General features: G+C 42.4%; 2 protein-coding genes across 2 annotated transcripts; both read right to left on the reverse strand.

Annotated features, from left to right (window-relative positions):
• Positions 1 to 496: 496 nt before the first annotated feature.
• LOC135543588 (follistatin-related protein 1-like) lies at positions 497 to 23,719 on the reverse strand. Its single transcript, XM_064970970.1, has 11 exons — positions 23,497 to 23,719; positions 23,324 to 23,380; positions 10,561 to 10,662; positions 10,147 to 10,276; positions 9,852 to 9,887; positions 9,232 to 9,362; positions 7,888 to 8,006; positions 4,481 to 4,593; positions 3,747 to 3,857; positions 3,362 to 3,462; positions 497 to 2,530 (listed from the first exon to the last, which is right to left on the reverse strand). Exons 1-11 carry the CDS (start codon positions 23,497 to 23,499, stop codon positions 2,489 to 2,491), a joined length of 945 nt encoding a protein of 314 aa, XP_064827042.1. The 5' UTR covers positions 23,500 to 23,719; the 3' UTR covers positions 497 to 2,488.
• A 33,828-nt stretch (positions 23,720 to 57,547) lies between these two features.
• On the reverse strand, positions 57,548 to 58,696 carry LOC135543060 (gap junction alpha-8 protein-like). Its single transcript, XM_064970161.1, has one exon. It carries the CDS (start codon positions 58,694 to 58,696, stop codon positions 57,548 to 57,550), a length of 1,149 nt encoding a protein of 382 aa, XP_064826233.1.
• Positions 58,697 to 61,412: the final 2,716 nt, after the last annotated feature.

Here is a 61,412-nt window from a genome sequence, read left to right on the forward strand (position 1 = left end):
ACACAGGTTTTCCAGGGACCTCCGTGAACATATACTCTGTTTTCCCACCTTGTTTGAAACCCCGGTTCTCAGTGTCAGGCTTCTAGCACCTTCCGTTTTGCCATTTTTGATGGGTATCTGAAAGTTAATTTTACATGTGATGCTGACGACTGCTGTGTTAACAATAAATATTGAAATGACAGCCTACTGCAAGAGGAAACCGTTGCATTGTGGGAAAAATTGGTAGTGGTAAAAGATCTGCAGGCTGCCGAACCTTGCTGAGGTCTGCGGGCCGGTTCTAATAATAAATCAAGATCATCCCAGGGGCCGTAAAAAACTGATATCTTTCCGGATAAGATCTAAACCTTGACCTGACATATGTGGTGTAGACCAATTTGGGTTTCCAATCTCTCCAAAAGAACGTGGTGATCGATGGTATCAAAAGCAGCACTAAGGTCTAGGAGCACACACACATTCAGTCAAAAGTGTATCAATAAAAATGTGCTTAACCATTCCATTAGGGCTATTAAATGTATTTATTGACATGTATAAAGCTTGCATACCTTTTTGACGGTACAGTAGTGTTAATAATCAACAGGGAGTAAATGTTTTATTAAAAGTCTACTGTAACAGCGAACAACGTGAGCTGGTATTATTCTAAAAGTGAAACAATAAATCATTACAAGCAAAAGAAACACAGGCTTTTAACTTCAATGAGACCATCCATTTGGCATGGTTTCATAGTGTCAGCCATTGCTCTAAGAGAACGACAGCAGGATGTCCCATAGGTCTTAGTGAAAATTTAAGGCACTGAATACCACACATTATAAAGACATTGAAGTGAGATCCACCACATTCAAATATTGACATGCAGGACATGCAGCTCTAAACAAAGAAACAAAGAAAGGAAAGCTTGAGTCTAGGCTGTGAATCTACTTTCTAAAAGTTACTACACATATACTGTACTTCAGGTATCTTGCATTTGGACTTTGGTTTAAGTAATGCAATCTAAAATGTTATTTAGATGTTGTTTTGGCAGTTTTTCCCAATCCTTGTGCCTAACAAAGTCACCCAATCAAAGCACCTATATCCTGAGAGACCGACATGCGTCAGCTTCCAAAAGAAACAGATTGCAGTACTGTTGGCAAAGCATGCACAGATTATGTATGTCTCAGACGGACAAGACAGTTGTGTATTTCAAACTAGTAGGAGGGACCCATAGCACTGGAGTACTTGTGTTATCAAGTACTTTTAGTACTATTAGTTAGTCCATATCTGCAGCATCCTTGAAATATTTCCCCCTAAACATTCTATAATTGATCATCTTTATTGCTGGGTTTGAGGAGACACAGGCGTTATCACAAACTCTCCTAGCAAAACAGTACTGTCACTACAGTGACTCAAACAAGCACCATCTATGTGTTTTGGTAGCCTGGATCCACACTGAATTCTTCAGTTTCACTTTACAATCCGAAAAAGTATCCAGGCTCGTGTTTTGGCATTAGATTCATTTTATGGTGTAATAACTCTACAACCCTATGATAGAAAAGCCATTTGTAAATAGATGGACAGCATTACCTCATCAGTGTAAACATGTAGCCTACAGATTGAACCCGAGCATCATCACTTTACCTTGAAAAAGCAGGAAACCCTGCACACATCTAATCATAGATTCTTGTCATATTGTTGGTGCATAGACAAGAAAATAGAGATGGAATACATGTTCTTGACTAAGACTGAGTGAGGACACTCTTCATCTTCCTTTTCCTAACAGATTGAACCCTGGCACCATCAGATGTTATGGGTCAGTGGGTTTTACTGTATATATCACAGATATGATATGAGTAGTTATACTGCCAGGAAAGTGTAATCACACTGTTGATGGATTTACAATGGTATTCAGGTACATTTACAACTCAGCCATGTGTTCATCTTTCATGTGATTTACTGGCCCTGTAAAATACTCAGGTGTCTGGAATAGCACCCTGTAAGGTCAATGCATCTGATAAGGCTTTCTCGCCGAATTGCTTGTCCTCTGTGATGTGGTTGGTGTGTGTCGTGGCAACTTTGAAGTCATTTTCTGCGAAAAGTAGTTCTTTACAACTGTGCTTTCTTTATAGCTCCAATTCCCCACATTCTTCTCTTCTCTACAGATGAGCTAATTTGACTGACAGAAACAACAACGAAAACAACAAATGAACTAAAATTAATACAAATATTAACCCACCATTAGGTGATGGGGATTTTTACCAAGGCTTGGGAGTGTTACTCAAATAGGATAACAGTACTGTGTTTGTAGGTACACACAATTCAACTAGTCTCCCCTATACACAATAATATTATAATCAACATTGGTACAGTTTAAAAAAAAAATCTTAATAATTCACATTGTAAAATATAAAAACTAAAAACAAGTGATGCATTTCTTTAGCAACAGTACAAGCTCCAAAGCCTCAGCCAGATAGTGATTGTTGATGGTGGGACTGAAGGAGGGCTCTCTCTCTCTCTCTTAAATGTCCTTAGTGCTCACTTTCATCTTCTCCACAGTTTCCTAACAAGAGTTAAAGGAAGAAGATTATTGGCTACTGTAGTACAAGTACCGTTATGATACACAGTGTACACAGCATGGGTTCATATCGTTTTCTCCCCTTTAAAATACATTATCCGCTCTTGATTGAGCTTGCCTGACACAATGGAACCAATGAAATAGTCCCAAATGTGCAACCCCGCCCATCTGGCACCTCAGGCAGGCTCAATCAAATGTGCCTAGTACTAAAAAGAAAGCAAAACCTATGTCTGATGTACAGTAAAGATGCAGCCAAAAAGTGAGACATACCTAGAAGCATGGGCATGTAAACTATGACAAATATCGGCTCTGATTATTACAGTAATTGACTCATAAAGTTCTAAGTACAGGTGTGTGTGTTGTATAATTACACAGCCTCATTGACCTATACTGTTATTTAAAGGGGCAATCCACAATTGAAACAATAACACTTCTCAAGTGTTTTGGTTAAAAGCTGAGGGATTGGCTGGAGAAATGTACTGTAACCACTCTCAAATTCACAGACAGAGCTATGGATGTAAGGACCGACCATCCATGATATCAGAATTATAGTTTTAACCATGTTTTAAGGCTATGCAATGTTTGTTTACATTTACTTTGCTTAAAAACATTGGAGTAAAACAAGCTTATATGTTGGGTTCGGATGGAATGTGACAGTTGAACTAAGTTCATGAGGCATTTACTAACGATACTCTTTAAGAATCAATGGGTACAAATCATTAATTTCTAATTCCAAAAATTGATGTAGCAACCACAGATTGCCCCTTGATCAAGTAGCAGTGAAACGTCACGTGCTGTTCATGGTGCCAGACTAACCTGATGTTTGTTGAGCTCAGCCACTCTCCGTGTCCACTCCTCCTCTGTCATCTCCTGGTCAGCACCTTCAGTCTTCTCCACAGCAGGCACCTTATCTGTGCCTGCAGGGAGGGAGAGAGGAATAGAGAGAGGAATAGAGAGAGAGAGAGAAAGAGAGAGAGAAAGATAAAGAGAGGAGGGGGGACAGAGGAAGCGAGACACAAGCCAATATGGACAGAGATAGAGAGCAACAAAGAGGGAGATAAAGCGAGGGAAGAGAGAGACATAAATAGAGAGAGAGTGAGAGAGAAAGAACATAACTAATCTTAACTCAAAATCCCCTCACACTATGACCCAGATAAGTAAAGGCCTACTATAACGGCAGGTGTGAGACAGCTAGTCTCACCTTCGCAGGTCACAGCTGTGCAGACCCAGTTCCCACAGGCACAGACACAGCGGTTACATTCCACCTGAGTCTCTGCCCCGTCCTCATAGGTCTCATCCTCCAGGGCACACTCTACAGGAAGCAGGAAGTGGATAACAGGAAGTTAATGGACATGTTGATCAGTAAAAGTTTTCAAACCCAGAAATGAAAGTGGTCAATACGTTCGGGAGCGCCTTGCGAAGCAGTCTCAACGGACCAGACCAGGTTTTGGGAAATCAGGAGAAAATTCTTCCTTATTTGTACATTTTCTTTAAATCTATAGGCACAACCTACAGTAGATTCGAGCTGAACATGTAATTTGAAGCTGAACATGTAATTACTACAACTTTGTGCAAGTGACAAACTGACACGTTTTCATTTTCGTCAAAAACAACTTTATATCGAAGGAATGCTTTTGATTTGACGACCTGCACATCGTTAGACCCAATGATGTGTTTCTGCGCATGACCTTAGATAGCTAACGCTGCCATGACATCGCCTACAAGCGTAATCTGTGATTTTGATTGGAGAAGCAGTTTCTGGACATCTTCATGTATATTTTCTTTGGTAACAGTATTTTATTTATGAACGTGTCTTTTTTGGTGTGTTTTTAAAATGGTCTAATAATCAAATCACATTTTTTTTAAACGTAAGGCTTGAACATTGGACATAAAAAAAACATACCAGAAAGATACAGTATATGGTGTAAGTCTTACTTCTCTCTGGTGGGTTGAAGCCAGGCTTGAAGCAGTTTAGGAACTCATCGAAGCTCAACTTCCAGTCCGTGTTCTCATCTGAGAGCTCGATGAGGGCATCCACACACAGGCTCCTAGTGACCAACAGGAGAGGTGTGGGAATTAACAATAGGGCCAATAAGACACAGGAGGGAAATAGAGTAAAACAGACTACTGTTACCGTCATTTCACTGGAGCTAATGTATATACACTGCGTTGACAAAAGATTGCAACCCATCCCCTTTTGAGTTGCAACCCATCCCCTTTTGAGTTGCAACCCATCCCCTTTTGAGTTGCAACCCATCCCCTTTTGAGTTGCAACCCATCCCCTTTTGAGTTGCAACCCATCCCCTTTTGAGTTGCAACCCATCCCCTTTTGAGTTGCAACTCATCCCCTTTTGAGTTGCAACCCATCCCCTTTTGAGTTGCAACCCATCCCCATCCCCTTTTGAGTTGCAACCCATCCCCTTTTGCAACCCATCCCCTTTTGAGTTGCAACCCATCCCCTTTTGAGTTGCAACCCATCCCCTTTTGAGTTTTTGAGTTGCAACCCATCCCCTTTGAGTTGCAACCCATCCCTTTTTGCAACCCATCAGAACAGCCTTTTGAGTTGCAACCCATCCCCTTTTGAGTTGCAACCCATCCCCTTTTGCCCTCAGAACAGCCGTAATTCGTAGGGGCATAGACTCTACAATGTGTCGAATGCATGCCACATGGTTGCTGGCCCATGTGTCACGTTTTATCAAGGTGGGTGGAATCAGGCGCAGAGAGCAGATTTAGTGATATGACAGTTTATTCTCCGGCGCACAAAAAACACGGTCAACCCAACTGTCACGACTTCTGCCGAGGTTGGCTCTCCTGCCCGTTCAGGCAGTGCTCGGCGGTCGTCGTCACCGTCCTACTAGCCACTACCGATCCCTTTTCGTGTATCTGTTGGTTTTGTCTGATTGGTTTCACCTGTGTGTTGTTTAGTTAATTAGTGTCTGTATATAATGTAGGTTGTCCCGCCCTTGTTTTGTGCGGGATTGTTTATTTTGTCATTCATTTTGTCTATCGGTGTTTTGTGTTTCTTATTCTCCGGTTAGTCTGTTTTCCTGTGTTGGATAATTTCACCCTGTGTGTATTTGGGTTGACCATGTTTATTTTGTTCACCGGAGAATAAAACTTTATATCGCTATCTGCTCTCTGCGCCTGATTCCACCCACCTTGATTAGACGTGACACCAACACACAGGGTGAACAATCCAACACAGGATCAAAGATAGACCGGAGAATAAAACACAAGCACCACACCAACTGACATGAATACAAAAAACAATCCCGCACAAAACAAGGGCGGGACAACCTACTACATATAAGGACGTTAATTAAACTAAAATACACACAGGTGAAACTAATAAGACAAAACCAACAGACAAACGAAAAAGGGATCGGTAGTGGCTCGTAGGACGGTGATGACGACCGCCGAGCACCGCTCGAACAGGCAGGAGAGCCAACTTCGGCGGAAGTCGTGACACCATGTCGACTCCAATGCTTCCCACAGTTTGTGTCAAGTTGGCTGGATGTCCTTTGGGTGGTGGACCATTCTTGATACACACGGGAAACTGTTGAGCGTTGAAAAACCCAGCAGCGTTGCAGTTCTTGACACAAACTGGTGGGCCAGGCACCTACTACCATACCCTGTTCAAAGGTATTTCTGTTTTTTTTTCTAACACATTTGCAAACATTTAAAATTAAAATAAAACGTTTTTATGTCATTATGTGTAGATTGATGAGGATTTTTTTTATGTCATCCAATTTAGAATAAGGTTGGAACATAACAAAATGTGGAAAAAGGGAAGGGTTCTGACTACTTTACGAATGCACTGTAAATGTTCCTCAATGTTCCTTAGACTGGGCCTAAAACAAACCACGCCGAAACCAAACCATGCCTCACTATTTTGTTTTTGGCATCTTTTCAAACTAAAACATTAGAATGACAATGACCACAGGAGTTGGCAAGACAGCACAAACAGATCTGGGATCAGGCTAATGCCAGTCCAGTTGCCCTTTAACTCTGGTCTATCTCACAGATGACCCCAGATAGCCAGCCGACACACATTGGGAGGAAGGTTCCACACATGAATGAGAGTTGATACTGCCCAAATCCCCGTGCCGCTCTCTGTGCTCGCTCCCAGACCCATGATGCATGGGAGAAGGGTATGGTCCCACGGGACAGCCAGTGTTGTGCCACTGAGCCCCATTGCCACCCACACCCACCACCACTTCCCATCAAAACAAGCCGCCTCACCATAACAGAACTGCCAAAACAGCACTTTCAGCCCCACCAAATCACCCATCCCCCTACCCCAACCCTGCCCCCGTACACCCTGTCTCGAGGTCACCATGTAAACAACTGTGATATAACAAATCTACATCACTCATCCTAGTCTTATCAATTACATTCTTTGGACGATTCCATACAGTCACAACTGTAGAAATCTACAGCACACTCACCATGGCTGCAAAGGTGCAGCAGGGTGATTAGACACGGACAACTGAACAGTTCAACATCAGAGTTAGAAAACTTTGATAAGGGCAAGAACTGAACAACTGGATTCTACAAAATGTGATTAGCATATATTGATGTATTATACAGGTTACCATTGCTTCTGTATACGGTAGTTTTATATCAATATGGCAATAACCGATTCACTGAAAGAACTCAATCAAATAGCTACAGTATTAGCAGTGCAAGCAGTAGCTTCATCGTGACCTTTCCATTGCTTTCAATTGCTCCATGTACTCCATGTATTGAATTAAATTAGTGTTAGTCCCAGAAAAAAAGGATATTTTAACTTATTTTGAAGTTAAGTCCCTGGTTAGGTGCTGGAAATTAAAACCCTGTTCATTTGGTTAGGGAGCTCCTTAAGTGCTGGGCCCCACTCACAATATGAGAATGTGTTGGTGGAGATAGCTTCTCTTCTCTTCAAGCAGCAATTGAAAACAATGACGGCAAGGTTACAGTCACTAGTCTTTTTAGTAAGTACTCTTATTCAACACAGCAATACACCGAGATACCAATATGTTGAGAGACAAACAATCATGATGTTGCTACTACCTGACGTGAATGCACTGCACTAAGCACATGTCAGTAAGTAACACTTGGCATTATATGTCTAAACATTTCAACGGACTCAAAACGTCGGGAATTTAGTCAGGACCATTATGACACGATTAGAAGACATTATAATCGGGTCGTACTTGCTCATGACTTACAGTGCATTATCAAGAACCTTTAGAATGCATTATACCTGCAGGCTTCACGTGAAGTGTTACCCAATTATGGTCTGGGCTCAGTGAGAATCCACCAGTGGGCGCAGCTCATCTGAGCCAGTGGTGGGGGCTCACCTGAGCAGGCGGTTGTTCTCCTCGTCAGCATATGAGGTAATGTTGATGGCTGTTTCGTTGTGCTGGAGGAACTTAAGGAACTCAGTGGAATCCAGCTGGGAGTCTCCATTGTCATAGTCCTGTAGGAATATTCATTCATACATTTTATTTTGAGCCTATGAGGATGCAGTAGATGTGGGGGGGGGGGGGTTTCATTAAAGGAGTACAGTTCCACCACTCTTTAGTATGATTATTTTTTGCTTTATTGAGTATGAAAATAAATGGTGGAGATGACCATCAGAGCTCTATGGGCTTTCTGTGAGAAATGTTAACCACACAGGAAAACAGTGGGAGATGATATTGACTCTTTGGGGGGCCAGAGCAGGAGAGCTGTTGGATAACTGCTGTTATGTGTTCAAGTGCTGGGCAGTGGGAAGAATGTTAAACAGTCTGTTCTTGCTGTGGGGCCTTTTCTATGCTGTGAAGCTTGGCCCACAGAACTAACGAATTGACAGAGGGGGAGAACTCCGTGAACTTTCAACAGATTCTGTCTCAGTAGAGCTGCTGCAAGTGAAATGTATCATTCTGCTGCTTACGGAGTCATTAAGTAGTCCATACATGCTAACGGATTGTAATCTTAGCCGTTTTATTAAGGCGAGGGCAGAGGAGGACTTTCTAGAAGTACAGGACTAGAAATAAATACTCCATTCCACTTTAAATAATGTGAGCGGTACTTTCCCCTGCAGTTTTTCCATGATTTTACAGCAATAGTTAAACTTTGAAAGTATCATTACCCTCCCCACACACACACACACTGGGCCCACACACACACACACACACACACACACCCACACACACACACACACACTGGGCCCACAACCAACCACACACACACACACACACACACACACACACACACACACACACACACACACGCACTGGGCCCACAACCACCACACACACACACACACACACACACACACACACACACACACACACACACACACACACACACACACACACACACACACACACACGTACACACACACTGGGCCCACAACACACACACACACACACACACACACACACACACACACACACACACACACACACACACACACACACACACACACACACACACACACACACACACACACGCATGGGCCCACAACCACACACACACACACACACACACACACACACACACACACACACACACACACACACACACACACACACACACACACACACACACACACACGTACACACACACTGGGCCCACAACCACACACACACACACACACACACACACACACACACACACCTATCCACCCAACCCCACAAACACGCACAAGTCCGACCTACCTTGAAGTACTTGAGCAGGGTGTCGGAGAAGTTGGAGCCCTTGGCGAACCAGCCGTCAGGGACCACCTCATTCTGCAGCCACTGGATGACCCGGCTGCGCAACTCGTTCCTGTTGGCCAGGTAGCACACGACTACACAGGCAGAGAGGGAGAGAGTAGAGAGGGTCAGTACTGCAGACAGCTGAATGACTATACAGACTCGCTAATATTTACCGCGTGATTTTACTGGAATTAAATATGTGAGAGTACTGCTGTTTGTGTATGTGTGTGTGTGTGTGTGTTGGGGGGCTGGTTGTGAGTGTGTATGTGTGTGTGTGTGTGTGTTCGGGGGGCTGGGTGTGAGTGTGTATGTGTGTGTGTTTGTGTGTGTGTTGAGGGGGGCTGGGTGTGGGTGTGTATGTGTGTGTGTGTGTGTGTTCAGGGGGCTGGATGTGAGTGTGTATGTGTGTGTGTCTCCCTTGAGCACATAGCTGTTGTGTGAAAGTGTAAAGGAATATCCAACAGTGTATCTTCCACAGTGCATGCAAGGATAGTATAAAATGAACATACTGCTATTATTAATCAATTATTCATTAACCTCTCTGAGACAATGGGCCTCATGACCTTAGGCAGTATACTTACTTGGGCTGGCAGCAACAGCTTTGTCTGCCTTTTTCTCTGAAAGAAATCACAACACAATCAAAACAACTGCAAGCACTTCTCTTAATCTCCTCTTTATTGCAGAATGTTCCTTGGAACACAGAAATAGAACTCCCAGAACAGACTTCCATTCAAGGTAATGCTCTGTGATGGGAAGTCATATTGAGTGTACATATGTGTTTCATTGAAATGTGCATGGTCTGAGGGGCTTTGTCCACTCTAGTAATAAATTTCTATGCCTTAAGACAACCCGGGGATTATTTTCAGGGTCCCCTACCTTCACAGTGTCCGTCGTGGTACACCTGGATCTTGAGGCCGGTCAGACAGGCGTCGCGGTGGAGCTCACAGTGGTTGCGGTACGTCTTACCGTTACTGCCACACACAGAGCGCTTGTGAGGTTTGCATTGCTGAAGACAGAGAGAGAGCACACCCATTTTCAATCTGTGCAGTGAGACCTTTGGTCTTTGCCAGGAGTGTGTATGCATGCATGCGAGTATGTGTATATGTGTTTGTGTGAGCGCATGCACGCCTGCGTGTGTGTGTGTGTGTGTGTGTGTGTGAGTGTGTGTGTGTGTGTGTGTGTGTGTGTGTGTGTGTGTGTGTGTGTGTGTGTGTGTGTGTGTGTGTGTGTGTGTGTGTGTGTGTGTGTGTGTGTGTGTGTGTGTGTGTGTGTGTATAGGCTAAGACTCACCTCGATGCACAGGCAGGAAGGTTCCCCTTTCTCTGTCACAGCACACTCTCTGCCAGCCCCACAGAATACATTGGCACACACCTTGGACTTGCTCTTCCCCTCCTACAGGGACACAGAGACACAGAAGACATGGGAGATGATACATCTGATGCCTTCTACTTGTGTGATGATGTCTGTAAATACAAATGAACATCTCCTCCCGCAAAGACATTGAGATTACATGCCACTTCTTAAATGCATTCTTCTAATCTACACGATCAGAAAAATACAAGGAAACCCTAAGGAAATTCAAAATAATTAACAGTAATAAGTAATAAAGGAAGGGTCCTTCTTTAGTGCCGTAAGTAAACTACAGAGCGATCTCATTGAAGGTGGCCATCGCCATCTAGTGTTGACTAAAATAGCTAGATTTACAGGTATAACATTTGACTGGAATGCAATCATTTTAGGTTTATTTGAGCAATATGCATTATTATACAATTCTTCAGTAATGTTAGATTTAGAAAAAGGGTTGATTTTACTAGAACCAGGTCTACTTGGCTTGAGTCAGATAACATTGTATTTGTAAAGACTGCACAATTAAATCAATAAAATAATATAATGTTATTGAGATTGATAATTTTCGGCTGTGATCACAAGTAAGTGACCACAATTTACTCTCTGGTGTATCAGACAGACAGACAGACAGACAGACAGACAGACAGACAGACAGACAGACAGACAGTATGCTTTCACATGAAGGCTGTCACTAGATGGTGAAATGCCCTTCACTTTCTAGCGGTAGGGTTTTCTAATGTGTATACCATTACTGTAACACCCTGATCTGGTTCACCTGTCCTTGTGATTGTTTCACCCCCTCCAGGTGTCGCTTATTATATCCCGGTGTATATATCCCTGTGTTTCCTGTCTCCCTGTGCCAGTTTATCTTGTTTGCCAAGTCAACCAGCGGTTTTACTTGCTCCTATTATTCCCCCGTCTCTGTTTGTTTCTAGTCCTCCTGCTTTCAACCCTTGACTGTCCTGACTCCGAACCCGCCTGCCTGACCACTCTGCCTGTTCTGACTACCAGCCTGCCTATCCCCTTGTACTGTTTTTGGACTCGGACCTGGTTTCTGACCCCTGCCTGGCCTGACCTCGAGACTGCCCATCGTCTGGTACTGTTTGGACTCTGACCTGGTTGATGAACTCTCGCCTGTCCCCCCTGCCTTTGCCTCCTCCCTTTGTTATAATAAATATTGGAGCTCCACCATCTGCCTCCTGTGTCTGCATTTGGGCCTCACCTTGTGCCCTTAAAATTACGTTCTGTTTCAGATGTCTTGATATACAGTATGTTACATTTTAAGAAACACTATGTCATTTCAATATATATCGATTTCTACACTCAAACACATACACACCAACATTGAGAGAGAGAAGTGTGTTGCCCTTTTGTCTGCTATCTAAGTCCCCCAGACTGCTATCCAGACCATCAGTTTCAGATGGAAGTCTGAACAGCCCGTTGACCTGTGACCTTTCATTCACAGCGAGGGCCGCTAAGCCACAGTGACTTTAGCATAACAATGTTTCGGCAAATGCCCTCCCACAAGCATAGTGACACATGTTCTGTCAGCCAACGCAGTCAGACAAAAGACACCCACAATTTTATAGGGCAGATGGTAGACAGACAGACACTGGACCAATATGTCATGGAGTGTCCAGGTGACTGAAGAACACAAACAAACCCACACATACACTACCGTTCAAAAGTTTGGGGTAACTTAGAAATGTCCTTGTTTTTGAAAGAAAAGCAAAAAAATTGTCCATTAAAATAACATACAATTCATCAAAAATACAGTGTAGACATTGTTAATGACTATTATAGTTGGAAATGGCAAATTTAAAAAAAATGGAATATCTACATAGGCGTACAGAGACCCATTATCAACAACCATCACTCTTGTGTTCCAATGGAACATTGTGTTAGCTAATCCAAGTTTATAATTTTAAAAGCCTAATTGATCATTAGAAAACCATTTTGCAATTATGTTAACACAGCTGAAAACTGTTGTTCTGATTAAAGAAGCAATAAAACTGGCCCTCTTAAGACCAGTTGAGTATCTGGAGCATCAGCATTTGTGGGTTTACAGGCTCAAAATGGCCATAAACAAAGAACTTTCTTCTGAAACCCGTCAGTCTATCCTTGTTCTGAGAAATTAAGGCTATTCCATGTGAAAAATTGCCAAGAAACTGAAGATCTTGTACAACGCTCTGTACTACTCCCTTCACAGAACAGTGCAAACTGGCTCTAACCAGAAAAGAAAGAGTGGGAGACCACGGTGCACAACTGAGCAAGAGGACAAGTACATTAGAGTGTCTAGTTTGAGAAACCAACACCTCACAAGTCCTCAACTGGCAGCTTCATTAAATAGTACCCGCAAAACACCAGTCTCAACGTCAACAGTGAAGAGGCGACTCCGGAATGCTGGTCTTCTAGGCAGAGTTGCAACGAAAAAGCCATATCTCAGACTGGACAATAAAAATAAATTATTAAGATGGGCAAAATAACACAGATACTGGACAGAGGAATATTGGAGAAAAAAAGTGTTATGGACAGACAAATCTAAGTTTGAGGTGTTCGGATCCTAAAGAAGAACATTCGTGAGATGCAGAAAAAATGAAAAGATGCTGGAGGAGTGCTTGATGCCATTTGTCAAGCATGGTGAAGGCAATGTGATGGTCTGGGGGTGCTTTGGTGGTGGTAAAGTGGGAGATGTGTACAGGGTAAAAGGAATATTGAAGAAGGAAGGCTATCACTCCATTTTGCAACGCCATGTCATACCCTATAGACGGCGCGTAATTGGAGCCAATTTCCTCCTACAACAGAACAATGACCCAAAGCACAGCTCCAAACTATGAAACTATGCAAGAACTATTTAGGGAAGAAGCAATCCGCTGCTATTCTGTCTATAATGGAGTGGCCAGCACAGTCACTGAATCTTAGCCCTATTGAGCTGTTGTGGGAGCAGCTTGACCGTATGGTACGTAAGAAGTGCCCATCCATCCAACTTGTGGGAGGCGCTTCAGGAAGCGTGGGGAGAAATCTCTTCAGATTACCTCAACAAATTGACAACTACAATCGCAAAAGTCTGCAAGGCTGTAATTGCTGCAAATGGAGGATTCTTTGACGAAAGCAAAGTTTGAAGGACACATTTAAATGAAAAATCATGATTTATAACCTTGTCAACATCTTGACTATATTTGCTATTCATTTTGCAACTCATTTCATGGGGCGGCAGGGTAGCCTAGTGGTTAGAGTGTTGGGCTAGTAACCGGAAGGTTGGAAGTTCAAACCCCCGAGCTGACAAGATACAAATCTGTCGTTCTGCTCCTGAACAGGCAGTTAACCCACTGTTCCTAGGCTGTCATTGAAAATAAGAATTTGGTAGTGTATATTACATATGGCACCAATATGTTATTATATTTTTTTATGCATATATGAGGGTGTTCCAATGGGGGACCATGTATAGACTGTAGCCTGGTGTCGGTGTCACAGATATGACAGGCATGACTGGGGGTCAGAAAGCACCAGCTGCCTGAGCCTTGTGACCCCTGACCTCTCACCATTGATATTTTGGGGTATTTTATTAGGATCCCCATTAGGGTCCACACAGCCACAGCTCCTCTTCCTGCCAGGCCACACAGCCCTACTTACGTATTACAGGACATGATTAGTAACAATCATAAGTATCTGCTGGTATGTCACTGCTTGGCTGGCATGTGTGGTGAGATTTTCACAGACCATCGATATGAAGCCTTGTGTAATCTCTCTCTATATATATCCCTCCTTATAGAGACATAATCACCCTTTTATACATCAGCGAAACAATCAAGAGGGTTTGCAGGTTTTTGATTCTATTGGTTCCATTGAGCTGGGCAAGCCCAATCAAACCCAACATTTGAAATTCTCTTGAATACTATTTGAACCTAGGCCTGACCCACACATGCACGCACTGGCATGTACAGTATGTGCGCACTCTAGCACGCAGACACACACACACTGTACGATATGCAGGTCAGGCCGAGACCTCCTGTCTCAGGCATGTTATTTTCATTAGTCCACATGAAGCCTTATGGCATGGTCGGTCCACAGGCCAAGAACTGATGGTAAAAAAATACTTCCATCTTCGAGCTGTCTAACAGAGGAGCTGTACACCCATCAACACCCATCAACACCCATCACACACACACACTTGAACACACACACAGATCTGCATTCTCAGCTGGAGTGTCTGGTCTGGACTGACTTCTCTCTCTGTGTGCCCAGAGGGAGATGGATAGCGTGAGTGGAAGACAACAACAAGAAAGACACTTCAGGGAAACGAGGGCGCAAACATTCCCCTGCAGAGCCAAGATGAGGAATTTGGGAGCATGTCCAACCTGTGACTCTCCCATCCAATCCTAACTTGTTTTATAGGGCAAAGTCAAGACACTGAAAAAAAAAGCTGTAAGTCAGGGGCATACCAAACCAATCATGGCTTTAATAGCGCTAGATGAACCAATCAGTTGGGGAGAGAGCCTTCCATCTGTTATCCAAGGAACCTCGTTTCTAAATGACCTACTTATCTCCGGTTAACCCCAAATGCGACACTTTCTCATTGACTTAATACCAAAATCCCTCACTTTTTGGTATTATTTTTCGTGGACAGATCTTGGCAGAGTAAATGCTCACGCATCGCATCTTCCTCTCTGGTGTATCCAGAGAGCTACTGGAGACCCATAATAGAGACGGAAAAGGATGCGAGACACCCCCAATCGCTGTTTTTTCCCAAAGTTTTTTTTCTGGTTCAATGAAAGTCACTGAACTAACTAGACCAGACCCAGCTGCTATTGCATTGGTGTCTATGGGAGACTGACAATTCTTTCCCCGATGGTAAACGGCCTGAGTGAACTATCTTCATTTATCCACCATCTTTGCCCATATGGCTCAAACAGAGGAAGTGAGTGTGAATGGACTGTGAACAAAACATAACGGGTACACAATTCTACACAACACTGCCTACATGGCTTTCACAATAAAAAATATTCTGGCTCCACCAGCACCTTCTGAGGTGACTCAGGGGAAGATGTTAAAATGGCTACACAGGTATAACTGTTCCTGCTCTTTATTTCACAGCCGCTTTGGATTTTTTTGGAGGGAGAGGCCTAGAAGGGGCCAGGCAGGAAAGAACACACAGGGAACAGTGATTACTTTAGCAGAGAGACAGACAGCAAACATGGGCCTGGTTTGGCCACTCCACAGGGTGAGGAGAGCAACTGTGTTCTCCAACGGTGGCCAAGACTAAAACTCCATGATTGAGTTGTCACTTGGGATGTACTGTAGTGGGGATGACCACGACTTACACTAAACTATGACTAATGACTATACATTGTCAGACAACCAAAAGGTGCATTTATTGGATATGTGTTGGATAATGGCATTTTACAGACAGAATGAGCTATAAGGCCAACACTGAGTTTCAGTGAGGTTCATACCAGCAACACAGAGAGTTACTAGAGAACCGCAGGGCTCAAACACAGGAAGTGAGTGTGGACGGACTGTGAGCAAAACACAATGAGTGCACAATTCTACACAACCGTGAGTGATCACTTTGGAGAAACCTTCCAGCGCCCAGAGGTGGACAAGAAACAGACCTAGTCCCAAAAACAAATGAACATGGTTTTCTTCGATTCAAACAAAGGACGTATCACTCACTGTCATCCTCCTAATTGGTTGATAAACAACAATGTGAGGGTTTGAGTTATAATAAACTATTACTGTATTTAGGTCATTAAGATGTCATATTGGACGAAAAGACTCTCTCCTTTCTGTTCTGTGTGTGTGCACGTGTGTGTGTCTGTGTGTGTATGCATGGACTACTTTGGATGAGTAATGGAAAGATACCGTTCAACAAAACAAACCAAAGTCACACCCTAGGTGTAACTTCAAGATCCTTCGTCATCAAAGCTTCAAAAGCCCTTTACATAAAATGTAATTGCCAATGTCATACGTTTCTTTGAAAGCCAGGAAAAAGCCTGTGGGGGCTGATTATACTCTATGACTAATCTTTCCAGCTGGCTGACTGCTGAGACCTTTCATTCGGAAGTGCTTTCCAGAAGAGGAGTGTGTGTAATGTCTATACTTCATAACTCACCAAGACCCAAATCAGAGGGCCCACAGTGGACTGAACATATGAGTCACATTAGTCCTTTGCAATCCGACCAAAAAAAGAATTGAGATGGGAGGTAGAGGAAATGTTGTTTTTGTACCATAGCCCTGTCTCACGTAAGGCTGTGTCTGTGGCTATTGGGGAAGGGGGCCTTATACATCTAAACAGAAGGACAAACAGCAAAGAAAGGCCTCTTGTCTCCCTGCAGAGAGAATATACAAGCAACTGCCAACATAGTATCTTAATAGAGCAAAACAGAGCCAGAACAGTTTAAAAGGTCCTAGGCATGAATTCTACAAGGGTCTGGAACTCTATTGGAGGCATGCGACACCATTCTTCCACGAGAAATTCCATCATTTGGTGTTTTGTTGCCGGTGGTGGAAAACGCTGTGTCAGGCGCCAATCCAGAATCTCCCATAAGTGTTCAATTGGGTTTAGATATGTTGACTGAGACAGACATGGCATATGGTTTACATTGTTTTCATGCTCGTCAAACCATTCAGTGACCACTCGTGCCCCGTGGATGGGGGCATTGTCATCTAATGGGGGCATAGCCATGGTAGCCAAAATAATGTTGCCTCTGGCTAGCCGTAAAAAAAAAAACTAATGTAAGGAACTTTAAATGATTTACACTTTTAATGTTGATACTTAAGTATATTTTTGGAATTACATTTATTTTGATACTTAAGTATACTTAAAACCAAATACTTGTTGACTCTTAATTAAGTAGTATTTTACTGGGTGACTTTCACCTTTACTTGAGTCATTGATTATCCTTTATTTTTCCAGCAATTACGTTCCTGTCACGTTCGTCGTAAGGATCAGACCAAGGCATTGCATGAGTAGAGTTCCACATAATTTTAATAAATCGAAACTGAACAAAACAACAAACAACCAAACGAACCAAAACCCCCTAGACATACAAAAACCCTAGACATACAAAAACTAGAGTACCCACCCTAGTCACACCCTGACCTAACCAAAATATATAGAAAAACAGAGATATCTAAGGTCAGGGTGTGACAATTCCATACAGCACATAACTTGAACTACATGTAATTGCAGAACAACTTCAAACTTGTCTCATCCATCTCCATAGGATCATGATTTTAGTTTTAAACTACACACACAAAAAAACATACCAATCCGTTAAGTCGTGCCTTAATAAGTGTGTCTAAAGTGAACAGCATTCTTTCCTCTATCTCCCAGATCAGGCCCAAATGAGAGGGCTCACCCCACATACCAGGCATTCCTGCCCAGGTCAAAGGCCTGATTCGGGGGACTGCTCACCCAGACAAACCCTCTGACTTCCAGAGCCATGGCTGCGGGCTCCAGCTGTGCTGACCCATTTAGCACTTGCACAGCCCAGTTACTGCTGCTTAGCCTGCACACACACTGGAATGCTCTCACCCACGCAAGAGCGCACACGCATTTCAGTGATGGGGGAAAAAAACAACGCAATTACATATCGGGATATTCATTTTGACGATATATCATATCCTATTGCAATATTATTTTGGACTAGTTTGCTCTATCTGTGCCAAAACGTTCCTCCATAGCTTGTTCTCCGTCTTCTTTCTAAATAGAGAGCCCATTTGTTTTCAGCACTTTCATTTCCATGACTGATCAAAAATTCATTTCATCATGTCTGTCTCTTGTCTGCATCAGATGGTGAGCAATACGTCTGGAACACTGAATCGCAATAAAATCACAGTATCGAATTGCAATGCATATAGAATCGTGAGAATCGCAATAGATGTCGTGATAATATCGTGCCGAGGGGTCCCTGGGAATTCCCAGGCCTAATACACATGCACGCACAAGGGTGTCCGACACCATCACCATTTTGGGAAGTAAGCTGCTGGTGGGGTTGGGGGGGGGGGTCAGAGGGCTCTGATCACGGAGGAGGTGACCCTGTGTGGCCCTGGCTTGTAAGAGGACATCTGGCCTGAGGTGGCCCAGCTGGGAGTTAAACTTTGTCTTTATGAGACTTCTTTGGGAAGAAGCAGCTGCTTAACCCAAGGTTTTGCGTTCACTACTTACGAGACAGAGTCGGGATTAGAAGGCACTAGGCACAAAGTGATTCTTTGGCATGTGTGACTTGTTAACCTCTCCGTTTTAGACCCTGACTCAGGCATCAGATAGGTCAATAGGGACTAATAATAGTCGCTGTGACCCCCTAAAATGGTACCTGACAAAGAGAATTGAGTCAACGCATACATATTTCATTATGCAATGAACCCCAGTTCTTTCTAAAGTTGGCAATGAGTTTTGTTCTACTGTCTTGTTTTGTTTTGCGTTCCCAACAAGCAGAATGCTTTGCATAAATAAATAAAAACATGGGACTCCCTGAACATTTCGTCAGAGGGTCCTGCTCCGACAAAATCACGCGTTTTTTTCACATTAAGCTAAACAGAGGTAGGAGGGCGTTAAGGTGGGCAGTGAATTCCTCCCAGGGTCTCTCACGCCTCGGCTAGCATCCAAAAAGGCCAGCTTTCTAACCCAAGAACTCACATCCTTTTCCTCCACTCACACATTCGACCTGAACACTGACAGCTCGATTCCGTGTTTTAAAAAATTCTGATACAAATTCTATTTGAAAACGCTCTTTCTGATTCTCCCTCTTTTTCCATTTCTTTTCACAGATTTTCTTGGAAGTTGCGTCTGTAACAGCATAACTTCCGTCCATCTCCTCGCCCTACCTGGGCTCGAACCAGAGACCCTCTGCACACATCGACAACAGCCACCCTCAATGAATCGTTAGCCATCGCTCCACAAAAGCCGCAGCCCTTGCAAGAGCAAGCGGAACAACTACTTCAAGGTTTCAGAGCGCGTGACGTCACCGAATGAAACGCTATTAGAGCGCACCCCGCTCACTAGCTAGCCGTGTCATATTGGTTACACGTCTGAATTTGCAGTGTCCTAGCTGCTGCTGTAGAACTTATTCTCTTTATTTTTCTGTCGCTCTAAAATGAGCATTTAAATAATTCCATGCATTTAAATTGGAATATTGGTAGATACATTTGCAGCATGACTTATGTATTAAAATCTTTCATTAATGAGATGTTGGAGGGGTTGTAAATAGGCGTTCCACAGGCTCGCATTCATTCTTTCATTAATTCATTCACCGTATTAAAAGTGATTGGTTTAGATAGAGCGTCTCTTTCGTAAAGGCTGTTTGAACCAATAAAAGCCAAGGTGATGTCATGAGCAAAAAGGCGGGCTCTAGCAGCCTAATCAGCCTATAGCCTTATTGTTTCAAGTTCGTTCTCATGCTAGGTGAATGGAGTTCCATTACAGTGCTCCTCTCATCCACCCAAAAGCCATGTATATACCATCTCCCATAAATCCTTGGGAAGCTCAGTCCATTCAACTCCTCTCCCCCTAACTGTGTATAGCTCCCCTCTTCTCCCTTCCTCTCCCCCGTCCTCCCCCCCTCTCTCCCGCTAGTCTCTCGACTAACTCTCATCGCCTATATCACTCTCTCCCACTCTTGTTTCTCACTTCTTCATCCCACTCTCTCTCTCTCCCACCCACTTTCTTCCCCCCTCCTGTCTCAATCTCTTCTTTTTCTGTCTATAACTCATCTCCCTCTCCCCCCCTCTCTTCCTGGCTAGTCTTGGCTGGTGCTGAGTGGTGTCATGGCAGAACAGGCTTGTTCCTGTGTTGCTCTGTGCAGGCGGAGAGGGTGAGCTAATGGCTGACAGATGTTTAGAGGAGGAGGAGGAGGAGACACACTCTAGGAAAAGGCATGCATTCTTAAGCAGAGCACTGTTCCAATCACACACTCTTGAGGAGGGCCAAGCTAGCACACTTAATAAACGTATAAACTGCCATGAACAGTTACAAACAGTTATAGACCATTGTGTTAATACAAGACAACCTTGCTGTAAATAGCCTTTCTGCACTACAAGGTTGTGTTTATCTGTTGGCGGTTATGCACTCATTTGTGCTGTGTTCCTTATCAGCCATTCAGGCAACAGCTTCAGTCATCCAGACCACATTTTGAGACTAATTGCCCCCCTAATAGGGCTAGAAATCGTCTGGTTTTTTCTCTGTCTCCTTCTCTCTCTCTCTCTCTCTCTCTCCCTTTTTTTCTCTCGCTCTATGAATCTGGGAAACATGCCAGCCAGGGAGAGAGCGAAAAAAAAAGGCAGAGACAAAAGATAAAGAAAGAGAGGGGGAAACCTTAAACTGGCATAAAACACAGTGAAAAACATCAACCTTCCCTTAATGAGCTTCACAAGCTGCTCTGTGTAGGAGAGCAAACAAGCCTTTCCACTGAGGGCATTAAGGATGGCTCTGAAGTGGTGCCAGAAGTGAGGGAATGGGTGCACTGCACCACACCACATGCCTGTCAACCACAACCACATACACGCACGCACGCACACACACCATAACCATGTTCACAAAACAAGATGGAAGAAGGGAGGGAAAGAGACAGAGAGGCAGTTGGATCTCCTCATTGTCTAAGGCTTAGCTGGCTCCTCAGCCATCACACATGCCTGTCAGATCCCAGCCTGCTCCACTCTGACCCCTAAACCATGAACCCTGGCCTTCTATGTAGGACCGGCCCGAAGGACATACAGCAGTAAATTCAGTCTGGTGAAGGACAAACAGCCACCTTGGCTCTTATTGGCCATTATGGGCATCATGGTACTGCCTATAATGCTTGCTTTTAGATTACAGAAGGACTGTGCTACCAGTCAGTAGCTGGTACCTAAAGATATTTTTCTTTCAGACAACAGTCAAAGGTTATGGAGCTATGCCCTACTTCTAACAACACATCGATTTTCCATTCTGAAATCTATAGAAAATGGCCCTGTCTGGGTATCCTTTTTCAAGGGCCTTTGCACAAATACAGCTTTGAGTTTGACAGATTTGGCTGGTATTCCTCTAGTACTGTTACATGTTCATGTCCAGGGTTGGATAACTCAGTCCCTCAGGCTGGCTGTGAATGAACTCACAGGGCCTGGGAGGGCATGGATGAAGCAGGACAAACTGTACACAGCTGAGACCATGTTGACTGTCCGTGCCCACACTAACAGATTACAAGTGAAATGAGGACATCTGAAATAACAACCTAATTTCTGCTTGGAGCAGCACTCAATCACTACTATGGCAATCAAAAAGTCAACACTGTCGTTGCTGTCTGCACCACAGTATAACCTGGAGGGAAACAGATAGGAAAGGAGGGTGGCTTTCAAATGAACCTTTAGAAATCTAAACCAACAACTGGAAAATCCAGACAGACAGAGCAAATTGATTGAACACAGCAATCACTTTTCCTCTTTCTTCCTTGTCAGGACTGCCAGTCTTTGGATGTTGAGGTCTAAGGGCATGTTCTCTGACTCAGTGTACATGTGCAGCTAGATGAGGATATAGACACACACAGGCACACACACACATACATCCCAAATATAGAAGATGTGGCCCCAGGGCTGTAGATGAAAAGACTGACACATCTGTTATTTGCGTTTGTCAACACCTAAGAGCTGCCAAGCTGTGTATTTCACAGCTGTTTAAACAGGCAAAGATGGTTTAAAAAACACACACAAATACATAGTAAAAAAACAAACACCTGGAGTCTTTCATTGCAGGGAACTGGTAGTGTGTGTGTGTGTGTGTGTGTGTGTGTGTGTGTGTGTGTGTGTGTGTGTGTGTGTGTGTGTGTGTGTGTGTGTGTGTGTGTGTGTGTGTGTGTGTGTGTGTGTGTGTGTGTGTGGTGTGGGTGTGGGTGTGCACACTTGCCTATCTGCAGTGCTTGTGTGTGTGTGGTTGAGGTGTGACCCCAAAAAAATCCTCATTGGCTTTCCCAACTGTCTGTTATATTGGTCTATTTTCTCTGAGACCATCAATCACCTCTCTGGCCATCACAGCACAAGACCAGTTCATTAAGAAGTGCCATGAACCTAGCCAGAGCCTCCAACATGTCAACAACACTACACTGGTGGTCAATGACCAAAGTGGCCACCTCTACAAACAACTTCCTGCATGGCAACCAATCAGAAGTAGTTTATAGGAAACAGGGGTGAAACAACCCCCCCCCCCCAACAAAAATTTTTTTAAAAAACTATGCTGAAGTGAAGTACATTCAACAGCAGTGATCAGGATTTGCTTGATGTAAATGGAAGGCAGACAGCACATGAATTATCTTCTAATGTTCTCTAAAATATATTACATATCAAGTATGTGTGATAAAGACTTTTCCTAGAGATACTGAAGGTCTGGAGCTAATTAGAATAGGTTGCTTTTCATTGGCACATAATGTACACACAAAATGCACTCAAATGCACTGGTTTGGTGAATGTTGACATTGCACCTTTGAAGCTGGACAGATGTGCAAGGCTTTGCCCCTTCTTTTTCTAAACTTACTGTGCTTAGTTATTTATATAAAAACGTACACAGGTCAGACTGTCCCAAGTTAAATTGACAAGCACGTTACTGTTGGATTATGTACATTAGCCAAATAATGAAAAGGTATACATTTAAAAATAGGAAAACATTTGTTTGTCAACAGACTAATCGTCCTCTAGAGCGTTTATATTTGTTTACATCTAAATAATAAAAAGCATTTACCTCGGCATGACAGCAAACGACTGCGACTAGTAGACATAAAAGGGCACTTCGAAACATCTGCAGAGAACACAAATAAGACAGTTGCTTCAGTGACGGCCTGACAGTCAAAACAAAACCGAAGAAACTTGAGTATTTATGAAAACGAAGATGTTATCCTTTTTCCAAAAACTTACCATGTTCGCGGGTGATGACTCAAAGGCAAAGGAGAGACGTCAGTGTTCAGACCGAGACAAAGGAGGATAGGAAAATTAGATTGGCGAAATTTGAGCACCACGAAGGAATTTCCCTCGTCTGTCTCCCCCCTCTCTGACTTGGCCAATAGCGCTCGAGGCACTCGAAGCTGGACGGAGCAACAGCAGCAAGAAGAGAAGTGCTCAAGGATGGACAGATGCCGGGGAGAGAGTTGATTCAAAGTTTAATGTTGTCCCAAAATACATGTGCCATCCATGGTTCCTTAGTTGATTTACTGTGTAGGTCTAGCCTACAGTTGAAGTCGGAAGTTTACATACGCTAAGGTTGGAGTCATTAAAACTCGTTTTTCAACCACTCCACAAATATCTTGTGAACAAACTATGGAATATTGGTTAGGACATCTACTTTGTGCATGACACAAGTAATTTTTCCAACAATGGTTTGCAGATTATTTCACTTATAATTCACTGTATCGCAATTCCAGAGGTCAGAGGTTTACATACACAAAGTTGACTGTGCCTTTAAACAGTTTGGAAAATTCTGAAATGGCTTTAGAAGCTTCTGATAGTCTAATTGACAATATTTGAGTCAATTGGAGGTGTACCTGAGGATATATTTCAAGGCCTACCTTCAAACTCAGTGCGTCTTTGCTTGACATCATGGGAAAATCAAAAGAAATCAGCCAAGACCTCAGAAACAAATTGTAGACCTACCACAAGTCTGGTTCATCCATGGGAGCAATTTCCAAATGCCTGAAGGCACCACGTTCATCTGTACAGACAATAGTACGCAAGTATAAACACCATGGGACCACGCAGTCGTCATACCGTTCAGGAAGGGAGATGAACGTACTTTGGTGCGAAAAGTGCAAATCAATCACAGAACAACAGCAAAGGACCTTGTGAAGATGCTGGAGGAAACAGGTACAAAAGTATCTATATCCACAGTAAAACGAGTCCTATATCGACATAACCTGAAAGGCATCTCAGCAAGGAAGAAGCCACTAATTCAAAACCGCCATAAAAAAAGCCAGACTTCTGTTTGCAACTGAACATGGGGACAAAGATCGTACTTTTTGGAGAAATGTCCTCTGGTCTGATGAAACAAAAATAGAAATGTTTGGCCATAATGACCATCGTTATGTTTGGAGGAAAAGGTGGGAGGCTTGCAAGCTGGAGAACACCATCCCAACCGTGACACACGTGGGTGACAGAATCATGTTGTGGGGGTGCTTTGCTGCAGGAGGGACTGGTGCACTTCACAAAATAGATGGCTTTATGAGGAGGGGGGAAATTATGTGGATTTATTGAAGCAACATCTCAAGACATCAGTCAGGAAGTGAAAGTTTGGTTGCAAATGGGTCTTCCAAATGGACAATGAACCTAAGCATACTTCCAAAGTTGTGGCAAAATGGCTTAAGGACAACAAAGTCAAGGAATTGGAGTGGCCATCACAAAGCCCTGACCTGAATCCTATAGAAAATTTGTGGGCAGAACTGAAAAAGAGTGTGCGTGCAAGGATGCCTACAAACCTGACTCAGTTACACCAGCTCTGTCGGGAGGAATGGCCAAAGTTCACCCAACTTATTGTGGGACGCTTGTAGAAGGCTACCCGAAAGACCCAAGATTAAGAATTGAAAGGCAATGCTACCAAATACTAATTGAGCGTATGTAAACTTCTGACCTGCTGGGAATGTGATGAAAGAAGTAAAAGCTGAAATAAATAATTCTCTGCTATTATTCTGACATTTCCCATACTTAAAATAAAGTGGTGATCCTAACTGACCTAAGACAGGGAACTTTTACAAGGATCTAATGTCAGGAATGGTGAAAAACTGAGTTTAAATGTATTTGGCTAAGGTGTATGTAAACTTTTTACTTCAACTGTATATTTTCCCTTGTCATGTCCTCAGGGTGAGAGTCAGGTTAGCTGTCATTCAGGTTATCAATGGGAAAAACGTTAGCACTGTTTCCTGTCTCGTTACTAATATTGTTCAATAGATTAACATTGCCAGGTGCATAGGGAGCAACCCCATGACCAAAAAACTCAGACTGCGGAAAAACTTTTGAAAGTCTATAACTGTATCATAGTCCTTGGCCTGTGATGTTTGGACAAATGATAGTCCCTTACCTAGGGTAGATGAACATGTGTCAGATGTTGGACAAGTTCATCACTGTGTCTTGCACGCTGTGCGTGTTATGCGGAGTGGAACAGCGGAACCCAAGAGCATCTACGAGGAGACTGGGATGAAATAACCACGGTTTTTATTGAAACACAGGGAGGTGATGGAGTGCAGGTCAGGGGTAGCTCGGGCAGGTTGCTGGAAACCAGGTCCGGAGGCTGAGGCTGGAGCGAGAGGGGTTGAGACAGGGTAAGCAGGCCTGGAGGGGAATCCAAGGGAGTAGTAGAGTGGGGAATCCAGGACAGAGTAGCAGGATGACGAGACGTGGGACTGGAGACATGGACCAGATTCAGTGCGGGCAGAACTGTAGTGGAGAGGAAAACAGTGTCAGGCAAGGAAAACAGGCACAACAGGATAACAGGATCTGAATAGTAACAAACGGCTAGAAACATAGACTGACTGAGCAGAGATTACGATCTGGCAGCGTGGAAGTGGCAGGGCTGAGTATTTGTAGAGGTCTTGATTATGGAACAGATGCGGCTGGTGGGAATCTGCTCTGACTCCAACACACCTGTCTCCACCCACACAATCACACACAGAGAGAGAGAGAGAGAGAGGGAGAGGGAGAGAGTACTGGGGGAGTGGCAGCAGGTCAAGGAGACACAGGATGAGCAGTAGATGGCATTGCAGGAGCAGATGTGACAGTGTGTGGGGCGGGGACTTTGGATGTTGCCGTCTTCATACGTAGTCCTCACCTGCATTTCTTGCGGGGACACAGGGTGGGCAGTGGTCGTGATGATGATGGCTTATTTGATGACGTCGTCCATCGGGATTCCCCCAAAAAGAAGACGCTCTGACTCTGGATTGGTCACTGGAGTCAGATGTGAGGGAGTTGGTTGATCGCTACATTAATGGCCCTCTTGGATTATGGCTGGGCTGGCGTTTACACTTCCAGTTTATTCGTGGTGGAGTGCCAATTGCCTGTCTCTGTCCATCCCTCCAGAAATATACCTTCTGCTCCTTGTAGTCAGCAGTATCACTTTCAAACTTTTTCCGCTTGTTAGTCTTTGTCTCCTTCGCAAGTTTATCACAAATGTTTTCAACATTAGTCAGAACGTTCTCTCTTTAATCCTTATAAGTGATTATGGTTTCAGGATCAACATTTAACTGTGTCACTTGATCTCTTGACTTGGAAGAGTTCCAGTGTCGTATTGGATAGTCATAGCCAGCTACTAACGTAGCATCTCTCTGTTTGAGCAGGGTGTTTGAGTATTCTAAACTAGCTACCTGCATTTGCTAGCTAAGTAAGTGAAACTGAAAGTTAAAAAAAATCTCTCTCTCTTGCTTCTTTTTCATTTTGGAAGAAATTAATTTGTCCAAAATTGCTAAACTATTGTCCCTCTCTCTCTCTCTTTGAGTCAACTACTCACCACATTTTATGCACTGCAGTGCGAGCTAGCTTTAGATTATGCTTTCAGTACTAGATTCATTCTCTGATCCTTTGATTGGGTGGACAACATGTCAGTTCATGCTCCACTTCAGTTCTATTGTAGGTCTGCACCTGTATCTGTTCCCTGCACTGCTGTATGATCGTCGGTGCCAGATGCGCCTGATCCAGGGTCTCAGAAATTAAAGCCCTGCTGGGCTTTTCAAGCACAACAGTGTCTAGGGTTTACCAAAAATGGTGTGACAGAGAAAAAACATCCCGTCAGCGGCAGTTCTGTGGGCAAATACAGCTTGTTGATGAGAGAGGTCGAAAGAGAATGGCAAGAATCGTCCACAGACGATGCAATCTCAATCACACTGCACACTGCCCTAACCCATCTGGACAAGAGGAATACCTATGTAATGTGTCATTGATTACAGCTCAGAATTTAACACCATAGTACCCTCCAAACTCGTTATTAAGCTTGAGAACCTGGGCATCTGGGTCCTGGACTTTCTGACTGGCCACCCCCAGGTGGTGAGGGTAGGAAACATCATCTCTACCCTGCTGATCCTCAACACTGGGGCCCCACAAGGGTGCGTTCTCAGCCCTCTCCTGTAGTCCCTGTTCACCCATGACTGCGTGGCCATGCACGCCTCCAACTCAAACATCAAATTTGCAGACGACACTACAGTGGTAGGCTTGATTACCTCCAATGACGAGACGGCGTACAGTGTGGAGGTGAGGGCCCTCGGAGTGTGGTGTCAGGAAAATAACCTCACACTCAATGTCAACAAAACAAAGGAGATTATCGTGGACTTCAGGAAACAACAGAGGGAGAACCCCCCTATCCACATCGACAGAGAACACATCACGGACAAACTGAAATTGGCCACCCACACAGACAGCGTGGTGAAGAAGGCTCAACAGCGCCTCTTCAACCTCAGAAGGCTGAAGAAATTTGTCTTGTCACCGAAAACACTCACGAAATAATACAGATGCACAATCGAGAGCATCCTATCGGGCAGTTGCCGTACCAGTTGCCTGGTACGGCAACTGCTCCACCCACAACAGTAAGGCTATCCAGAGGGTAGTAAGATCTGCACAACGCATTACCGAGGGCAAACCACCTGCCCTCCAGGACACCTACCATCACCCGATGTCACAGGAAGGTCAAAAAGATCATCAAGGACAACAACCACCCAAGCCCCTGCCTGTTCACCCCGCTATCATCCAGAAGGCGAGGTCAGTACTGGTGCATCAAAGCTGGAACCGAGAGACTGAAAAACAGCTTCTTAACTCAAGGCCATCAGACAGACATCAATTACATTGGCTGCTGCCAACATACTGACTCAAATCTCTAGCCACTTTAATAATAAAAAATTGGATGTAATAAATGTATCACTAATCACATTAAACAATGCCACTTTATATAATGTTTACATCCCCTACATGTTTACATCCCCTACATTACTCATCTCATATCGTCATACTGTACTACATACCATCTACTGCATCTTGCCTATTCCGCACGGCCATCGCTCATCCATTAAATTATATGTACATATTCTTATTCATTCCTTTACACTTGTGTGTTTAAGGTAGTTGATGTGAAATTGTTAGATTACTTGTTAGATATTACTGCATGGTCAGAACTAGAAGCACAAGCATTTCACTACACTCGCATTAACATCTGCTAACCATATGTATGTGACCAATATAATTTGATTTGACTCAGTGAAACATAAGATATTACAGTTTTTAATGTCCCGTTGGTAGGATAGTCTTGATCGGAGCTTATCCAGTTTATTATCCAATGATTGCACTTTGGCTAATAGGACTGATGGTAGAGGAGGATTACCCACTCGGCGTCGGATCCTTACAAGGCACACTGACCTACGTCCCCGATATCTCCATCTCTTCTTCATGCGAATGACGGGGATTTGGGCCTTGTCCGGTGTCTGAAGTAAATCCTTCGCGTCTGACACGTTAAAGAAAAAATATTTGTCCAGTACGAGGTGAGAAATCGCTGTCCTGATATCCAGAAGCTCTTTTCGGTCATAAGCGAAGATGGCAAAAAACACACACAATAGCACAATTGGTTAGAAGCCCGTAAAAGGGAAAAGGAAAGGCAGCCATCTCCTCCGGCACCATTAACACCTGTCTCCTGGAACATGAAAGCAAGTTCAGTTTACTTGAGTGGCCTGAGCAGTCTCCAGACCTAAACCCAATAGAGCATCTTTATGTTGAGATGGAACAGGCTGTTCGCAGCATGAATGTTCCACCGTCCAATCTGCAGCAACTTCAAGATGCCATCGCATCAGCATGGACCAACATCCCTATGGAACGTTTCCAACACCTTGTAGAATGCCCCGAATAATTCAGGCTGTTCTGGAGGCAAAGAGGGGTCTGAGTGTATATTGCACGATGCATCCTTAACTAAGCTACTAATGTTAGACAAAATCCAAAATGCTAGATTTCGTATACAGATGTTGGATCTTAATTTGTTTACTCTTATGTCCCATAAATGTTTCCTGCGCATCAGGAAATTCAAGCCTTGAGATTTAGATACGTTCACTGAAAAAAATATGTTTTCTTTCTCTCCATGTGGGGGCAGTCGAGTCATTCGGACCAGTGCCAGCTGTCAAAATCATCCTCCCTCTCTTGCCTGCTCAAATGCTAAAATAATATGAAGAAATGTCCTACTGCTACTTTAGGCCTAAAGGTCATATTACTGCAACAGTCAAATGTACAAAAACAATTCTGAAATGTATCCATACACATCAACAACCATAGTTTTATATAGCTTAATAACACAAGATATATATTAGTGTCAAGTGTGTCCGAAATGAAGCTGTACAGTAGCTACACCTAAGCTATAACCTATAAAAACTAAATGCCGTATTTTGCATTTTAGCAGAAACTCTTTTTTTTACGCGCCGACAAAGAAGGGCGACATCTTATAAGTTCCAACTCAACTTTGCAAGAGAGTGAATTTTATCATGTTTATCTTTATTGTACAGAAAGTTCATACAATTAGCACATATGACCGCCAAGCACTTCTGACATCAGATCAACAGTACTGACCTCGATTCCGATTTCAAATATGACTTCAACTCTCATTCAGCTGTTCCACTGTTCATACATAACCCTATTCCTTTGTTCCATGGGTTACCAAAACGCTGCAGGTGTAGACTGGGGAGATGAGGTGGAGTCCTGGTGAAATTGAGTCGAAGAGACAACCGAACGAACGGCGCTCGCCTCCGTTCTATTAGCAAATGTCCAGTCACTCGAGAATAAGATGAATTAGCTTCGTTCGAGAGTCTCCTGTCAGAGAGACTTGAAAAACTGCAATATTATATGTCGTACTGAAACGTGGCTGGATGATGACACTATGCACATAGTACGCAGAGGATTCTCCATGGATTCTCCATGTTGTGGTTGTACAGTGGCTTCGGAGAAGTCGAAAGTAGAAGTCGAACTACTGTATTTTGTTTCATAATTAACAACTGGTGTGCTGCTTAAAGTGTGATATAGAATACCACATGGTAAACTGCAGACCCTTTTGTCTACCAAGAGAGTTCTCATCCATAATTATCACGGCTGTCTATATCCCTCCCCAAGCCAACACCTCTCTGGCACTCAACAATCTGTATGAGGCCATAAACAAACAAGAAACCGCTCACCCAGAGGCAGCGTTTGGGCGGAGACTTTAATATGGGGAGACTTACAACCATCCTACCTCACTTCTTCCAACACATCTCCTGCACCACTAGGGGTGCTAAAACTCTAGAGCACTTTTATTCTACCCACAGAAATGCATACAAGGCCCTGCCTTGTCCTCCCTTCAGAAAATCTGACCATGACTCCATTCTCCTGCTTCCAATAGCTCAAACTTGAAGTACCAGAAGTGTGCACAATACAGAAGTATTCAGATGAACAGACGCGGGGCTACAAGACTGTTTGCTAGTACAGACTGGGATATGTTCCGGGATTCATCCGATAGCATTGAGGAGTTTATCACAAAAGTCACGGTGATGATACCGTCTCCACAGTGACTATAGGAACATATCCAAACTAAAAACCATGAATTACAGGCAATATCCGTGCGGGGCTAAAGGCTAGAACAATATAGGAGGAAGGTCGAATCCTATAACACCGGCTCCAACGCTAGTTGTATGTTGCAGGGCTTGCAGACGATAATGGATTACAAAGGGAAACCCAACCATGAGTTGCCCAGGGATACAGAACTCCCAAACGAGCTAAATGCCTTTCATGCTCACTTCAAGGAATATAACACTGTCCCTGTTTATGATATGAGCAAAATGTTTAAACAGGTTAACAATCACAAGGCCGCCAGGCCAGACAGAATACCAGCACACATTCTCAAAGACCAGCTGGCAAGTATCTTCACAGGCATTTTTAATCTATCCTTGTCCCAGTCTGTAATCCTAACATGTTTCAAGATGACCACCATTGTCCCTGTTCCCAAGAGCACCAAGGTAACCTGCCTAAATTACTATCTTCCTGTAGAACTCATCTGTAATTATGAAGTGCTTTGCAAGGCTGGTCATGACACACATCAACACCATCATCCCAGACACCCTAGACCCACTCCAATTCACATACCATCCCAACAGATCCACAGATGATGCAACCTCAATCACTCTTCACACTGCCTTCTCCCACCTGGACCAGAGGGGAAATAACTGTGTCAGAATGCTATTCATAGACTATAGCTCAGTGTTCAACACCACAGTCCCCTCCAAGCTCATCACCCTGGGACTGAACCCATCCCTCTGCAGCTGGATCCTGGACTCCCTGATGGGCCAGCCCCAGGTGGTGAGGGTAGGCAGCAACACCTCTGCCATGCTAACCCTCAACACAGGGGCCCCTCAGGGGTATGTGCTTAGTCCCTTCCTGTACTCCCTGTTCACCCAAGACTGTGCAGTCACGCACAACTCCAACACCATCATCAAGTTTGCTGAGTCAGCCTACAGGGAGGAGGTCAGAGGCAGTGTGATGCCAGGACAACATTCTCTCCCTCAACGTCAGTAAGACCAAGGAGCTGATCGTGGACTATAAGAGAAAGAGGGGAGAACACACCCACATCCACATCATCCACATCAACGGGGCTATTGCGGAGCGTGTCAAGAGCTTAAATTCCCTTGACGTTCACATCAATAAAGACTTAACATGGTTCACACACACCCACACAGTTGTGAAGAGGGCACGGCAGCGCCTCTTTCCCCCTTTGCATTGGCCCTCGGATTCTCAAACATTTCTACAGCTGCACCATCGAGAGCATCTTGAATGCCTGCATCACCGCTTGGTATGGCAAATGCACCGCCCCTGACCTCAAAGCACTACAGAGGATGGTGTAAACAGCCCTGTACATCACTGAGGCCGAACTCCCTGCCATCCAGGACCTCTATATTAGTGTCAGAGGAAGGCCCGAAAAATGGGCAAAGACTCCAGCCACCCAAGCCATAGACTGTTCACTCCGCTACCGTGCTATAGAGCATCGGCTCTCAGACCAACAAGCTTTGAGAGCTTCTACCCCCAAGCCATAAGAATACTAAATTGCCAGACTGCTTGATAGTCAATTAATGGTACCCAAACTATCTGCACTTACTCTATCTTGCACTGACCCTACGCACACTCACTAAACTATATATACAAACCATCTACACACTCATTCACACACACTAAATTGACACTCACAAAACCCACACACACACACACACACACACACACACACACACACACACACACACACACACACACACACACACACACACACACACACACACACACACACACACACACACACATAACACAAACACGCAGACCAACGTAACACAAACACACATACATACACATTACACACATGCACTCACACACACATGATTTGCTGCTGCTACTCTGTTCTTTATTGTACTCTCATTATTATCTATCCTGATGCCTAGTCACTTTATCCTGCCTTCATGTACGTACAGTATCTACCTCAAAATACCTATTTACCTCTGCCATTGATCTGGTACTCCCTGTATATACTGTAGCTCCATTTGTAAAATTTGATTTGTCACATGCGCCGAATACAACTGGTTGTAAAGACTTTACCATGAAATGTTTGTTTACGAGCCATTCCCAACTAGCCTCGTACGAACCGTCCTGATCTAGTGAGCCTTTCCATCTAGCAAAGCCGATTGTAAGCTCGCAAGATCAGGATGGTTCATACAAGGCTAGTTGGGAAGGGCTTGTAAGCAAGCATCGGTTGTATTTGGCGCCTGTGACAAATTAAGTTTGATTTCTTATCCAGAGCAACTTCATATGCAACTTCATATGTCTCCTGGCATTGCAAGCACCATGCCCTACCAACTGAGCCACACTGGACATATATAAACATAATAGCAGATGTGAAGACAAGATGAATTTGAGAATAGTGAGGTAGTCTACGGAATGGAGTGGAATGGCGCATGAAAGAGAGTGACTCTGGCGTTAAAACCCAAAAAAACAGCCCACGAATTTTTTAGATCTACAGTTTATATTATTGAAAAAGAGGATGGTTTCTAGTGAACCTAAGGTTACGTATCAAGTGTCAAAATGTAGTTCAAGCGTGGCCTGGGTTGGTCTAGGGGTTAGGGCCATTGCCTTCAGTGTATACATACAGTTGAAGTCGGAAGTTTACATACACTTAGGTTGTAGTCATTAAAACTCGTTTTTCAACCACTCCACAAATTTATTGTTAACAAACTATAGTTTTGCCAAGTCGGTTAGGACATCTACTTTGTGCATGACACAAGTCAATTTTCCAAAAATGGTTTACAGACAGACTATTTCACTTATAATTCACTGTATCAGAATTCCAGTGGATCAGAAGTTTACATACACTAAGTTGACTGTGCCTTTAAACAGCTTGGAAAATGTCATGACTTTAGAAGCTTCTGTTAGGGTAATTGACATCATTGAGTCAGTTGGAGGTGTACCTGTGCAGGTGTACCTTCAAACTCAGTGCCTCTTTGCTTGACATCAAGACAAAATCAAAAGAAATCAGCCAGGAAATTGTAGAGCAATTTCCAAGGTACCACGTTCATCTGTACAAACAATAGTACGCAGGTATAAACACCATGGGACCAAGCAGCCGTCATATCGCTCAGGAAGGAGATGCATTCTGTCTCCTAGAGATGAATGTACTTTGGTGCGAAAAGTGCAAATCAATCCCAGAACAACAGCAAAGGACCTTGTGAAGATGCTGGAGGAAACATGTACAAAAGTATCTATATCCACAGTAAACAGAGTCCTATATTGACATAACCTGAAAGGCCGCTCAGCAAAGAAGAAGCCACTGCTCCAAAACCGCCATAGAAAAGCCAGACTACGGTTTGCAACTGCACATGGGGACAAAGATCGTACTTTTTGGAAAAAAGTCCTCTGGGCTGATGAAACAATAATAGAACTGTTTGGCCATAATGACCATCGTTATGTTTGGAGGAAAACGGGGAAAGCTTGCAAGCCGAAGAACACCATCCCAACCGTGAAGCACGGGGGTGGCAGCATCATGTTGTGAGGGTGCTTTGCTGCAGGAGGGACTGGTGCACTTCACAACATAGATGGCGTCATGAGAAAGGAAAATTATGTGGATATATTGAAGAAACATCTCAAGATATCAGTCAGGAGATTAATTAAACTTGGTTGCAAATGGGTCTTCCAAATGGACAATGACCCCAAGCATACATCCAAAGTTGTGGCAAAATGGCTTAAGGACAACAAAGTCAAGGTATTGGTGTGGCCACCACAAATCCCTGACCTCAATCCTATAGAACATTTGTGGGCAGAACTACAAACCTGACTCAATTACACCAGCTCTGTGAGGAGAAATGGGCCAAAATTCACCCAATTTAGTGTGAGAAGCCCTGACCAACCCAAAATAGAGACATAAAGGTCAGGACGGTCAGGACGTGACAGTAACACTTACATAATCTTTTATTGAGCAGTAATGATGTGACCAATAATGGCTGCAATTGAGATCAGTTTTGTGGGTGAATTTCACACGAAGTGATGATTTAACAACACATCAGCTCGCAATAATCTCGTGCCGTTGATGGTTCATCTAGTGCCATAGATGGTTGCAATAAGCCCCTTGTTATTTGATTATATTCCAATAATAAATTAAAAGGTATGTCATTTAGCAGACTAAACATATAATGAAAGGTGATGTTTAGATGATTTGGGCCATCAGTTGATTGACAGATGTAGGTCTACTAAGTAGAACGATAAACTTTACTCCAGAGTGGATGCTGACCCCTGTTTTATAGTTAGGCTATGTATAAATACTTCTTCAGTTATTCAAACCCTCCAGCTGCAGGATTATTTCCTCCTTCTATGAAACAGGCCCAAATTAAGATCCGACATCTGTACAATAAAATTCCACCTGTTTGCGTATCCGTTTCACACACGTTTTTAAAACATAAATACATAGGTCTATACAACATGACAATTTATACTTGTACATTGTTTAAAAAAAAGAAGTCAAAGAGGTTAATGGCCTTGTCAGATAACTGGCATGTGCCTCCTGAGTGGTGTTGTGTTAAGGCTGCCAGGTGGAATACACCACTAAGGTGGTAAACTCAGAATCTTCGGGTTGCAGTAACTGGGCGTTAGAGGGAAAAAAGATTCACTTCTGGTTGCACATATGACGAAGTGGATGATTATTATAATAATGCATATAATATATTCTACATTTCAGTGTACACGTCTATGTAATATAACCTATATAATAAACATCATTATTAGCCGTGTATTTTTGTCTATATGGCTGAAGAAAGACGTAGCTCCTCATTACGTTTACCTCATTACGTTTATTCTTCATCTTCATTTTCAAGGCGTTGACTGCACTTCCCTTCGCAACACACGAACACAATAATTATAATTCTACATTATAAAGTGTTAAAATAAAATCTCATCTGGGATTCAAACCCTGGCCACAAACTGTGACCATTTTCAGGAGCCAGGCTTGCTACACTGTGAGCTAGCACATGGGACTGCAATTGCATACTGTGTGCCTTAACTTGTCTAAAAGCTGATTAAAACTGAAGACTTGACTCCAAGTGGCCAAGCAGTCTAGAGCATACATTGCACATATCGATTTGGTGTGTGTGAGGTAAGACATTCCTCCTTGTATGTTCATATGATTACATGATGAGCCATGTATCTTTATATGACCACATAATGAGAGTTTCGTAACATAATGATAATATATGCCATTTAGCAGACGCTTTTATCCACAGATTTTATCCAAAGTGACTTAGGTGTGCATTCTTTCTCTACTATTATCCAAAGGGTGTTTTTATATGGCGCAGTCTGTGGGTGGTGTACATAAAGGTGTTGCCATAAGGTAGACCTTGTGCAGCATTCCATTAACAGGCTATAGCAAACTAATTTAGACACCATATAAAGTGATCGGAAAGTACAAGTCTGGAGGCTTTTGGGACGCACCCAGATAGAGACCTTCCAGGTCAATGGTCATGTCCTGCTCCCTGTGCTGGTAATTTGTCAGGCATGTGCATGTAGATTGAGTTGATCTTCTCTTTGTAGCTTCTGTGTCCTCTGCCTACTTTCTTCTCACGCATACCTGGGACCTGAGAACAACAGAGGCTACATATCATCACATACTTTATATTAAGCAGCCAGATCTATAGCTGGCTTTGGTATTTTCATTTTAACACCTTTCAAGGCCACGATTCAATCAAATAAATAGAAAAATTAGCTACCTCGGGCTGGTGTTCTACCACATCCTGTTGAGACATAGTCCTACAACACAAATAGAGTATCAGTGCTGACACACACACACACACACACACACACACACACACACACACACACACACACACACACACACACACACACACACACACACACACACACACACACACACACACACACAGGATGTGAAACGGCTAGCTTAGCTAGCGGTGGTACGGCGCTCAATAGCTTCACTTGCTCTGAGACCTTGAAGTAGTAGTTCCCCTTGCCCTGCAAGGGCTACAGCTTTTGTGGAGCGCTGGGTAACGATGCTTCGTGGGTGACTGTTGTTGATGTGTGCAGAGGGTCCCTGGTTCGCCCGGGTATGGGCAAGGGGACGGTCTAAACTTATACTGTCACACACACACAATTAACCCACAATATTCAATAACACTTGTAGGTAAATAGTTTCAGATTGATATGCAGCCTTAAAGGGAGAGATCACTTCATATATTTAAGTCGTTTACTCTTATACAGCACAATTTACAGTGGTGAGTGCATACATTTGTCATACTGTCTCCAGCGCAAATGCTCCAACAAGTGAGCCACACACTCTCTGAGAAGAAGCCGGTTGCTATAGTGTTGTAGTACTTGACACCGCGCTTGAGACCACATATTGAGTGTCTAGGTCTTGTCTTGGTGTTAGATACATTTGTACTCAGTCTTGACTTGGTCTTGGACAGTGAGGACTTGTTATTTCTTCAGAGACAGGCCAAGACGAGCGGAGTAAAAAACTCATTAACAATCAGCTTCCATTCAGTCAGCGCATAAAAGCGCTTCGCCATGTCAAATATATACACTCCTTTCTTGAAACAATAAACGGTATCTTAACAGCCTTTATATGTATTATAGACATGTTGGCGAAGTGGTGAAGTGTGTGACAGATTTGTGATTCTGAAAAGACAGCCACCTGCGCAGTCATGTGGGAGACTGCACTTTTTGTAAAACCCAAAGGCGTAGTGGAGGCAATACGCAAGTGAAGTTATGTAGTACAATAGAGAAATCATGCACAAAGTATCCTACACAATCGCAAAGCACGTGAAAAATATTCACACGAGCTGCGCACACAGCCTAGTTTCAGCTGAATATCATCTGCAGGTGAAACGGATGTGAAACGGCTACCTTAGTTAGCGGTGCGCTAAATAGCGTTTCAATCGGTGACGTCACTTGCTCTAAGACTTTGAAGTAGTAGTTCCCCTTGCTATGCAAGGGTCGCAGCTTTTGTGGAGCGATGGGTAACGATGCTTCGTAGGTGTTAGTTGTTGATGTGTGCAGAGGGTCCCTGGTTCGCGCCCGGGTATGGGCGAGGGGACGGTTTAAAATTATACTGTTACACAGGCAGCAAGAGTGAGTAGCTCTCAACTGGTTTTGGCACAGAGTAATGACATCGGTAGCCGGTAGGGTAGGAAAGACGTTTGAATTTATGATACCTACCAAATAATGCTTAGGCAAAAATGGGTATGCAAAGCAGGTATTGAAAATGTTTAGTCCAAAGTGTTGTTTGTTTGCATCAAGGAAGTAGACATGGATAGGCCTGGGTGGAAAGAGGCTCACCACTGGGGAGCCAGGCCCTGACAGGCCCACACAATCAGATTGGTTTGGTTTAAGCATTGTTGTGAATTTAGACCATCATTTTGAGAGTGAAAATCTGAAAAATCTATAGGAAAACTAATTTTTTTAAACATAAGAAATAATTGGATTTTTCAGACAGGAGGCCTTTCCTTTGCTGGGCCGGATGTTTAGGAACTTGTGGGCAAAATGTGAGCATACACACTTCTCCAGGAATCACTACACCACTGCATAGAGCTGATGGAAAGACAGCAGTCACACACAGTATGATGTTTAAGGATAAGCAATCCATAAACTTTGACATAATAAGCCAGGATGTCCCAATCATAAGAATACAAAAACACCATCATTAAAGCATTTCCCAATCGAAATGTACAACTATTACTTCCCATTGGAAAAAACATTTCACGTTTAGCACACAAAGTAACCAGTGACCGGCAGTTAAAAGTGGAACTGACAGTGTTTTAACTAATTTGCAGATATGAAACAAACAGACAATCATACAAGGCATTCGGAAAATATTCAGACGCCTTGATTTTGTTACGTTACAGCCTTTTCTAAAAATGTATTAAATGTGTTTTTTTCCCTCATCAATCTACACACAATACCCAATAATGGTCAAGCGAAAACAGGTTTGCAAATGCATTTATAAAAAATAGAATCAGGCCTTTATGGTATAGTGACCAGACAGAAGCCACTCCTCAGTAAAAGGCACATGACAGACAACTTGGAGTTTGCCAAAAGGCACCTAAAGGATGCAGACTATGAGAAACAAGAATCTCTGGTCTGATGAAATATAGGTTGAACTCTTTGGCCTGAATGCCAAGTGTCACATCTGGAGGAAACCTGACACCATCTCTATGGTGAAGCATGGTGGTGACAGCATCATGATGTGGGGATGTTTTTCAGCGTAAGGGAGTGGGAGAGTAGTCAGGATCGAGGGAAAGATGAACGGAGCAAAGTACAGAGAGATCCTTGATGAAAACCTGCTCCAGAGTGCTCAGGACCTCAGACTGGGGTGAAGGTTCACCTTCCAACAGGACAACGACCCTAAGCACACAGCCTAGACAACGTGGGAGTGACTTCGGGACAAGTCTCTGAATGTCCTTGAGTGGCCCAGCCAGAACCCGAAGTTGAACCCGATCAAATATCTCGAGTGACCTGAAAATGGCTGTGCAGCGCCGCTCCCCATCCAACCTGACAGAGCTTGAGAGCATCTGCAGAAGAGAATGGGGGAAACTCCCCGAATACAGGTGTGCCAAGCTTGTAGCGTCATTCCCAAGACGACTCGAAGCTGTAATTGCTGCCAAAGGTTCTTCGACAAAGTACTAAGTAATGGGTCTGAATAGTTATGTAAATGGCCTATTTCTGTTTTTTATTACAGGGTATTGTGTGTAGATTGATGAGGAGAAAAAACTATATAATCCATTTTAAAATAAGGCTGTAAATGTAACAAAAATGTTTTTAAAAAGTCAAGGGGTCTGAATACTTTCCAAATGCACTTGAAATATCAGTCAAATATATAAAATTCCCAGTTGATAATACAAAACCAACTTTGTAGGTTTTAAAAATAGGTTATATTTGACTCAACGTTCAATGATGGCATTGTTGGCAGATTAGATGGATGCAGTTCAGTGCATGATTCATATAACTCACCAATACATTTCTTGGTTGTCCAAAATATATTGCTATCAGGTTGTAAATCATAGCTGATCTGGTACATTGTTTGCTGCCTCCATTCGGGATGCACTGTTTCAGTTTCAAGGACTCAATATTCTGGACAAAAACGGGTGAATGTAACTAAGGCTGGGAATGTCTGTGCAATCAAACTAGCAATTTTCACAAGTCAGTCATAATGTGGCTAATAGGCTAGCGTATCTATTTATGTAGCAATGTAAAATACAGGAGCCTAACATTAGCTGGATAGCTGCTAGGAGGATTTCATGTCATGCTATTGGAGGAGTGGGTAAGTGAACTACTTTTTCCCCTAATATAATTTTTCGGTGGCTATACACAGCTAGAGATGCAGGAGTAATTTGGTTAGCTAGCAAGAACTTGAACGACTGTTATCCAGTTAGCTTATCTCTTGCGTTTGCAAATTCACTCTAGCTATCTACTCCGATTTCAGAACACTCTCGCCAGAGCGCAGAACAACTGATGAATTTATGAATGCGCAACACTCGCTGAATATGACCGGTGTCAGTAAACTTAGACAAAAAAGTAATAGTTAGTCAAGAACGCTCTAGATACCATTTAAACAGCACAATCTGCTACGGTGAGTAAAATGGTCAGGGTGAGGTGAACTCTCATTTGTGTCTGGGAGTAGCCAGTTAGCAAGCTAGCCAACTTTAGACAGTTAGCTTGGGTGGTGCTTGGGACAAGCATGCGTAGGCAGGCAAGCTGCAGAAGAACAACTAGGCTACAATTCCCAATCTTTCATGGTTGTTTGATCAATATGAATGTAAAGTTCCCAAATGTAAGAGGACTCCCGTGGTGTTGACATATTTGCAGAAATCCATTCAGGTTTATTTTGTGACTTTTGGCGAATGTGTTCTAATGATCTAAAGTCATGCTGTTGCAACTGCCTGAAAACACACAGTCATTTACATTACATTACATTTAAGTCATTTAGCAGACGCTCTTATCCAGAGCGACTTACAAATTGGTGAATTCACCTTCTGACATCCAGTGGAACAGCCACTTTACAATAGTGCAGTCCAGTTCAAAGTGAAGGATCCCAGGTCATGTGGAAAATGTCTTGTTTATATAAAGGCTTACTGCATTTGGACAAGACAGATGTTTTTATTCACTTTAATTTACTGCAGCATCTATTAATTGTCCAAATGCACAGCCACTTTCCCACTTGATATTGCTTTAGAATTTTCACAAATGCCTTAGTATAACGTTACATAACTCCCAAACATTACAAGAATGTATGAAAACAAGAAAATGACCATATCTATGTGGCTTCTTGTCCAAAATAATTGTGCTAAGTGTCAGTTCTTCCTCGCGGTGTATATGAAAAGATTTTAATAAGATTTCATGTTGCTAAAATTCTGTCAGTACCGCTTTAAATGCAACAATTTTCCACACACAAGTTATTTTCAAAGAGACAGCAAGCACCCAGATGCTGATGATAATTTGAAACTTAACTTCCTGTTTAAAGTTATTTTTGACAGGGGAGAAGGTAACAAATTAGCACCAACATCCTATTTGATAACACCTGCTGTATTCACTGCAAACTAGCGACAACAAAAGCTAGCTAGACTGTGGGAAAACTGCTGCTCACTATTGCGCAGTGACCTGTTGGTCTTCAAGAAGGCAGAAGTTAACGTAGGTTTTTTTTAAACGTTCCCACCCATTAAGTCAAAATGTGATTTGTTGATTCCACTGTTACTGCAAAATTAGGCCCTGATACAGTTGAATGGCAGATGCCTTTATCTAGCTTCCGATGGCCGAGGATATGTCTGATTTTGCTTGCAAGATTCATCTCCCCAGAGACCAGCTAAGAAAAATCCTGATTGGGTCTTTTTTCTCTTCAGTGTTAAACCTTTCCTTCCCAATAAAAACAACAAAAAAGACCCAAAAAAGAGATTACATTAGAATATCACTGAAAATAACAGTAATAGTATAATCATTAAGTATATTATTATAATAATAATTGTTTTAATCCTTAGAAGACCCATTGTTCTCCACTGTGTTTGGGTTAGCAATAATGTTGTTCTGAAAAATTAACACAGAAATACTGGACATTTTGAACTATTATTATAGTGGCAATTTGACAAAACTGCAATCATGGTCTTGAATTGGACTCGCATTTTTCAGGAATAGGCCTTGACTCGGACCCCTTGTCCCCCTCCCGGTCTTGACTCGGTCTCGCCCCCCACCCCCTCCGGGCTTGGTCTTGACTCGGACTCGATTTGCTCCAGTCTTAGTCAATAATCAGTCTCGCTTTAGGTGGTCTCAAACACAACACTGGGTTGCTATACATTACTTTTAGCCATTGAATAAGAGACTCACCGAAATTGAAAAAATCCATGCATTCATTTCGAAAATCCAGTTTGAATGTTTTTGTTAATGGTCATATATGATAATGTACTTCTAAAATCCAAAAAGGGCAAGTATCACCAACCTGTGTATCTTCAGTTTGCAAAGGAGGGTGATGACAGCATATGAGAGAATGAGCATGATCGACAAACCCAGACACGTGATAGACAGTCGAATAAAGTCAAGACGTTCTGAAGAACAAGGAAATAAAAAAATAGCAATTTTGGGGAAGTTTAACTTGTTGCTTTGTGGCAATTCTACTGCTTGCTTTAACATGAATGTTACTGGCCTTGTACACAGTCAGGTTTTTACAACTGATGTACAACACATTTGGCAGATTGATTGTGATACAACAGAGTATTTTTCATGGAACACAAAAGGGTTATACCTGAAACCAAATAGGTTTCTCCTATGGACAACCGAAGAACCCTTTTTTCTAAGAGTGTATATCACAACAACTGTGTCAAATGTATTGTATATCAGTTGTGTGTAAAGGGGATTTATGTTTTGAATATGATGTGCATATAAGATAGATTTAATATCTAAATGCCATCCTGTAACTCACCAAACATTTTTACATCTGGAGTCCCATCAGTTTCAGTGGTTCCATTCTTACAAGGTTCGGTTAGGTTCAGAGAATATTTACCTGTGTGTCCAATAGGTTAATAAAACTTAATCATAGTGCTGTTTAGTACACAACAATATGTAATAACAATATCGAGAGACAGTAGAAATCTACATAATACAGTGGGTGACATTTTCATCACACAAAAGAGCACACAACACTGAAAACAAAAAATCTAGATTCTGTGCAAGAATCCAAAAATCCATAACTAAAATATAGACTTTGCATAATATGAGTGTAACCTTTGACTTCTTACCCCGGAATGTTGAAAAGACAAACAAAACCATGAAAAAAACATTGGCCGTCATCTCAAAACTTCTCTATTGCTTCCTTAGTACTTAAACAGTACTAAACAATATCCAAGCAGCACCTTATTGTTTCTTGGCTTGTGTTATCTTGACTGTCTTGACTGTCTTGTCTTGACTGTCTTGTCTTGGCTTGTGTTATCTTGACTGTCTTGATACACTAAGTGACACATTAAGCCCAAAGAAGCAGCAAACAAGGAAATGTTTTTCACACTTCGCACTTCGTGTATGCTAATTATTATATTTACATATCCTGTCCCCCCACACACACACACACACACACACACAATTAACCCTCTCATCGCTCTCATCTTGGTCTTTATTGTAACAGAGAATTGTAATGTTCGTCGTTGGGAGAAAGAGAGGAGGACCAAGGTGCGGCATGGTAAGTATTCATTATGCCTTTTAATGAAAACGAATACTCAAACAAAAACAACAAAACACGATAAACAAAACAGTCCCGTGTGGAAACAAACACTGACACGGAAAATAATCACCCACAACTCAAAAGTGAAACCAGGATACCGAAGTATGTGTCACGACCTGGTCTAAGTATTTTGTGTTTTCTTTATTATTTTGGTCAGGCCAGGGTGTGACATGGGTTTATTATGTGGTGTATTTAGTCTTGTTTTTTTTGTAGGTATTGGGATTGTGGTATAGTGGGGTTTTCTAGAAAAGTCTATGGTTGCCTGAAGTGGTTCTCAATCAGAGGCAGGTGTTTATCGTTGTTTCTGATTGGGAACCATATTTAGGCAGCCATATTCTTTGAGTGTTTCGTGGGTGATTGTTCCGGTCTCTGTGTTAGTTTGCACCAGATTAGGCTGTTTAGGTTTTCGTGTTACGTTTATTGTTTTTGTACTGTTCGTGTTCTTATTCATTAAACATGAATCTAAATAACCATGCTGCATTTTGGTCCTCCTCTCCTTCACCACAAGAAAACCGTATGGTTCTCAATCAGGGACAACGATAGACAGCTGCCTCTGATTGAGAACCATACCAGGCCAAACACAGAAATCCCAAATCATAGAAAAAGGAACATAGACAACCCACCCAACTCACGCCCTGACCATACTAAAACAAAAACAAAACAAAGGAACTAAGGTCAGAATGTGACAAGAATGTGTTCTCAAGGACTTATCTGGTGAAATAACGGCACAATAAAATATAAACGCAAACACATGCGTGTCCATGACTTTCATCACTTGTATTGGTGTAAAACCTAAACCCTTACATTTGAATGAGTGTCTGCTAATGTCAAATACTGTGATAATGCAATACATGTTTGGTTCTTAATGTAGGCCAAACATACTCCACAAAGAGCTCGCATTGAGAAGCATGTGTAAAGATAAACCATTTGAAAAGACATCATGTCTCATCACACTGTGACCAATAGAGGGCAGCAAAAACTAAACTCCTTATCAGCTTAAATTGTTGTAGTAGTGTAGTCATAGCAACATGATGGCAGGGCATAGAGTATAGTATGCTTTCAAACTCTAAGGTTGTACAGTCGCTTATGTTTTATTGGAATTCCTGTGTGTGTGTGTCTATGTGTGAATGTGTGTGTGTGTGTGTTCATGTTTGTGTGTGTGAGTGATGCACAAATGTGTCTATGTGCAAGTGTGTGTGTGTGTCTATGTGTCCGTGAGTGCTGTGTGATAAGTGCTGCGTGATTATGTGTGTGTGTGTGTGAACCAATTTTGTATCTGAAAAGACAAGGAGGCAGCACCTCTTGACCACACGTTTCAAAAGATGATACTTGCACATAAACTATAAGCAAATAAGACTACAATTTAGTCAAATGTTTCTTTTTTTCAACGACTAAGAATAGTTATTTTGATCGTAAAAACAGAGTAAAAGACTGACTTTGATACCGCTCGGACACTTAACCCTATGTTGAGGTTTGAAATCACACGGCCCTCATCTGTCTCTTGATTATTGGGAATGTACACAGCTTGAAAAATAAACTGATATTTCCTCTAATATTTACTACTGATATTCCTGATATTACCCTGACATTCAGGTGAGCAGGTCAGCAAGGTCGAGTACTTTCAGCATGGCTAAATGTTTAACGGGATACCTTTCCAACGTCATGAATTTGTTTTGGATTTCATTTTTAAATGAGATTTAATCCAAATGAACAGCACCCCATCTGGAGCAGCCCTCAGAAGTGAATGTCTGCCCCATTCACATTATGTACAGAACTAAGTTGATAACCTTGCAGCTTGTAGCATCTTGTCTAGGACAGGGGTTTGATGGACCACTGCACTATACTGAGATGGTTTGCATTTGTTGGCTGAACAAGGCTCAATGCTCCCCCCTCCGCAGAAGCATTACTTTCCTAATCATATCAACACTCAGAAACGTTTGCTTTACCTCCTCTGACTGGTGATTGTGCTAAACGCCTCTCATTATTTGTTGCAAAGTGTCAGTGTTGGAAAAAGTAGCCAATTGTCATGTTTGAGTAAAAGTAAAGATACCAGTGAAAGTAAAAGTCACCCAGAAAATACTAGTTGAGTAAAAGTCTAAAATAATTTGTTTTTAAATATACGTAAGTATCAAAAGTAAATGTATACATCATTCCAAATTTCTCATATTAAGCAATCCAGATGGCACATAAAAATATATATATATAATAATTAACAGCAGTGGCAACCCATCATTCAGAGTCCCACCCATTTTGCAAATTTTTTTAAATAAAAAAATTAATCTAACATTTTTTTGTGTGTGTGTGCTTGATTTGCATGTTATTTTGGCATTAATACGTGACACATATCAGTCAGCAAACAATGTAAAAATATATATAATTCATTGAGTTAATAAAGCCTCATACAAACTTGGTCTCTTTTTTGCTTTCTTGAGTAAGTAAGCTCCAAAATGCAGGTGTTTCAGCCTAGCTTAGTGCTTTCTGTGGTGGTGGGGCAGCCAGCAGAAAATGCAGGTGTTTCAGCCTAGCTCAGTGCTTTCTGTGGTGGTGGGGCAGCCAGCAGAAAATGCAGAGCGTAGGGGTTCTTAATTTTCTCTAGTTGCGCCTTGCTTTGCTCAGTGTTTTGTAACTTAGGGTGACACTACGTCACCGCTAAATTTACAGGTAGAGCTTGGAAATTCAAGCCCCGTTGGTGAGGTCTGTGGGCATCCTAGAGCAAAACAACCAACATGTACGTGTTCGTGAGAGTCTCACCTTGCCATAACTGCAGGCAACAGGATTATGGAATGTCTTGCCCTTTTGATTATGGAGTGTGGTGCTGTCTGTAGATAATGGCGTATGTTGCCGTTTTAATTATGTTGTGTATGGCACAGTCTGTGAGTGGTTTACATAAAGGTGTTGCCATAAGGTGGACCTTATACAACATTCCAATAACAATCTATGTCATACCAATTTAGAAACGACTGTATATATAGTGATCAGGAAAGTACATGTGAAATTGACCATGTAATTATACAGATTAATACGTGTTTGCCATTTTTCATTTATTCTCAAATCAGAGCAATTATATTTTACAAATTCATATTTTACTAATTCCTTTGCCTTTGAATATCGAGGAGACTAAAGATGTGTTGGCTCTTTATTCATGTGCTACACATGTGTCATTCACTTAATTTAGTTGAAAGTGAACGATTAATCAGTAATTGTTATGAATGACTTGCTCAAATCTAGAACCAGACTGCAGTCAGAGAGAGTGTTTCCAGGTTTAAGGTCATGTCCTCCTCCCTGTGCTGGTATTGGTCAGGCATGCACATGTAGATTGAGTTGATCTTCTGTTTGAGGCTTCAGTGTCCTCTTTCTACTGTCCTCTCTGCACACCAGAGACAAGAGAATGCACGACAACAGATAGGCTACATATCATCACACACTTTCTGTTAAACAGACACATATTTTTGCATCATCATCAAACAGGGGATATGGCACATGAATACAGATAGAATCTTATTTTGATCACCCTGTTGTTGCAGGAAATGTCCACAGGTTGACAAAGTGCAGTCAACTTTGTTCTCAGGGCAAAAGTTATCTGATTGGTTTAGGGCAGAACCAATCTGATTAGTTTTTGTTTTTTTTTATCACAGAAATGTCCTAAACATGTAGTTTATATGAGGTTTAAAAAGGCCTCTAAAGTTTATTTCCACTTTAAAATGGCAGACTTGATTTGCACTAACTAAAAATATAACCAATAAAATGTCCATTAAATATAATCCACACAATAATTCACATTTCCTGCTGCAGGATCATTTTCCTGCTATGAGAAATTGGTCATTTTAACACCTTTCAATCATTAATTAGATAGATCAGTGAGCTACCTTGGGCTGGTGTTTAACCACTGTCACATTCTGACCTTAGTTTCTTTGTTTGGTCTTTATTTAGTATGGTCAGGGCGTGAGCTGGGGTGGGCAGTCTATGTGTGTGTTTCTATGATGGGGTTTTGAGTTCAGCCTAGTATGGTTCTCAATCAGAGGCAGGTGTCGTTAGTTGTCTCTGATTGAGAATCATACTTAGGTAGCCTGGGTTTCACTTTTGAGTTGTGGGTGTTTGTTTTCCGTGTGTGTGTTTGATGCCACACGGTTTCGTTCGTTTCACATTTATTGTTTTGTAGTGTTCAGTTTATGTCTTTAAATAAACGTTATGGACACTTACCACGCTGCGCATTGGTCCTCCGATCCTTCTCTTCCTCAGAAGAGGAGGAGGAATGCCGTTACACACATCCTGTTGATACATAGACCCACAAAACAAACAGGGAGCATCAGTGCTGTCTCACACACACACACACACACACACACACACACAGGGAATCCAGCCCTGTCATTCTATCCATATCACTGTGTGCCTTCAACTCAAATCATGAGTATTTTTTTACCTTTATTTTTACTAGGCAAGTTAGTTAAGAACAAATTCTTATTTTCAATGACAGCTTAGGAACAGTGGGCTAACTGCCTGTTCAGGGGCAGAACGACAGATTTTGTACCTTGTCAGCTCAGGGATATGAACTTGCAACCTTTCGGTTACTAGTCCAATGCTCTAACCACTAGGCTACACTGCCACCCCAAGTTGTTAATAGTGCTTTGATAGGAAGTATGATAAATATTCTTTTGGGGTATAAATAGACAATTGAGGTACTCAATAAATGAGTTGTTTCATCTAACACATCTAAGCAGGAATGCGTGATTCAAGATATTTTGATGTATAACCTAATCTAGTGCTCCCGGTGGAATTTGACTTAAGCTGTGTTATCTAGTGGTGACCCTCCTTTCCTGCCTGCCTGATTGCCTGCCTCATACGAGAGTGAACACAAATGTTCATGGAAAACAAGGTACGTGTGTAAAGGGGTGCGAACTGGCGGCAGAGAAGTCAGATGCAGGAGAGAAATAACTGTGTTATTGGGTAACTGTGTTATTGTGCGTTGGGTACATAACCCAACGCACACCAGGACAGACGTGCACAAGCACTTACAATAAACAATCACCGACAAGGACATGAGGGGGAACAGAGGGTTAAATACACAACATGTAATTGATGGGATTGAAACCAGGTGTGATGGAAGACAAGACAAAACCAAAGGAAAATTAAAAGAGGATCAGCGATGGCTAGAAGGTTGGTGACTTCGACCGCCGAACGACGCCCGAACATGGAGAAGGACCAACTTCGGCGGAAGTCGTGACAACTTGTTAATAAAAGCAGTTTAGTAATTCTCTAGAGCTATCTAGAATGATCCAATCTATAGCTAGCTAACAAAACTGCTAACATTAGCTTGCTGGTGATTATTCACGAATTAAGCAGAGCCAGTACAGAAAAGAAACTTGAATGCCCCACCTCAGCTGATGCATAAGCTGAGATGGTACCAATTGGAAGCCAGTATCAATCACATCTACCTTATTTGACGGTCTACTTAAACTGACCGGGTACGTTCACTCATTCTGCTGCTGCTTGCTGTGCTCGAGTCTTCTTGGGTATGACGCTACGAGCTTGGCATACCTGTATTTGGGTAGTTTCTCCCATTCTTCTCTGCAGATCCTCTCACGATGTGTCAGGTTGGATGGGGAGAGTCGCCGCACAGCTTTTATCAGGTCTCTCCAGAGATGTTCGATCAGGTTCAAGTCCAGGCTCTGACTGGGCCACTCAAGGACATTCAGAGACTTGTCCCAAAGCCACTCCTGCATTGTCTAGGCTGTGTGCTTAGGGTCATTGTCCTATTGGAAGGTGAACCTTCGCCCCAATCTGAGATCCCGAGCGCTCTAGAGCAGGTTTTCATCAAGGATCTCTCTGTATTTTGCTCCGTTCATCTTTCCCTCGATCCTGACTTGTCTCCCAGTCTCCCTCGCTGAAAAACATCCCCACAGCATAATGCTGCCATCGCCATGCTTCATCGTAGGGGTGGTGCCAGATTTCCTCCAGACGTGACGCTTGGAATTCAGACCATGGAGTCTTGGTTTCATCAGATCAGAGAATCTTGTTTCTCATGGTCTGAGAGTCTAGGTGCTTTTTGGAAAACTCCAAGCGGGCTGCCATGTACCTTATACTTAGGAGTGGCTTCCATCTGGCCACTCTACCATAAAGGCCTGATTGGTGGAGTTCTCCAGAGATCGTTGTCCTTCTAGATGGTTCCCCCATCTTCATAGAGGAACCCTGGACCTCTTTCAGAGTGACCAATGGGTCTTTGGTCACCTCCCTGACCAAGGCCCTTGTCCCCGATTGCTCAGTTTGGCCTAGTGGCCAGCTCCAGGAAGAGTCTTGTTGGTTCCAAACTTCTTCCATTTAAGAATGATGCAGGCCACTGTGTTCTTGGGGACATTCAATGCTTCAGAGATTCTTTGGTACCCTTCCTCAGATCTGTGCCTTGACACAATCCTGTCTCAGAGGACAATTCCTTTGACCTCATGGCTTGGTTTTTGCTCTGTCAACTGTGAGACCTTATATAGACAGGTGTGTGTCTTTCCAAATCATATCCAGTCAATTTAATTTACCACAGGTAGACTCCAATCAAGTTGTAAAAACAACTCAAGGATGAAAAATGAAAACAGTATGCCCCTGAGCTCAATTTCGAGTATCATAACAAAGCGCCTGAATACATTTGTAAATCATGTATTTCTATTTTCTGTTTGTGCTTTGTCATTATGGGTTATTTTGTGTAGATTAAAAAAAATATATAGAATATGACTAACCTAAACAAAATGTGGAAAAATTCAAGGGTTCTGAATACGTTTCGAATGCATTGTATGTCGCCTTAATATATTGTTAAACATATTTCTACACTGAACAAAGTTACAGTTCATAATATGAAATCAATCAATGGAAATAAATTCATTAGGCCCTAATCTATGGATTTCACATTACTGGGAATAAAGATATGCATCTGTTGGTTACAGATACCTTTAAATAAAGGTAGGGGTTTAGATCAGAAAACCAGTCAGTATCTGATGTGAACACCATTTGCTTCATGCAGCGCGACACATCTCCTTCGCATAGAGTTGATCAGGCTGTTGATTGTGGCCTGTGGAATGTTGTCTCACTCCTCTACAATGGCTGTGCGAAGTTGCTGCATATTGGCGGGAACTGGAACACGCTGTCGCATCCCAAACATGCTCAATGGGTGATCTGTCTGGTGAGTACACAGGCCGTGGAAGAACTGGGACATTTTCAGCTTCCAGGAATTGTGTACAGATTTTTTGCGACATGGGGCCTTGCATTATGATGATAAAACATGAGGTGATGGTGGTGGATGAATGGTACGACAATGGGCCTCAGGATCTCATCATGGTATATCTGTGCATTCAAGTTGCCATTGATAAAATGCAATTGTGTTTGTTGTCTGTAGTTTATGCCTGCCCATACCATAACCCCACCGCCACCATGGGGCACTCTGTTGACACAATGTTGACATCAGCAAACCGCTCGCCCACACAATACCATCTGCCCGGTACAGTTGAAAGTGGGATTCATCCGTGAAGAGCAAGCTTCTCCAGCATGCCAGTGGCCATCAAAGGTGAGCATTTGCCCACTGAAGTCGGTTACGATGCCAATCTGCAGTCAGGTTAAGACCCTGGTGAGGACGACAAGCACGCAGATAAGCTTCCCTGAGACGGTTTCTGACAATTTGTGCAGAAATTCTTTGGTTGTGCAAACACACAGTTTCATCAGCTGTCTAAGTTGCTGGTCTCAGACGATCCCGCAGGTGAAGAAGTCTGATGTCAAGGACCTGGGCTGGCATGTTTACATGTGGTCTGCAGTTGTGAGGCTGGTTGGACGTACTGCCAATTCCCTAAAATGACATTGGAGGCGGCTTATGATAGAGAAATTAGCATTAAATTCTCTGCTAACAGCTCTGGTGGGCATTCTAAAAGATTTGACATCTGTGGCATTGTGTTGTGTGACAAAACGGCATATTTTAGAGTAATGTTTTATTGTCCACCGCACAAGGTGCACCTGTGTAATGATCATGCTGAAATGCTCATTAACAGGATGTAAACACAATTGTGCACAAAAGTTTAAAGAAATAATATTTTTGTGTATATGGTACATTTCTGGGATCTTTTATTTCAGTTCATGGGACCAACATTTTACATATTGCGATTATATATATATTTTTCCCTATGAACCGTTCATGGCACAAAATCATTTACTTTTAGATTTGTGTGCATTGTTATGAATTGTCAGATACTACTGCACTGTTGGAGTTAGGAACACAAACATTTCGCTACACCCGCAATAACATCTGCTAAATATGTGTAAATAACTAATAAAATTTGATTTGATTTGGATTTCAGTCTTAAAAGTAAAAAACCTACAAATTCTTTCCACAGAACAGTCTACACCGACAATATGAACACATCTGTCCAACCATAATATACTGAACAAAAATATAAATATTTCAACAGGTAAAGTGTTGGTCCCTTGTTTCATAAGCCTGTGTTGTGATTCTCATGCTATTCAAATCCCACAATTGAACAAATAGCTTGTGAAACTCTCTTAACCTATAGATCACATAATTGCAAACAAATCATCTGAACACATTTTTGTGCACCACACTGAGTTCACAAAAAGTGGCTGAAAGGAAACAAGTGTGAAAACACCCTTAATGACTAAGAAAGGAGACCAAAATAAACCAAGATAAGCATCTAAACATGGAAACACAAACAATATTGCCTGGTGTGTGATCACAACGGAGTGTAATATAAAGGGGAAGTAATCAGGGGGGTGATGAAGTCCAGGTTTACCTAATCAGGTGCAGGTGTAATTAAGGTTACCAGGTGTGCGTATGGATGGGTTGCCAGGACCGGTGGTTATAGTAGCCCGGCGACGTCGAGCGCCAGAGTGGGAGTGGACGTGACAAGGGACACCAAAGACCCAAACTCAAGTGGTTTTAGATGTATATGTAATTTGGACTGGAAGCTAATGGAAATGTGATCTGTACATGAATTATTAACCACAGCTGTATAGGATAAATATTTGTAGAAAAAGGGGAGGAATACAAAATAAATAAAAAGGTGTACCTTTGATAAGAACCCACCACACTTGTTTGTAGATCTGTAGCTCATATGGACAGTGAGAAATTTGACCCATCACAGGAAATATTCATGGCAAACTAAGGACAAGGGTAGTCAGAGACCTAACCACAAGTCGTTTTAGATGTATATGTGGATATGAAGCTATTGAACATGAGATCTGTATGTTAATTAATATCTAAATCTGTATTAGGAAAACTATTTGGAAGAGAATCAAAGAGGATGAATTAAAAACATGTAATTTTGATAGGAGAGATGAAGGAACCCACAGCCCGTGTCTGTATATCTTTAGCTCATATGGATAGAAAGGTATTCAAAGTTAGACCTATCAGAAGAAATATGCCTATAAAATCAAGGAAGTGGTGAACTGGAATTCTAATAAATGTAGCATGGATGAGTGGGGTCAGTGGCTTCACATTATGTGGTTGTACATTTCCATTTCATCTGGATAGGGAGCTTTTGAAAAGTATATTTGTAAATGGGTCAAATATAGCACCTTAGTAGTTAGAGGTAACTAATAAAAATGTTGGGCCCTTTAGCGACTGGAGGCTCTATGCAGTGTGTGTAATCTTCATGGGAATGCAAAAACATATATTTTTTGCTTACTTGCAATCACATCTATTGCACTTTTACGATGGTCCCTAAACCACCTGAAAACAGCACAATGCCTCCTTTTAGTCTCTGTTAAAGATACACAATGCAGAAATCCCTCTGCCATTTCCTGGTTGCTAAAATTCAAATAGTTACCGTCTAAATGTTGTATTTCCATCTGTTTGAAGATGGTGTACAAAACCGAAAGCAAAAACAAAACTTAAGACCAGGAAGCATAGAAATAGCGCACATAGAACAGATCTAGATACATCGCTCTCATCATGCTAGGACCTTGACGATCGAACTCAGAAAATCAAAAGTCAAAACAAATTTACTGGGGTGGAAGTAAGCCATCTGGCACGAGTGACTCATGTGGGAGGGAGACGAGAGCAGAGCCAGAAGTTCTGACTGAACAGACACACATTTGAGCACCCCAGGACGGTGCATTTATTTTGTGCTATTATAATTTATGCTATGAAATCCTGCTATTTCGTTGGGGCAGTTCCCCCTCATAGCAAATAGCTGGCAAAACAATCTAAGCAATGTTCGCATGACCTGTGCGCCCACAGAGCTGGTAGTCAGTAACAAAGGTTTCCATCCGACCCTTTTATGCCAGTGATGTACATGTCAGATAAAAAATGTCATGACAGTCCTGATGGAAACAGAAGATTTGTCAGTAAACTTTCCAAATGTCAGAAACACACAGAGACACTGAGGCTGTCTATACAAAGGTAGCCGAATTCTCATATTTCTTCCATTAATTGGTATTTTGACCAATCGCATCAGACCTTTTCACATCAGATCTTTTTCAGAGCTGTTCTGGATTGGTCAAAAGACAAATTAGTGAAAATTATCAGAATTGGGCTGTGTGTGTAAATGCAGCCACACACACACACACACACACCAGACACACACACACACACACACACACACACACACACACACACACACACACACACACACACACACACACACCCCTATCCACATCGATGGGGCCGCAGTGGAGAAGGTGGAAAGCTTCAAGTTCCTCAGCGTACACATCACTGACAAACCAAAATGGTCCACCCGCACAGATAGTGTGGAAGGCGCAACAGCCTCTTCAACCTCAGGAGGCTAAAGAAATTTGGCTTTACACCTAAAACCATCACAAACTTTTACAAATGCACAATTGAGAGCATCCTGTCTCCTGTTGGGCAACGAATTGATGAAAGTCATGCCAGTCAGGCCTTTTATACTTGCTAATTAAAATACATGCTGTGTGTGTGTGTGTGTGTGTGTGTGTGTGTGTGTGTGTGTGTGTGTGTGTGTGTGTGTGTGTGTGTGTGTGTGTGTGTGTGTGTGTGTGTGTGTGCGACCCAAGTCTGTATGTGTGATGCAGAAAAGACAAGGAGGCGGCACCTCTTGACCACACCTGACCTTTTATTGGATTTGTTCACAGTTTCAAAAGATGATACTTGCACACAACTATGAGCAGATAGGACTACAAGTTAGTAAAACGTTTATTTTCTTTTTTTACTAAGAATACTTATTTTGACCGTAAAAACAGTAAAAGACTGACTTTGATACTGCTAGGACACTTAACCCTATGGTGAGGTTTGAAATCATGAGGCCCCCCTTGATTCTTGGGAATGTACACAGCTTGATAAGGAACTAATATTCCTCAGATATTCCCTGCTGACATTCAGGTGAGCAGGTCAGCAAGGTCGAGTACTTTCAGCATGGCTAAATGTTTAACGGGATACCTTTCCAACGTCATGAATTCGTTTTGGATTTAATTTTTAAATGAGATTTAATCCAAATGAACAGCACCCCATCTGGAGCAGCCCTCAGAAGTGAATGTCTGCCCCATTTACATTACGTACAGAACTGAGGTTTGGGCTAAGTTGATAACCTTGCAGCTTGTAGCATCTTGTCTAGGACAGGGGTTTGATGGACCACTGCACTATACTGAGATGGTTTGCATTTGTTGGCTGAACCAGGCTCAATGCTCCCCCCTCCGCAGAAGCATTACTTTCCTAATCATATCAACACTCAGAAACGTTTGCTTTACCTCCTCTGACTTGTGATTGTGCTAAACGCCTCTCATTATTTGTTGCAAAGTGTTGATGGCGATACTGATTGCTGAAACATTCGGCCTCTGGCAAAATGGCAGGACTTGGTTGGAATGAAAGCACCATTGAAATGTTCATCAGATCTCTGGTCTGGGTCTTGTTCATTAGGGCACACAGCAGAACATGTTTTAAAATGTTTTTGCCATGGCAATCGAAACCAAGCCAGTTACAGTACTCCCTTTCTGTTTGTCTGTTTTTATCCGTTTGTTGCCTAATCAACACGACCCTGGTGTTTTTCTGAAGTAGGGTGATGGGTAACAGATATGCAAAAACTTTGAGGAAGGAAGATAGGAGGGGGATTCTATTTCTCTAAACTGTATGTTTGAATAACCTAAAATAGAATTGGGATTTAATTCAAATGAACAACAGTCGAGCAGTTCCCAGAGCAACAATGCCTTAACCACTACGCCATTTTAAATAGCATTTTTTTTGTAAAATAATGAAAATAGAAATAAAAGCGACCATTAACATGGAATCAATTGGCGCTCATCAAAACATCACAGACATTCTATTTAGACACACAGTTCAACTTTCAATTTCACAATATGATGTTTCAACGTCACAATATGGAAGGGCTCATACGGACTGAAGACAAGTATCAGAAAGTATATCCTAGAGGCACCTCTATATTCCCGTATTTCAAAACCAAGGTTGATTTTAAGGCCTGTATAAATTGTTTCACTTCAGCATTTATGTTCTGTCACTGTCCAGTTAGCAGAATTAGTGTCAATGGGTTTCTGATATGTATAGTCTTCATTTGTAACACTAGATAACCAATACAATTTAAGAGTACCTCTTCATCATATATTTGTACATATGAACATTGGTAAAGCAAGATGACATATTGCCTGACAATATGGCTCTTGGTTGATCTGTGTCGAAACCTGACCAACGTGATAGACGTCAGTGTGTTGACCACCGTGTAAATGAATTTATTGCGAGGCCCTTAGTTTGACATTTAATTCCAGATTTGAAACGTACATTGCGAACTGAGCCCTTTGGCTACACTGCTTATGGTTGTCACATTTCATGAGATGGAATCAAAGAGTTGTTGTTTTCTTTCAAACTTTGTCAAGGAAGGCCTGTTTTGTGAATATGAGTTTGCTCTTTTATTCTCTCTTGTTCAACAATACTTTGTGCTGATAGGACAAGATCTTTATCATCATGGTGGCTGTGTGTAGAGGAAGGGAAGAAAGTGTTTTGCCCACAGTAGTTTCCATGGTTCCCATAGTTATCAATAAAAGATATATGTTTATCAAGGCTTTTTGATGTTGTGGATTAAAAACATAAATGCCAAGATTGATGTCAATTTTCATTTAACCAGTGGTCATTTCTTTAAAAAATGTTTGATGGCAATTCTATGAGAATGTGATGTTTCACCTCACAAATAAAATAAATAAATCTAAAGGACATTATACAACTTGTACACATACTGTAGGTCTATTAGGTGAAATAAATGAGTTGTGTATGTGTGAGTAGATGTGAAATTATTGTAATACATACACACACGCTCAACCCTGACAGTATTGCAAAAAAACAACTTGTTCAATAGAAATAGAACATTTAACATCAAGCTAAATGGCTAATCAAAAAATGTAAACATCGGAAAGCGTTTGGTTTTTGGTTAAACTCTTGATAGAAAATATGTGAATTAAAAAACAGCACGTTTTTGTTAAATAATAACCTCCTCTGTACGATAGGAATCCTGCTGAAAACAACCTTTTTTCTTTTTGTTAGCTTTTAAATAGATTGATAAAAACTGTACAAAAAATGCTGTCTTATAAAATACAAGTTTATCTTTCTTTTAAAACTAAAGGCTCCTTGCACATTGCACAGCATTTTAAACTCTTTTTCCCGAATAACAAGCTGATGTTAACTTCCCTCACAGCGAGTTAAGGCTCTGTGAGGCTTTGCTCCCATGCTTTTTCACATTGCTTTCACTTTCATACTGTCAAATCGTCTGACCTTGCCCTGCTGCTGGCTTTGCTTAAACTGCTGAGTGGTCTGGTGTCTGCTATCGTGTCGGTAGCCTCCACGTCGGGGTCCGCGGAGCCCTCGTCCTCGCCGCTTTCCGGTAGGACCCTCACCTCCGCCCCAGTGGTCTGGACGTAGGAAGGCAAAGACTCGTCGTACACTTTAGAGACGTTCTCACTTCCCGCCTGGTAAGTTGCGGGCAGCCTGCCTGCCTCCATGCCCACCTCTGTCAAGGGGAAGAAGTGCGATGCGGGCTTGTCTTCTTCCAGCAGCCGGTAGCCCTTGGCCTTCTGGATGGACGACACGGCCATGGAGTGCAGGCTCTTTTCCCCGGTTGGGCTCAGGCCTTCGCCTCCCTGACCTCCCTGGGTCTGGGGCGGCGGCTTGCGGAACACGAAGCGGATCTTCTTCAGGCCCAGGTGGCTGATCTCCACGAAGTTGAGGAAGAGCGAGACGCATGCCACGGCCAACATGAAGATGATGAAGACAGTCTTCTCAGTGGGGCGCGACACGAAGCAGTCCACGGTGTTGGGGCAGGGCCATCGGCTGCACTGGTACAGCGGCAGGATGCGGAAGCCGTAAAGGAAGTACTGGCCCACCACGAATCCCACCTCGAACAGCGTCTTGAAGATGATGTGGCAGATGTAGGTCCTCAGCAGGGTGCCCTCCAGCCTGAACTTCTTGCTACCCTTGGTGCTGGTCTCCTTGGTGGTGCGCACACTACCCTGGTCAGGCGCTAGCGGCAGCCTCTCCTCACTCAGCTCCTGCTGGCGGTTCAGCTCGGCCTCCTCGCGCTCCTTGCGCTTCTCCTCCATGTGGACATAGTGCACAGCATGGCCAACGTACACCAGCGAGGGCGTAGACACAAAGATGATCTGGAGAACCCACAGACGGATGTGCGAGATGGGGAAAGCCTCGTCGTAGCACACGTTCTCGCAACCAGGCTGCTGGGTGTTGCACACGTAATCCGACTGCTCGTCGCCCCACACAAACTCAGCGGCTGTGCCCAGGATGAGGATCCGGAAGATGAAGAGCACTGTGAGCCACACCCTCCCAATCACTGTCGAGTGTTCATTTACTTCCTCTAATATGTTTCCCAAGAAGCTCCAGTCACCCATGATCAACAATCAGCGCTACATATTGAGGGTTAGAGAAGAGAAAACCAAGTTATAAATCAAACTGGCGACAAAGAATGCAAAGAATCCTTGTGTTGCATCCACAACTCTCCTTTGTCATTTTTCGATCCCCATATCACAATCAAAAATGTTCTTTATAGCTAGCTACACTGTGGCTAAAAACATTTTGTAACTACAGCAATGATGAGCCACTCGCTCACTCTTTGTCGAATCCAGAGAGAGCAAACATAAAACCTCTGCATGCCTCGTTGCCTCACCCCAAATGACTAAAACCAACAGTCCAAAAGCACATTTTTGCAACAAACACCATAGCAATAAACACCTTAACTCTCTAAACTCTATAGAAATAATCAATGCCAGGTTATATTATTCCCGAAACACAAATATAATATTGGTGAAAGTTAACAAATGGGCAACTTGCCACAGTGAGAGCTCCAGTGTAGTTGTGTTTCCCCTTCTCTTGGCACCCAATGGTGTGAAGTGAACTTTTTTTCCTCTCTCTTTCCCACCTAAGGCCCCCAGTCCTTGTCGCACCACTGAGCAGAAGTGAATGAATTGAGTCTGATGGTTGGTTTTTAGTTTGCTGCAATATTTAAGCTGGGAGCCAGACAGGCTTTATTCGTCGGGCGACGTGTGGTGACGCAGAAGACAATAGGATCACCCAACACAAATGGGGACGTATGGGACACCGCAGTAGGGAATGATACCAACTCATGTAGTGTACAATATACGTGGTGTGTCCCATCGAATGGTTTTATATTAGAGAGGGAAAGGAGGACAGGCAAGGCACATCCTAATGAACTAGCTGCCGACAATAAAGCTGTTTACTGACTTGGTTAGACTGAGAGATATAGCAACTGACGTGGATTGTTTATTGGTGAATTCGACATTTCATGTGGAATGTACTGTGATCAGCAGTAAATAGTCACTGTTCTGAAATGTGTGTGATTTTTTTTGAGAAATTTTACATTTCGTTTATTGTAAGGTCAGGTTGTCCTTGTTTCGGTGGGCTTTTATAAAAGCCTAGGAATGTATGTATCTAACATTTTAGCGAAAAACAGAAGGACTTTGGTTTGCTCATCATCAAAATAAATATTGGTAACACTTTATTTACAGCATCCAGGCATAAAGCTTTTCCAATTTTGTTATAGGATTTTAGTCAAAAAGTCAAAAAGGTCAGGCATTGGTTTGGTCAGTTTGTAACCCACACAAATAGAAAATATAAACTGAGATGTGGGCAACATGTACTATGAGAACGATATTGTTCTACCGTCTAAACAGTTTATCTTATAATGTTCCCAGGAAACTGTAAGCAGACCAAACATTATAAAGAGACAAAAGACTTACCACTCATTTGCGAATGTTTATTTATTTGCAATTTGTCTTCCGACCATTTCCACTACTTCTGTGTATATGGATGTTCATTAAGATATCGTACACTCAACGGCTCAAAGTGTCCCTCAAAGACAACCACGAACTTTACAGCAGCTATTTCAGATGTACAGATATCTCGGGAGAATTTAGTTTAAAAAATGTACAGCTTGGAGTAAGAGGGTAATAATAGTGTATCACAGAGGGGCCTCATCAGCCATCCAAACACTCACAATACCCCAGACTCATCCCAATGAATCGTATCATGTTATCATCAACTTATGATTGACAAACAAGGAGTTACCAGTAATAGACATTATAAAGCATCACATCTAGCTTTATATCCTGTCTTAACCTCACAAGACCATGGGTTGTTACCCAAATACAGTTACTATGTAATGTAATAAAATTGTATCAGAGCTGCAAAGTGCTAAATTACCTACTTCTGTTATTACCATGTTATTGCTAATTTATTCTACACCGTAGAGTGCTACCAATATTTCTGTATTGCTATTATTGTATTTGTATTTTTTGTTAAGGACATCTTTATTTTATTTGTACATTTAGCATGGCCCCAGTGTTTAAATGAAATGTACACAAACTACCACATTATCTGACGTTATTTTCTGCAGTGTTTAGTTGTACTCAAACAAAAAATAAGATGTAAGATTGTACATGGGTTACCTAATGGGTTAGATATGGGGGTAACACTTTGGTGTACAGGGGTATAATGCATATGAGGGCATCATAATACATAAGCCTTTGAACTGCTTATAATGTGTTAGTAGTCTCATAATGAACCAGAGCTAATATCAGTCATCTTGAAATAGTTGATAAATTGACACATAGAAAGATGTAACATATTATTAATTGATATAATATTATAACAAGTAATAACACATAACTACATGCCTTTAACTCTACGGGATCGGTGTCCCTATACCGTGACGGTTGAGCTAACATGCGCTAATGTGATTAGCATGACTGTTGTAAGTAACAACAAACTTTCCAGGACATAGACATGTCTTATATGGGCAGAAAGCTTACATTCTTGTTAATCTAACTACACTGTTCAATTTACAGTAGCTATTACAGTGAAAGAAGACCATGCTATTGTTTGAGGAGAGGGCACAACAACAACAAAAACGTATCATGGCAACTGGTTTGATACATTGACCTCTGAAGGTAAATAATGTACTTACATTCAGTAATCTTGCTCTGATTTGTCATGCTGAATATAGCATGGTTTTGTTCGATAAAATATGTTTTTATATTCAAATGTAGGAACTGGGTTCTGCAGTTTGTACCCCTACTGTCTTTGGCTCCA

This window comes from Oncorhynchus masou, chromosome 7 (genome assembly GCF_036934945.1).
Source record: "Oncorhynchus masou masou isolate Uvic2021 chromosome 7, UVic_Omas_1.1, whole genome shotgun sequence".
NCBI classification, from domain to species: domain Eukaryota; kingdom Metazoa; phylum Chordata; class Actinopteri; order Salmoniformes; family Salmonidae; genus Oncorhynchus; species Oncorhynchus masou.

What these genes read in the sequence shown, in the direction of transcription:
- LOC135543060 (XM_064970161.1), bottom strand. Translation starts at nt 58,696, where the DNA reads ATGGGTGACTGGAGCTTCTTGGGAAACATATTAGAGGAAGTAAATGAA.
- LOC135543588 (XM_064970970.1), bottom strand. An exon ending in CCACGACGGACACTGTGAAG is followed by an intron (nt 9,888 to 10,146) that starts GTAGGGGACCCT and finishes GATTTCTTTCAG; the next exon opens with AGAAAAAGGCAGACAAAGCT. An exon ending in CACAGCTGTGACCTGCGAAG is followed by an intron (nt 3,463 to 3,746) that starts GTGAGACTAGCT and finishes CCCTCCCTGCAG; the next exon opens with GCACAGATAAGGTGCCTGCT.